This window comes from Benincasa hispida, chromosome 3, assembly GCF_027475165.1.
Source record: "Benincasa hispida cultivar pf3 chromosome 3, pf3_genome.v1.1, whole genome shotgun sequence".
NCBI classification, from domain to species: Eukaryota; Viridiplantae; Streptophyta; class Magnoliopsida; order Cucurbitales; family Cucurbitaceae; genus Benincasa; species Benincasa hispida.
Window position 1 is genome coordinate 12,259,750 of NC_143480.1, and position 72,089 is coordinate 12,331,838.

General features: G+C 36.3%; 2 protein-coding genes, 1 long non-coding RNA gene and 1 other non-coding gene across 6 annotated transcripts in view; 1 reads left to right on the plus strand and 3 right to left on the minus strand.

Annotated features, from left to right (window-relative positions):
• Window positions 1-29,361: 29,361 nt before the first annotated feature.
• LOC120073887 (cysteine-rich receptor-like protein kinase 10) lies at window positions 29,362-32,572 on the minus strand. The gene is made up of 7 exons (XM_039026802.2): window positions 31,575-32,572; window positions 31,094-31,231; window positions 30,855-30,994; window positions 30,545-30,755; window positions 30,211-30,448; window positions 29,976-30,126; window positions 29,362-29,781 (listed from the first exon to the last, which is right to left on the minus strand). The coding sequence occupies exons 1-7, from the start codon at window positions 32,431-32,433 to the stop codon at window positions 29,449-29,451; spliced, it is 2,070 nt and encodes a 689-aa protein (XP_038882730.2). The 5' UTR covers window positions 32,434-32,572; the 3' UTR covers window positions 29,362-29,448.
• A 5,529-nt stretch (window positions 32,573-38,101) lies between these two features.
• Window positions 38,102-40,356, minus strand: LOC120073895 (uncharacterized). Of its 3 annotated transcripts, none has more exons than XR_016528547.1 (4): window positions 39,840-40,356; window positions 38,627-39,571; window positions 38,517-38,548; window positions 38,102-38,355 (listed from the first exon to the last, which is right to left on the minus strand). It is a non-coding gene; the product is annotated as an uncharacterized LOC120073895 (long non-coding RNA). The 3 variants fall into 3 exon arrangements; XR_016528548.1 differs by having other exon boundaries at window positions 38,627-38,821; window positions 39,321-40,356; XR_016528546.1 differs by having other exon boundaries at window positions 38,627-40,356.
• A 12,579-nt stretch (window positions 40,357-52,935) lies between these two features.
• LOC150037029 (uncharacterized) lies at window positions 52,936-53,562 on the plus strand. The gene has a single exon (XM_090311852.1). The coding sequence runs from the start codon at window positions 52,936-52,938 to the stop codon at window positions 53,560-53,562; it is 627 nt and encodes a 208-aa protein (XP_090167978.1).
• An 18,463-nt stretch (window positions 53,563-72,025) lies between these two features.
• Window positions 72,026-72,089, minus strand: part of LOC120074875 (small nucleolar RNA R71) — a 104-nt gene continuing 40 nt past the window's right edge. The window contains exon 1 of the small nucleolar RNA XR_005481154.1: window positions 72,026-72,089. This exon is cut by the window's right edge and continues 40 nt beyond it. This is a non-coding gene — a small nucleolar RNA (small nucleolar RNA R71).

A 72,089-nucleotide genomic window follows, 5' to 3' on the forward strand; every position in this document is an offset into this window, starting at 1 on the left:
GAAGTAGGAACAGACAACTTCTCAGATTCGACAATCAGGAATAACAACATTAGAACATAACTCAGGAACAAAAGTTTGAGCAGTCATACCAGCCCAAACAGAACCAGATTCAAGAACAACATTATCAACACAACTACCTTCGAAAATTCTAGCGTCCCGTGAACTTTTATAGAAGGTTCAACAATCTCTTTAGGGTTTCTAGGTAAGATGATATACTCATGCATGTGTTCAAATTCACCATTGGAAGGAGTTTTGTAAATAATTTCAACATTAGCCCTAATTAAATCAACCATCGTTAAGGACAATGAACTTACCTTTTCTTTCTCTTTAGTTTCTGATGGTTGACTTCCTCCAAAACGTCTTCTTTTTGCGGAGGAAGGAGGAACTCCAACTTCCTTAGTTTTAACAGGAAGACCTCACATATGAACACCATATTTGTTTGTAAAGGGCGATGGAACTTTATCAATAACATGAATCTTGCACTTAGCCTTTTCTTTATATCTTACCATTTTACTGTTAGATGTGTGAGTCCCTTGGCGAGTACTCACCATTAGAGATGACTAAGTAAAGTAATCAAGAATACAAATATCAAACGAAGGCAATTGAGAGAGAGAGAAAAACCCACAATGCAATAAGTAAACCTGTTACGATCAAACCTCCTCAACAATCAGAAGTTAAACCACAGTTAAACTTCCTTGAATTCTCACCAACCATAATTAAAACAGTTAATTGCATGATCTGCCTTATGGGCTTCCACAACTGATGGGTCGGGATTCTCAATTGACTCAACCCACAAAACTAGTTGCTATGTCTTTAAATCACAGAGACCTAAGGCTGCTCTCAGAGCCTCAAAACGATCAGCATCAAAAGCCTTAGTAAAAATGTGTTAATGTGCTCTAACACAAACTATTTACCTTCTACAAGATCACGAATGAAATGATGTTTGATGTCTATATGCTTAGTACGACTGTGTAGAACTGGATTTTTGGATATGTTAATCGCACTCATATTATCACAAAAAATAGTCATGACATCTTGTGAGACATCATATTCCATCAACATCTACTTCATCCAAGTCAATTGAGTACATCTACTCTTTGTTGCAATATATTTTGCTTCTGCCGTAGACATGGAAACACAATTTTGTTTCTTGCTGAACTACGAAACCATGTTGTTCCCTAAGAAAAAGCAACCTCATGATGTACTTTTTCTATCCTCTAAGTTACCTGCCCAATCAACATTACAATAGCCAACTAGAGCGGTACTGGTATCAAGGGTGTACAATAAGCCATAATCACTAGTCTCATTTATGTATTTGATAATTTTCTTTGCACTAAGTAAATAACTATGTTTAGGATAGGATTGATATCTAGCACAAACACAAAAAACAAAGGCAATGTCAAGTCTGCTAGCAATCAAATAAAGCAAACTCCCAATGATGCTTCTATAGAGATTCTCATCAACATTAGTTCCACTGGAGTTTTTTGACATTTTTACATGAGTTGAAGCAGGAGTTCTTTTAGCACGGGCACTTCCAAGATCAAATTTCTTCACTAAATTCTGGCATATTTACTTTGTGAGATAAAGATTCCCTCATTAAGTTGTTTGATTTGAAATCCTAGAAAATAGGTTAGTTCTCCTACCATACTCATTTCAAATTCATCCTACATCTGTTTCATAAAGAGCTCAACCATCTCCTGAGACGTTCCTCCGAAAACAATGTCAACAACATAAACTTAAACAATCACAAGTTTTTCACCAGAGCTCTTTACAAAGAGAGTTTTATCAACTCCCCCTCGTCTGTACCCATTGATGACAAGAAATTGGGTTAGACACTCATACCATGCTTCGCGAGCCTGTTTGAGGCTTATAGAGGGCCTTGTTGAGTTTATACACATGCTCGGGGTGAGAAGGAACCACAAATCCTTTGGGTTAAGCAACATATACTTCCTCATTTAGAATTCTGTTCAATAAGGCACTTTTCACATCCATCGGATGTAATTTAAACTTCAAAATACAAGCAATGTCGAGCAAGAGTCTAATAGCTTCTAATCTTGCAACAGGAGCGAAGGTTTCATCAAAGTCCACACCATCAACTTGTGTGTATCCTTGAACCACTAATCTTGCTTTATTTCTGGTCACGTTTCCATTCTCATCAGTAATGTTTTTGAAAATCCACTTTGAGCCAATAACATTCACATTTTCAGGCTTGGAAACAAGACTCCAGACGTCATTCCTCACGAATTGCTCGAGCTTCTCTTGCATGTGAAGGAATTCTTATTCAAGAGAACTAGTGAGTGGAAGTAAGATCTTTCCAAACTCATTGTGAAAGAATAAAGCATTTACAAATATACAGCCACAGTTATGCATTATAGAGAAAATTACAACATGCTTTCTTAACTTAAATACAAAGGGAATCGAGTGACATACCTTTGAAGAACTCGTCTACACGTTTCCTTAATGTAACAGCACAATCGTTCACCAACACGAACGTCAAACACAACAATCTCCTTGATCAAGAACAAATAACACTCGTCCCTCGAATAGTACGTAAACACTACCAAAAGGCTACCTTGGTATTCTCGGAGTGAGAATCCAGGAGGTGTATGCACTATTGAATATGGTAGAGGGAAGGAGGATGTATACGATTGAGTTACACGATCGAGTAAGTGGGAGAAATAGAAAGTCTATCGTATAGACAAAGGGTGCTCGATCGTTTAGTAAATGAGGTAGTCGTGTAGCTAACTTGCTCGTCGTTCACTCTCTCAAATGGCTATCGTATAGCTCTCTGTTTTCACTCGATTGATTGATATGCAAAAAATGAGATTAATAAAAAAATGAAAACTTTTTTCATTTTATTCTTTAGTTATTAAAACTAAAAATAACCTCCAACTTGCACGGTTAATGGAGAAAAGAAAATAACCAACTAACAATTATCTCATAATTGTTTTTATTATAAATAAATATAATAACTAATTTATCATATTATATTTATAACCAATAGTTTTGATATCACATCATATGTAATATTTAAACTATAGTTATTTTCTCCTTTATTTAATATAAATCATATTTATATTAATTTATCATATCATCTAACTCCTTAAGTACCATTGAATCCTCTACTGAACAATACATCATAGTCCTACTATGAGTGAACAGTTCTCTGGCCATGAGAAAGTGTGTGGCATCACATTGTTCAAGCCCCAGAATCAGCCCTTAAAGGAGAAATATATCTACTTACCCCTGCTTCAGAAAAGGAGTGAATTCCATCTTGTGTAGCTGAGTTCCCAGCTCTCTAATCAGACGAATCCCCAAAGTGGCAGGTTTGAGTCGGTAATCTGGCCACTCACTCCCATGCAAATCAAAGAAGTGCCCTCATAGGTAGAAGTTCCCAACTCACTCAGGATTAAGGTCATATTACCTATAGTCATCCTAGTGAAATGAAAGTCTCTGTCATAAACAATGTTATATAATGATATTAAACATTTCGTGGTCTGGTCTTATACAAACTCCTTTATATAGGATACCCTACTTGCATGTCTCCACATGAATGTTCAAGATCAGACCATCTGTAGCACCTTACAACACTTGTAACATCTACAAAGCGGGTCGTATCTGTAGTGTCACCAGGATAAGGTTTCCCTCCTTTATCCATATACTACAGACCATTTAGGTTATCACTTAAGGCATGATCCATTAATATGTCTCCACATACATCCTTAAGTTACAACGATAACCAAGGATTTTAGTTTATTGGTTTGTGGTTAATGTAACTAAAATACCTCATATTTTATAGACAATAGTCAAGAAAATATCTCATATTATTACATCACAAAAGTTTATTCATACACGTGTTTATAAACTACAGGACCCTACGAGATTTAGAGCATCAAGCCAACAATCTCCCATTTGTCCTAAAGCAAGTGGGTGCACAAGATAAATACACGTACAAAACAATAAACTAGGGAACTAAGACCCAATACAAAATCTCCCACTTGCCCTAGTCCAGCCGCGGACAGTCTCATAGACCGATGCTTTGTAAGTGACCCTAAAAAGCTTGATGCAAAATCTCCCAGATGAGATGGTATTTTCGTGTTATATGTTTGTCGCGCTTGTGACTCCTAAGCTTCCTGGAATTCACCATAGCACCACTATTATCACAATAAAGGGTGATGCATCTAGACATGTTTGGAACTACTTTCAGATCAGTCAGGAATTTCCTTAGCCAAAAGGCCTCCTTAGTAGCTTCACAAGCCGCTACATACTCGACCTCCATCATAGAGTCAGCGATGCACCTCTACTTAGTGCTTCGCCATACTACAACCCTTCCATGAGTGAACACTAATCTTGAAGTGGATTTTTTAGAACTCTCATCAGTCTAAAAATCAGAGTCTGTGTATCCAGTAAGGATCAAATCCTTAGGTCCAAGATACTTGAGGATGTCTTTTACGGTAGTCTAGTGACCCTGTCATGGATTAGACTGATATCTACTGACTATCTCCACAGCATAGCAGATGACAGGTCTAGTACATAACATCACATACATCAAACTGCCAACGACAGATGCATAAGAGACTCGTCTCATTTCCTTAACCTCTTGAGGTGTCTTAGGACACTGTTCCTTAGATAATGTAAATCCATGCTGAAAAGCCAGTAGGCCCCTTTTGAAGTTCTGCATCAAGTACTCGATCAATATCTTGTCAATGTACGATGCCCAAGACAGTGCTAGCACTTTGTTCTTTCGATCCCAAAAGATCTTAATCCCAAGAATAAACTGAGCCTCTCCCAAATCTTTCATTTGGAATTGGGTCGCTAGCCAATTTTTAATTGAAGTCAGTAAACCTACATCATTCCCAATGAGTGGAATATCGTCTACATATAACACTAGGAAAACTACTAAACTATTGATGATTTTCTTGTAGACACAAGACTCATCAACGTTTTGGTCAAAGCCATAAGATTTGATCGCAATATCAAACCTTATGTTTGCAAACCTTTTGCTCCTGACCTTGGGCTATGAATCCCTTGGGTTGCACCATATAAATAGCCTTCTCAAGATTACCATTCAGAAAGCCAGTCTTTTGACATCCACTTTCCATATCTCATAGTCATAATATGAGGCAATGGATATGTGGCAGATAGACTTCAACATGGCAACCGACGAGAAAGTTTCCTCATAGTCAACTCCCTCCACCTGTGTATAACCCTTTGCCACAAGTCTAGTCTTGACAGTTTGCACCTTCCCATCAGTACCTCATTTCCTCTTTTAGATCCATTTACAACCTATAGGTTTAATCCCATCAGATTGATCTATAAGATCCCATACTGATTTGAAGTACATAGACTCCATCTCAAGATCCATGGCTTTGACCCACTCAACCCAATCAACATCCTCCATTGCCTTTTTGTAAGACAATGGATCCTCAACCTTGCCATCGACTACTATAGCCAGGATTCAGTTGAAACCCATATAGTGAACAGGTGGGCTCGCAACCCTCCCACTACATCTAGGTTCCTTCAACTCTTGAGGTGGATTAACTTATTAGATGAACTTCTATCAACAACTTTTGTTGATGTAGCAAGCCTTTCAACAACTCTTGTTGAAGTTTGAGTACTTTCATTGAAAAGTTCACGCAATACGATTTTACTACATTAACTGTGCTCCCTCATATGATCCTCCTTAAGGAAAGTAGTGTTTATTGACACAAACACCTTGTTTTTCTTAGGATCATAAAAGTAACCCCCTCGTGTCCCTTTGGGGTAGCCTACAAAAAGGCACAGCCTAAAACGTGGTTCCAGTTTCTTAGGATTAGCCTCAAGCACATGGGTTGGGCAACCCTAAATGCGGAAGTGACGTAAACTAGCTTTACGCCCGTTCCTCAATTCTAAAGGTGTTCTAGCAACACTCTTGGACGGAACACAGTTGAGGATATAAGCTGCAGTCTCCACTACAAAAACCCAAAACGAGTTCGGTAAAGAAGCATAACTCATCATCGATCGAACCATGTCCAACAGGGTTCTATTTCTGCTCTCCAATATCACATTATGTTGAGGTGTACCAAGCACTGAGAGTTGAGAAACGATTCCATGTTCTATCATATAGTTCTGGAACTCATAATCCAAAGACTCTCCACCCCGATCTGATCGAAGTGTTTTAATCCGTTTATCCAATGCGTTTTCAACTTCAACCTTGAACTATTTAAACTTTCAAAGGATTCTAACTTTCGTTGCATCAAATAAACATACCCATACCTTGAATAATCATAAGTAAAAGTGATGAAATACTCATAGCCTCCCCTGGCTCGCACATTCATCGGACCACAAAAGTTTGAATGCACTAACTCTAGAGGATCTCTGGCTCAATAACCTTTTCCAGTAAAAAGTCTTTTAGTCATTTTGCCCTCAAGGCATGACTCGCACACAGGTAAAGAATTTTCTTCTAACTCACTTAGAAGTCCATTCTTCACTAACCTCTCAATCCTATTGAGATTGATGTGTCGTAATCGAAGGTGTCAAAGTTGGGCCTTTTCTTTAGGAGAAATCTTAAGTCGTTTGTTTTGAGTTACAGTAGTTTTAAACATCTCTATGTTATGGAGGGAATTTGTTGCTAACGACCTTAGCACATACAAATTGTTTTCCAATTTTGCTGAACATATCTCAACACCATCTTTCAGAATAAACACTTTATTCACCGAGAAATTAAGAGTATATTTACATTCAATCAAACATTTTACAGAAATTAAGTTCCGCTTTAACTTAGGAACAACATATACATCATGTAAAATGATAAATTTATTCTGTAAAGTCAACTGAAGGCCTCCCACTACCACAACTGAGACGAAGTGCCCAATGCCTACTCGCATCGTCATCTCACCAGCTTCAAGCTGCTGCCAGGATCTAATCCCCTGTAAATAAGAACAAACATGATTAGTGGCCCTAGAGTCTATAATCCAGGCATAATCATCATTCTCCACTAAACAAGTTTTCATAACTAGTAAATCACATTTACCTTGTTTTGCCTTGGCCTTAGCCTTCTTCTTCTCCTTTAACCAACGAGGACAGTTCCACTTCCAGTGCCCATCCTGATTGCAATGAAAACATTTTCCTTTTTCAACCAACGCTGGTTGCCTATCCTGTTGTGCGATAGGTTGTGGGTTAGTCGGTGCCTTCCCTTTCCCCTTACCACCCTTCTTCTTTTTCTACTTAGTAGTGTTAGAAGTAGAAGATGTAGACTTAGTTCCTAAGGTCGAACCTCGATGGAACTTCTTAGATGATGAAGCAACATTTTCCTCACCAACCTTCTTCTCCTTGTTTTTTAGCAAGGATTGGAATGTCTGCAACTCGTTGAGGAGAGTTGTAAGGGTATAATCAACTTTCTTCAGCACAGCATTGCTGACAAAGTGTAGGAAGATTTCTAGCAACGTTTGTAGAATTATGCCAACTTGGTTGCTCTCATCGATGCAGGCCCCATTCATCTCCGCCACATTGAAGTGGACCATCATGTTCAAAACTTGTTCTTGAACAGATTACCCTCTTCCATTTTGGAGTTGAGATGCACTTGAGAGCTTCGTGCTTGAGCTGCCCACACGATTGTTCAAACATTCCTCGCAGAGACTCCATGCTCTCACACACAGAGACCATAAGCTTATGCTTCTTGTCCAATACGTCGTTTAGACAGGCAAAAATGTAAGCTTGGGCCTTCTCGTTCACCCTTGTCCATTTCTCATATGCCTCCCGAACATTTCGAGCGGCAAATTGAGTCAGAATAGGAGGACACTCCTCCATAAGAACGAACCTTAGGTCATCGATGATGAGTATGGTATTAACTGTGTTTTTCCAACTAGCGTAGTTTTCGTTAGTCAGTTTGTTGGCACTTAATAGAGCTAACATGCCTGTTGCCATTTTAAAAGTTGTTGAAAAAATCCACGAACAAACTTAATAAGTCTATGCATTACCACTTTTAACACCAATTTTAGTTTTAGAAAAATAGTTTTTATGTACCCTAAGTGAAATGACATCTATTTTGCAATGATGCCCCGGCGAGGTAGGACAAAAATCACCAGTGGGGTGATTAAGTGCCCCTTTACTGGGATGAGACATTCTCAACCATTAGACAGAAACAACTCTTGTAACTGATTCTAACAGTCACCATTTTTCGGTCTAGAACTGTTAACCTTTAACAATTTCGCGTAAATGTAACCTTTCATTTTAGGCCCTAGAGTCCCGCCCTAATATACCCACCGTAGAGAAAAAGAAGATTAGGACAAGAGACTAAAGCGACCTTATCCTATACAGGAGATTAGATAAAGAGTCGTGCAAAACTTCTATTTTGTAGGGGGACACTCCCAGGGTGCCTCGAGGCGATGCACAAAATGTTATCCAACCTAATGAAAGAGACCGTGGGATATGTTGCCACACGTCCCACTCCCACTTACTATGAACATTCTTTTCATTCACCTTGGTATTGACCTACCCAAACACCACACTCCCAGGGTGCCTCGAGGTCGAGGATAGATCTCATGGTGTGAACATCAAGGAGAAATGTGTAGAGGTTTAAGTGAAGTATCATATACCCCAAGTACCTCCCACTGAATGTTTTACCTATGGATTCATTAACTTAGACAATCCAGCTACTTATTTTATCTAAGTGTGTGTTTAATTTGCTCAAAGCAACTCTTGCTTTTGATAATTAAACAAGTTCGAATCAAGTCCCATCAAACACTTTAACAGACTATTATCAAATTTGCATGCATGCAACAAATTTATCTAATTCACCTTTCAAGGTAGGTTCCGGTGTTCCGTTTTCGTCAACTTAAATACCTCAGCCTATACAGAACCCTCCTTAGACAAAAGGTCCCTTATAGATAGATTTGGTACATATTTAATCTTTCATTAGTCAATTTAATCCTATTAAGTTGATTAAAAGATTAAACTTAGGTTTCTAATCTCATTAGAACCGTGATCATAGGTTTATCTCCATCAAATTTTAAACTCTTTTAGGATTCAAGTCTAAGTTTGCATGCATGTCTTTCTTATTGATTTTAGTTCTAATTTCCATTATAACTCTCACAAAAGGAAACAACCAAAATCATCCACATTGCTAAGCTAGACTAGGTATTTATAACTCTTCTAAATTAACCTATGTGTCATGCTTCATGCAATGTCCATTCATTACTATATATAACTCTTATATAAAAGTAATGAACTAAGAAATACATGTTTCCATACACCCTTATACTATAACATTTATAATATAAAGATGATGCATGAATATGCTTAATGCATGCATAAATATAACTCTTATATTATATGATGCATGAACATGCTTTAAAGTAATTTAATCATGCAAGCCACTATATTATAACTCTTATAATATAAAGATGATGCATGAATAAATGTATAACCTATGGTGGGATTTAAAACTATATAACATACCATATGACATATAATTTAAACATACATCTCATGTACATTCATCAAAATCAATGGACCGGGATGATTAGACTAAAAAACCAAAAATAAAAACTATCTATTACATAAACCATCGAGCAAGCCGGTTGAAATAGGCAAACCGGGTCTTGAACCGCCCGGGCGAATCCTCGCTCCCTAATCTTGTAACTTTTCCTTGTGATCGTCTAGTAAAGTTGGTCGAGTAACCACGATCATGTAGCAACGATCGAGTACCTTTGACTATGCGATGAAGCATGAAGGCCACTTGATCATGCAGCGCACCGAGCATAACACTTTCCTAAACGATCGAATAGATGACAACCATGTGATGAAGCACGATAGAGAAGCAAGCGCTGTTTAACATTTACTGAGTGATTGAGTAGCCAGTAATTATGCGATGAAGCATGTTGGCCTACACGATCGTTTAGTGTGCATGCCTACCATGCAATGAGTATCCCATACTCAACGATCGTTTACCCCCATCGTTTACACGATCGAGTAGCCATTGCAAACCGATTGAGTTAACATTTTACTCATTCATTTAGAATTAGCCATATGATCGTTTAGTAAATGCTACACGATCGAGTTAGAACTTTTTTTACTCGATCGTTTAGCCAAATCTAAATGATCGTTTAGCCAGGGCTACATGATCTGACCAACCTTTGGTCTTCTTCTTCCTCGAAGTAAATTGCATCTCCATGCCTTGAAGCTTTATCACGAGCGACTCATACAGACTCAAACTCTTTGAATACAGACTCGAGAGTAAGTTAATTTGCCCAAAAACACAGAGACCCTTACAAGTTAACTTTTAAATGTAAAAAAAAAAAAAAGTAATAACCAGAGGCAATCATCCCAGAAACTTCATTAACTCACATCCATAAATATATCTAACACTTAAATATAATGTAGACATGCTTTAAAACCCACCAAATAATGTAAATGCATTTCAATACATCAAAGGATTTGGAATATCAAACAACTTGGCTCTGATACCAATTGAAGGAACTTTTATTCAAGAGAACCAGTGAGTGGAAGCAAAATCTTTCCAAGCCCATTGTGAAAGAATAAAGTATTTACAAACATACAACCATAGTTATGTATTATAGAGAAACTTACAACATGCCTTCTTAACATAAATACAACGAAAATCGAGTGATATACCTTTGAAGAACTCTTCTTCACATTCCCTCGATGTAACAACACGATCGTTCACCAACAAGAACCTCACGCCTCAACAATCTCCTCGATCAAGAACAAACAACACTCGTCCCTCGAACAGTACATAGACACTACCAGAAGGCTACCTTGGTATTCTCGGAGTGAGAATCCATGAGGTGTGGCCTCTGTGTGAATTTGGTAGAGGGAAGGAGGATGTATACGATCGAGTTACACGATCGAGTAAGTGGGAGAAATAGAAAGTTTATCGTATAGACAAAGAGTACTTAATCGTTTAGTAAACGAGGTAGTCGTGTAGCTAACTTGCTCGTCGTTCACTCTCCCAAATGGCTTTCGTATAGCTCTCTCTTTTCACTCAATTGATTGATATGCAAAAAATGAGATTAATCAAAAAATGAATTTTTTTTTTCATTTTATTCTTTAGTTATTAAAACCAAAAATAACCTCCCACTTGCACGGTTAATGGAGAAAAGAAAATAACCAACTAACAATTATCTTATAATTCTTTTTATTATAAATAAATATAATAACTAATTTATCATATTATATTTATAACCTATAGTTTTGATATCACATCATATGTAATATTTAAACCATAGTTCTTTTCTCCTTTATTTAATATAAATCATATTTATATTAATTCCTCCAATTAATGTATCTAATAAATCAAATCAATTATATCACATATAATTGAACCAATTTAGTTATGTCATATATAATCAAATTCCCTCTTGTTAACTTGAACACTTCAAACTAACTCAAAAACTGATTCTAAACTTGAATCTATTGATCTACCAAGGGGACCTTATGGACCTGTAGCTTGAAGCTCCAACGGTACGTGAATAACTTACTAAACTCTTTAATCACGATATCCACCATCCGTTAATTTTTGGGCACTCCACTAAAGACCGACAGCTGCACACTTCTCACTACAGATATATTTCTGTGTCCATTGGAAATAACCAATCAATAGTACGATAACCTTTCACGGATTACTCGTAAGTACAGTTGGACCAATTTACTGTTTTGCCCCTGTAGTTACATCTAACTCCTTAAGTACCACTGAATCCTCTAATGAACAATACATCATAGTCCTACTATGAGTGAACACTTCTCAGGTCGTGAGAAAGTGTGTGGTACCACATTATTCAAGCCTCGGAATCAGCCCTTAAGGGAGCAATCTATCTACTCACCCCTGCTTCGAGGAAGGAGTGAATTCCATCTTGTGTAGCTGAGTTCTCAGCTCCCCAATCAGACAAATCCTCAAAGTGGTAGGTTTAAGTTGACAATCTGGCCACTCGCACTCATATTAATCAAAGGACCACCCTCATAGGCAGGAGTTCCCAACTCACTCAGGATTAAGATTATGTTACCTATGGTCATCCTAGTGAAATGAAAGTCTCTGTCTTATACAAACCCCTTTGTATGGGATACCCCCGCTCGCATGTCTCCACATGAATGATCATGATCAGATCATCTGTAGCACTCTACAACACTTGTAACATCTACAAAGCGAGCCATATCAGTAGTGTCACCAGTATAAGGTCTCCCTCCTTTATCCATATACTACAGACCATTTAGGTTATCACTTAAGGCATGATCCATTTGTATGTCTCCACATACATGCTTAAGTTACATCGATAACCAAGGATCTTAGTTTATTGGTTTGTGGTTAATGCAACTAAATTATCTCATATTTTATAGACAATAGTGAAGAAAATATCTCATATTATTACATCACAAAAGTTTGTTCATACACGTGTTTACAAACTACAGGACCCTATGAGATTTAGGGCATCAACCCCAACAACATGGCATTTACCCAACATTCATCTGTAAGAGATTTTTATACTTTTTTTGGTTCAATAGGGGAAGTGAAGCAAATGTTGTTGATCATGTCAAGATAATTAATTTTATCCTTTCTTTTGGTCATCACACTTTCTTCCAAGTTCCCAATAATATTACTAGGAGGATGATTTTTACGAACCCTACTGGAAGGTTGATTGTTACTAGCTTCTGCATGCTCTGAGGTATTCTGGTTAATTTCCACTAGATTTTCTGAACTCACATCCGTAAGCATGTCAGAAGAGATGTTAGCCACATTAGTATTAACAACTGAGGTAATATCGAGATCTTCTTCAATAAGAGGAGAACTAGGGCAAGCATCATCATCATCAATTATAACATTAATATACTCCATTATAGTATGAGTTCATTTGTTGTAGACACGGTAAGCTCGACTATTTGTGGAATATCCAAGAAATATCCCTTCATAAGACTTGGAATCCCATTTTCTTCTAGTCTATCTATCAATAAGAATGTAACAGACATTTCCAAAAACATAAAAATATTTTACATTAGGTTTTCTACATTGCCATATATCATATATAGTGTTTGAAGTTCCTGGTCGTAGGACCATTCTATTATATGTATGACAAGCCGTGTTTAAAGCTTCTGCCCAAAAGTGAAATGGCAGATGTTTTACTTGTATCTTTGCATGAGTCATCTCCTGAAGTGTTATGTTTTTCCTTTCCACAATCCATTCTGATATGGTGTAATAGGATCTGAAAAATCATGGTGAATCCTAGCAGACTGACAGAACTCAATGAATTGAGAATTCTCAAACTCCTTACCATGATCACTTTGAATATGTATCACATTCAGATCTTTCTCACGTTGTAGTTGAAGATAGAGAGCACGAAAAACAGAAAAGGTGTCTGATTTTTCACGAAGAAATTGCACCCATATGTATCTAGAGAAGTCATCAACAACAACTAGAACATATCGTTTGCTTCCTCGACTCTCAGATTGCATGGGTCTCATCAGATCCATATGTAGAAGTTTCAGAACACGAGAAGAGCTTGGGTGGCCTAATTGCTTATGAGAGGCATGAGTTTGTTTACTAGATAGACAATCGCCACAAATAATTCCTGAAGGCACTGATAAAGTGGGGAGATCAGTTATAGCATTAATTACAAGAGCCTTCCAAATAGAATTCATGCTTATATGCCCAAGACGTTTATGCCATATATTCGCTTTATCTTATCTAGAAAGATGACAAACCTACGAAGAATGATTAGGACTCCATGATAACAATTATTAGAAGAATGCAAACCTGTCGTAACAAGACCTTTAACATTGTTTGTGACAACACATTTGTCTTTGGTAACGCTCACATTCAGTCTTTGGTCGCACAACTGACCGATGCTTATAAGATTGGTAGTGAGTTCTTTAATCAACATAACATCTTTCAATGAAGGGGGACCTGGATAATTTAGTTTTCGTTTCTCAATAATTTTTCCACAAGTAACATTACCAAAACTGACCTTTCTGGAACTGACAGATTTGAGATTGGACAAATAGTTCTTTTCATCAGTCATGTGCCTAGAGCTTCCACTATCAAAATACCAGTCATCTTTAATAGAGGATCTGAGTGAAGTTAGAACCACATTACATTTGTTTTGAAAATTTTTCTCTTTCCACACTTTTTGACTCGTGTCTAATTTTTATAATGGTTCTGTGAGATGTAAGGGGCACTTCTAGTATAGGTGGATCTATAGAGGATTTTCAATAATTGAAAGCAAAAAGGATGTTTGTGCCCCACCTTTCCACAATAATGACAAACCCACCTTGGTCTAGTTAAGGGATTATCTTTCAATACAACGTTTTGGTAGATGTACCTATAAAGTCATAAGACTCGGGATCTTTAACTCTAACAAACTGAATCTTTTGCTTCCCTTTTTGTTTTGACTGGTGCTTGTCCTCAAGCATATCTTCTACTAAGGCAATAAAGCTAAATTCCTCTCCTATATTTTTGCATCGATTGGCTGCTCCGAATGTTACACTTAGGCACATTTCTTAACAACGTAATTTTCTTCTACCCTTGCTAATTATGAACAAAGCCCTACTTTATTCTTCTATATAACAAAATTCTGCTCAAAGATGCTTTTCTAGTTTTTAAAATAGAATGTTTACCTCTTCTTTGTCAAAACAACTTGATATATCTATATGCAGTGGTCAAATTTTGCGTCATTTATTAGAGACTGTTGGTCATGGTTACACTCTTCGTTTTGGTTTTTTCCCACGAGTGTCATGTGAGACTGTTGGTCATGGTTACACTCTACAGTTGTGTGCCAATTTCAACTTTAACTCATGATATTCAGAGGAGTTGTCTCTTGCATTCTTATATATATTTTCTTTCATATTGCGTTGTTCTTGGAAACCCACCTTCGTTTTGGCTTGCTCCTACGGGTGTCATATGAACATCCAACTACGAGCAGGCTCCTTTCACAACTAAACTCTTATCAGGTTGGGAACATTTTTGAAATTTTACCTTGTGCTAACATTGGAGTTTGGCATAATAATTTTTCTCTCTCTCGTTTTTTTTAAATGGAAATGAACGCATTTTCTTGAAGATCGCATATTCTTGATCTTATCTGCGCAGACCTTCCCCACCCCCAAATTTAAAGATGAGCAAGGTCCTCGTTGCGTTGTTTGGATAGACTAGACAAACACTTAGAATAAAAATTTCAAAAAGAAGGTTTGAGCAGAACTTTGAAAGATAAAAGGTAAAGTACTGCTAAACTAAGAATTAACTAAGTGTTGGTTAGAATTTACAAAGTATGAAAAATGTTTCTAAGTATAAACATATTATACATTATGGCAGTGCAATGAATAATGCAAAAGTAAAGGATTAAGAACATCGCAAATATTGTCAAAGGATGATAAAGAGAAAGGCACTGGCAAAAAAAAAAAAGGAGTGAATATGTACGCATATATATTGAATATTAACAAAGTATACAAATAATTAAAAATTAACGCAATACAAAATTGTTGCCTATACAAAGAATCAAAGAATTTCGTTAACTTAGAAAAATAATGAATTGAATAAAAGTATAGAATGGCCGCATAAAAAAAATGTCAGGATTATTGCTGAGGAGCTGGAGGGTCTGGAGGAAGGTTTCGCGGTGATGTAAAAGAAGTCTCTTCAAAAAGCAAGTGTTGCCTGAGATCCGGGGGCACCAATGGACCATGAAGGTATACTGTGAGAAAATTAAAGTATTCATGGTTGCGCTCTGCAATTTGTCTTTGGTGGCGGTTGATCGTATGAGTGTTGCGATATATGTTGATCAACGCCTCCCTTGATGTGGCAACACTGCGCTGAATACTATCAACTTGCTCCATGACTGTATCAAACCGCTGGTCGAAGTAGGCTTGTTGTTGATTGAAGAGTTGCTGCTGTTGGAAGTTAAGTTGTTGTTGCTGCTTCAGAAGTGACCACATTTCTGCTAACTCAATAGCCAGAGAGGTTATGGAGGGTTTTGCTTGCGATGTCTCGCCAGCATCGTTTTGAGGTTGGGCAGAGGTGCCTTCGCCCAAATCGTGTGGGTCATCAACTTGCGGCGGTGGAATGGAAGGTTGCGATGATGAGGCTGAGGGTGAAGTTAGGGTTGCTGGGTGAACAGTTGGAGAATTGGGAACAAGGAGAAGATTGGTAAAGTGTTCATGGAGTGGAGAAGAAGGTTGTGCAGGTGGGCTTGGAGGGCTTGAAGGGCGAATTACCAAGGGCAAAGGGTCCAAAGGTTCTGGATCATGCGTTGTTGACTCTTGGACCTTTTCTTTTCCCTTGTCTTCTCTGCGTGGCCTCTTAAGCTTTGGTCCCTGTGGCACATTGAGGTCGATTGCGGGCCTCTTTAAGGGTAGCTGAGGGCAATGTGGGGAGTCTTTGAGGAGTAACCTCAAGATCTTTATGTTGATAAGGCCGTGGACTTCAGGCATAGGCTCTTCATCAACGCCTACGCCCATTGATAGGCACAGACTTGAAACAGTCCACAGAAAGAAGTACTATCCTCGAATATGCCCCACCAGTGCTCTGAGCTGTCTTGCAATCAGTCGTCTTACGTCAATCGGTATGTCGCGCACAATGCAATATGTGGCCATGACTCGATCCCTTGATATAGTCTTGTCATGTGTGGTTGGGATCAGCCGCTTCATGACCAAGTAGACCCAAAGCCTTCCCTCCGAAAGCAAAGACTTGGATGTCAGGATGCAGATGCCCTTGAGTGAAACCGACCACTTCGTGCCCGGTTGCATTAATACTCTCAACGCGTCCTCCATCTGTTGCTCCGTGGGATCATCAATAATTTTGTTCCCCGGTGCATCCGGGTTATCCGTCATTTGGTATATCTCATTGATGTCCCTTACGCTGAAGGACACCGTTTCTCCTTTAAAGGTCATCGCATCCCTGGTTCCGTGTAGACGCCCTCTGTAGAAGTCTCTCACTACCTGTGGCACAATTATGGTTGGGCATCGGCAAAACGTGTCCCAGCCATGTTCCACAATCACACTTGTGATGAGGTTAGGTAGTGGCGTTGGCGCAGGATAGAAGCCCATCTCTATCAGCATGTCATCATTCTCTTTTTTCTTGGATGGACGCTTCCTTGCAAACGCGGGCTCCCTACTTTCTGCGATTACTTTGCCCTTTTCTTTTGCCATCGCAAGGCGGGCTGCTTTTTGCTTCTTCTCCCGCCCTTTGCGTTGTTCTTCCTTCTCGCGTTCCGCAAGTTCTTTACCCTTCTTCTTTTGTAAGCGCCTCATATTAGCTTCGCGCTTCTTCTCCTTCTCTTCTTTCAATCTTCTCTTTTTCCTTCTTCTTTTTCTCTTCCTCTTCTTCTTCTCTATCTTCTCTCTCAAACTCTTCTACAAACTGCTCGAAGGCCAGCAACAAACGTTGTTCTTCCTAACGCTGCCTTATCGCTTCGAGCCTTGTGAACTCATTATTACTGTGCATTTCCTCATCTTGCAGTCTTCTTCTGCGATTTCCTTTTGCCATGATGAGTTTTGCGTGCTCCATTTTCTCCTGTTTCTCCTCCTCTTTTTTTCTCCTTTTTCTTGTTCTTCTAATGTGATGATTAATCTTTGAGGGTCAACAGTAGACCCTTGCGGCACATTCTCCCTGCGACGCCGCATCAGGGGGGTGTCTTCTCCTTTGCCTTCCTCCGTTGCAACCATTTGCGTTGTTTCAGGTTGCGCCAGCTCCATCAATTGCGCTGTTTCCCCCCTTTCCTCCCTTACAGGGGTTGATTCTCCATCCTTTTCCGGGCTTGCAACCCTCTGCTTCTTTTCTTCTTCCTTTCTTAGGTGCCTTTCTTCACGCCAGCGCATTCTTCTTTCTCTCTTCTCTTTCTTCTTCCTCTCCTTCTTCTCTTCCTCATCTTCGTCATCATCCTTCTTTTATTTATTCTTTTTCTCCTTTCAATGATGAGAAGACTCCGTCTCTCCAGCCTTTCTCCCTTTGCATTTCTTCTTCTTATTTTTCTCTTCAACTACCTTTGATTGCATCTCCACTACAACCTCATCCATCGCAACTTCAGCCACCACAATCTCCTCCACTGCAACTCTGAAGGGTCCGTCAAAGGTTTCTTCATTGGCAATTACCTCAGGAGTCTCTAAAGTCAGAGTTCCTCTTTCTATCTCTTCTTCATTCACCACCATCGCCACCTCCTCCGTAGACAATGTTTGGTTTATAACCCCTGCCTCAGGTAATCCCCCTCCTTGCTCCAGATTGCTCAGAATGTTACCAAACACCTCCGTATCATCACATCTCTTCTTCTCACTCTTAGTTGAGACGGTAGAAGTTGGAACTAGTGTGCTCTCAGTGCTGTGCCCCTCTTAAACTGAGGAAGTCTGACGGTTAAGGAGTTTCTCCGGGTTCTACCGACGATTCTCGGGACGGTGTGGGGTTGGGCAGCAAGTCTGCGACTGGCAGTGAGGAATGCTGCCTCTCGTATGGCGATTTGGTCAGAAGAAGGGGTTGAGGGTGAAGCAGAGTGTTGGGAAGCTTGGTCGACCATGGATGATAAGCTTGGGAGGACTGAAAAATCGTTGGGTTTCTGGGAAGAAGAAAGCTTTGTATGCTGGGCGCTAGGGTTTTTCAGTTTGCAAAATAAGGTAAATAGTTCACAGATGGGGAAGGGTTCCTATTTATAGGTTGGGTCGTAGTAGGCCCAATGCGGTTTTCGTGGTGACCGATCTCGAGACACTCAAAAGGCCCATCGCTTGAACTTTCCTCATTTATGAAATTTCAGAAAAACATCCTTTCGTCTGTAGAGTCATCATTGCTTTGGGATACGAAACAATTGGACTCCTCAAATGAAAAAAGAATTTTCTTTAATGTTTTATTCGAATGGACGCAAGGTAAAGATTAACGCAATGTGTTCTCCAACGCAACTGCATCTTCGCAGATGACGGGCAACAATGCATGCATCCCCACAACAGACTCCTTAACTAAACACATTTCTGGAGGATCGGGCACACGGTATTGCTACCAGCGCAAACTACCTCAACATAGTGCATTTAACCAAGGATGGGCAAAGGACATATACGCGCGCAACACACCCATCAATTTTAACGCATTTGAGTTGGATGACCGCAAAGCGTATCTTGATTGTTTCATTTTATTTATTTTATTTTATTATTTTTTTCTTCAACGCAAGTTGCTAAGACTTGCGGCAATAAATTTCCCTTTATTTCTTAATCATTCATTAATTAAGGACCAACGCATTAATTATAGAAAAGTTAAAAGAATTAAAGACGGTACAGAAATAAATGCAAGGAAAATAAATGAAGAATTAAATTCATAAAGTCAAGAAATGAATTAAATGAAGAAGTAAAGACAAAATTCAAGAATTCAATAAGACAGGAATTTAAAGAAAGCATTAAACATAGATGTGAGATATGGACCGGAAGATGTGTTTCTTTGAATGAGCGCAATCCACATTTCTGCAGGCGGTCCGGCTTGCCTGCCCAATGTCCTAAGGACATTGCTCCTTTCCATTGGATCCCGGGGCTTCTAAGTTACTGGGCAACGTTTCTGGTGCTCTATTTCTCAACTCAGATGCCAGCTGGCCCACTTGGATCTCCAAGTTTCGAATTGAAGACGCCTACGCCTGCATTCCTGCATCATTTTTGTCCATGTATTGTTTCAATAAGGCCTCCAATGAGCTTCCAGAGGTGTTTGAAGATGAGGGTTGCTGGTTATGCGATTGCCTTGGTTGCCCCTGGTTCGAGTTATGGTGAAAAGAAGGATTTCCTCGACTGCCACCCTGATGGTTGATTGGCCCCCCTTGGTTAGGATTGCCTCCCCACCCGAAGTTAGGATGGCTCCTCCAGCCAAGATTGTAGGTGTTGCTGAAGTGGTTGTTTTGGATGGCACATACTTGCTAGAGATTCGATGGGCACATTTCTGCTACATGAGCCCCTCCATAATTAATGCAACTTATTGCTGCCACTTGAGTCGGTGTAGCAAGTTGCGCTGATTGTTGGGAGATGGCTCCTTGATTGATTGCCATCGATTGAAGGATCGAGGTCACCGCGGCCATCTGAGTGGCCAGTGTGGTCATTGTCTCCACAGGGAAAATGGCAGTTTCGTTCTTTCTTCTTTCGACGCCTCGGCCTCCATAGCCATCATCAATCCAGTCATCTATGTTTCGCAATATGCAGTCAAGGATGAATTTAGCCTCAATATACGTTTTGTCCATAAAACCAACTGCCGCGGAGGCGTCAGCAACAACCTGCGTTGATCTATTCAGGCCGTTATAAAAGGTCTCCATCAAAATGTAATTGGTATCCCGATATGTGGGCAGTTTTTCACCAATCTTCTAAATCGCACCCAGGCGGTGCTCAGGGTCTCATTCTCCATTTGTTCAAAGTTCAGCACGTCCTTTCGTCGCCTTGCGTTGACAGCCGGCAGGAAGAACTTCTTCATGAATCACTCCACCAGTTGATCCCATGATGTGATCTCGTTCGGCTCCAGTGAGTGAGCCCACCTCTTGGCTTCATCCCTTAAGGTGTAAGGGAACAGATACAGTCTAATACTCTCCAGGGTAACGCCAGGTAATGAGAAGTTGCCGCACATTTTCACAAAGCTGGTCAAGTGGGCATGCGGGTCTTCACCTTGTCGACCCCCAAATTGCCCTGCATTTTGGATCATTTGTAGCATGACCGGCTTTAATTCGAACCTTGCATTCTCCTCCACAATAGGCCTCGAAATCCCAGGCGAAAAATCATATAGGTTGGGTATCGCATAATTCCTCATGGGGATGTTTCGATCAGCAGCTAGGAACACAGGATCCTGTGATGGCCATACCTCCCCTTGATTTCCTACGGGTACCACATTGTCATTATTATCTACCATACTTGTTGCTTTCTTTTGCCTTATCCGATTCTGACGTGCCCGTGCGCGAAAGGTATGCTCGATCTCAGGGTCAGGTTCGAATTCTGGTTCAGCATCAGTACTCATAAACTGTCAAGCTGCTCTCCGCGTTGAATAGCTAGTACAACGAGATCTGTCCTGCAAATACCACAAACACACTCAAACAATAAACCATTAACCACTCCTCGGCAACGGCGCCATAAACTTGTAACGCAGATTTTGTACTATGATGCAAGTCCATGCCATAAACTTGTTGACATAGATTTTATGCGATGATATGTGATACTACTTCTAGATATGCATTATTAACGAATGTTCTTGTAGTATGTTGTGCGTTGTCGCAAGTTTCCTTGCGTTGAAACCAAGTATAATTTCACCGTAAGTTTTTCGGTGTGATCCGAGGTCAAACACAGGGACTGTTTGAGGTTATTACGTTATGTTTGTGATATATGCGACTAGGGGTTTTTCAATTTAATATAAGTGTTTTGTGTATAAGTAATTAAACATGCGATAAAGTAAAGTAAATCGGTAAAAAATGCGATATTAACATAAATTGCGTTAAAATAAATTTTGATAAAGTAAATCTAAGCTAAGATGATACAAGATACAGGTTTCATGATACAAGATACTGAGGTCAAGGTTGGCTGTGAAAATTATACAAAGATCGTGTAATGTGGTGACAAGTCTTATGTGCGAAGCAGAAAGAGAAAAGATAACTAATATAAACAGTGCAAGTTCCTTAATTGCGTTAAAGATATAAGTACTGTTCCGTTTTTCCCGTGGCGTACACCTCTCAGTGATTGGCCGTGTTCCCACATCTCTGTGGTGAAACAAGGACGAACGTAATGAACGCAAGGTTGCTTCCATCTCTGGAAGTACTACTTCCTTTAGTTAACACATTCTTCTAACCTTCTCTCGACAAATCAGAATGACATCTTCACTTCTGCTCTCACAGGTGAAGATGTCGTCAAGCATGCCTTAGCTAAACGCATTTATCTCTTTAGCACAGATTAAGTTACTCGTTTAATCCATATTAATTACCAAGGTATTAAGAAAACTTCATGGAGAAAACGATTAATGGAAGAACGAAAATAGACAGAGAAATGGAAATAGAAATGATCGAGACATTCAATACTATTTAGCATCTGATACATGATTTGGGAACGAAGAGATTAAGAAGATAAAATACAATTGATGAATAGAGTTAGAAATAAATACAATTAAGCGCCAACGTCTTAGCGTCGATCTAGATGGAGATTTGCTTGCCGGCGTGGATGGAGTGAACGGATGGATAAGCTTCCCTCTCAGGCTTACTCAACCGGTAGTAGGGATTTAAATACAGAGCTTCACGGCGGGGATCTGGCAGATTCGCACTGAGACTCACCTCTCGGCCTTATCTCTTCTCTTCCCGAATTTCTTCTGATCAGTACTCAGCTCAGCCTTTTTCTCAATAATCTAGCATCAATTAGCCCTCGTATCAAGTATACCCATATCAAGTATATCTTCTATGAATTCTATGGGAGTATTTATAGGTGAAAATGACTATTGGCTTATGGACCCCACTTCTTGTTATGGAAATTCCGAAGATGGAGGAATAAATATTTTTTCTATTATGCAATCAGACCGTCAAATCTGCATAATGGTTAGTTGTACACGTGTCGCAATCCTCAGCATTTGCGTCGCTCAGTTGCATCTTTCGATTGGTCACTCGCATGCGGTGTTGTTTTTATTACCGCATGCGGTTGAAATTCAGCTCTGGGTCGACTGTCGCATTGCGCAGTTATTGCATTAATCGTCTCTTCATTGTGGTTTGATGGGCACAATGTGACAGAGATGCATTGTTTAGTTTCTCATTGAGCCTTGATCGCAAGCAGTGACTTGGTTTCCTGCAAAACAGAGTAAAAATATCCTCTTCTACCATCTTGACAATGTAAGTGGGTGTAATTGCGATAATTTACAATTATTGTATTTCTGAGCTAATTTTCATACAATCAATGCATATTCCTTCTCTTTTGGCATCAATATCTAGATAAGGCAACATAAACAACTTGTATTTCTACAAGTTATCAACTGGTTGTAATGTTGAATTCCTTTTTTAGAAAAACCAAGCCCAGAGTTATCACCAGTAGATTTTCCTTTTTATCAATAGTTTTTGTAAAGACTCAGTGCCAAAATTCAACATTATGTTATTCTTGCATACTGAATCCTTTTCAGCTTTTGAGAGAGTTCACGCTTCAAATCTGCATGGTAGACATAAGTTTGTGATTGTTAGCTATCGAAGTTTGGATTCTTACCTTTTACACATTAAGGGATTTCTCATCATCTTGCCATTTTAGAAAAATAGTATAATAAAAAGGATCTGTAAACTCCTGTAGTATCTGAAGGAAATCGATCATGAGAATTTCCATGAGCAGCGGAATAAATCATTCCAAATTACAATCATGCATGAATATTACAAATTACAGTCATACATAGAAACAAATGGTTATGCATTCATTATAGAAATTACAGCATGAATATATAAATGAACAAGGAGAAATGCTACGGACATTTGTAGACTCATCTCCACGCTCCTCGCTCACGAACGCTCGAACACATCAACCTCGAATGCTCAAACAACATGACCGCTACACAACACGAACACCGCACACTCGTCCTCAGCGATCGCCTCAATCACGAACACCCCAGCTGCACGAACGACCTCCATAGAACCTCAATGGTGTCGAGTTGAGTATGACACCACCAAGAAGGCTACCTTGGTATTCTCGGTGTGAGAATCCAGAGGTGGGCTCTGTGTGGACTTGGATTGAGGCAGAAGCATAGAGGAATCAACAATCGTGTAAACGATTGAACAAGTGGGAGAAGACTGAACTTATCGTATAGGTCGATGCCCAATCGTTTAGAAAAAGCTAAGCGATCGTTTAGCTCATCGCTTAGCAGCATGTCTATCACCTACAAATACTACACGATCGTTTACCTTTTGTCAAGCTGTCGCTTAGTAAATTTGTGTTTACAAGACAACTTCCGTGAGATTCTTTTTCCGAGAGAGAATTCACAAAATCTCAAATTTCAACATTACTAAAATTAGGAAAACAATTTTTCTTTTATCTCACGGTTACCATGAACCACCAATAACCTCCCACTGAATTGCTTATTAGAGAAAAAGATTTAATGATCCAATAATTAATATTATTATAAATATAAATGATAATTAACTTACCATAATATATTTATAACCTATAGTTTTAATATTTCATCTCATGAAACTTATAAACCATAGTACTTTTTCTATTCTATGGAACTTAATGTAAATCTCATTTACATTAATCCTCCACTAGATGTATCTCATAAATCATACCGATGATATTATATATAATCGAATTACCTCTTGTCAATTTGCACATTTCAAATCAACACCAAGAACTGATCCTCAACTGAATCCATTGAGCTACCAAAAGGACCTTATGGACCTGTAGCTCGAAGCTCCAACGGTACGTGAATAACTGACTAAACTCTTTAGTCACGGGATCCACCATCCGTTAACTGCCAGACACTCCACTAAAGTTCGACAGTTGAACTCTCCTTACCATAAATATATTATATGTCTATCTTAACCAATTAGCAGTGCGACAACCCTTCACAGATTGCTCATAAGTACAACTCGGCCAATAACCGTTATGCCCCTGTAGTTACATCTAAGTCCTCTCTTCCAAAGAGAAGCTGTGGCCACCATGTTCAAGCCCTGAAATCAACCCTTAAGGGAGCAATCTCTCTACTCATCCCTGCTTCGGGAAAGGAGTGAATTCCATCTTATGCATTGAGTTCCCAGCTCCCAGATCAGACAAGTCCCCAAAAAGGTAGGCATGTTGAGTTGGCAATCTGGAAACTTTCACCCATACTAATCAAAGGACCATCCTCTAAGGCAGGAGTTCCCAAAACACTAAGGATTGAGGTTGTGTCACCTATGGTCGTTTAGGTGAGATGTAAGTCTCTAGTATCAACAGCGTTATATACAGAGTCTAGTCATCTCATGGTCCGGTCTTATACAAACTCTTTGTATAGGACACTTTCGCTCGCACGTCTCCACATGAATTGTTAGGATCTACCATCTGTAGTAGTTTACTACACTTGCAAACCTCTACAAAGTGGGTCGTATCCATAGTGTCACGGAATCAGGTATCCAACCTTAATCCTTATACTATAGACCTATTTAGGTTATCACTTAAGGCATGATCCACTTGTATATCACATATACATAGTTCACATAAGATAACTATGGAGCTTTGTTTATTGGATATGAGTAAATGCCAGAATGAAATAACATTTATTTTATTCGTCAAACAATGTGTATCATTACAAACAACGAGACTCTGAGAGAATTAGGACACCAATCCCAACAGTATCATGATCGGCCTTTGCATTCACATCATATTCAGAAATATCACATGATGAGGTGTTCGAGGAGATGTTGCTAACAAGCCCTTTGACATCATCCTCTAAGTCACTGTTGTCTTGGGATTCAGTATCAGACAAAGTTAATACATACCCTTTGATCTGTCTCTTCAGAAAAGTGGGACATTCAACCTGTATACGACCAAATCCACCACACTCTCAATATTTGAAATTCTTTTCCTTGCGAAAAAGTAGATTGGCTGACTTGTCAGATTCCATTTTACTATTTTGAGATTTGAATTGATTGGGAGGAGTAGATCCATCAGACTTGTTATTATTATAAGAGTCAGACCTCTTACTGAAACGTTTGAGAATACGATTAAACTGTTTTGGAAGCAAAAAAATCGATTCAGTAGGAGGATCTTGTGATTCTATGTTGTCATTTACCAACTCTTCTTTAACTTCAGATTGAAAGGCAATTCCCTTATTTTTCTTTTCGACTTTCCATCCAGGGACATTTCAAAAGTGAGTAATGAGCCAAATAATCCGTCTACTCTCAACTTTTTTATGTCTTGAGCTTCCTCAATGGCAGTGACTTTCATGTCAAATCTCTTGGGTAGAGATCTAAGTATCTCCTTGACAAGTTTTTCTTTTGAAATCTTTTCTTCGAGGAAATGACTCATTCGCAATATCTAGCAAACGTACATTGAATTCAACGATGGATTCTTCATTGTGTATTCTAAGATGCTCAAACTTTGATATCATCAACTGCAACCTAGACATCTTTACTTTAGACGTTCCCTCATGAGCAACAAACAATATGTCTCATGCTTCCTTAGCTGAGACATAAGTGTTAATTAATCTGAATATGTTGCAATTTACACCATGTCATTCAAAGCACGAGAATTTCCCAAAGAAATTTCATCTTATTCTCCAAAGCACTGAGATTTTTACTTCAAAATTTCCTTCCCATCATCAGTTTTGATGATAGGATAAGTCCATTTGGATACAATAACCTTCCAAATTTTGCTATCAATAGACTTCAGAAAGGCAGTCATTCGAGCTTTCTAATAAGAATAGTTTGTTCCATCAAGAATAGATGGATGAGTGGTAGACCCTCCTTTCTTGATTCCTTCCATGATTGAAGCACCTAAGATAAAGGCGACCTACTCTGATACTAATTGAAAAAGTGCTAGGATGACTCACCACTCGATATACAAATGTTAAATAGAAAGTGCTGACAAGAACTATAATAATAAAAATACCAACAATAAGTAAAAGCACATAATAGCTGGTAACCCAATTCAGTGATAACCACCTACATCTAGGGGGCAGAAAGCCTAGGAAAAATAATCCACTCATATTAAAGAGTTAAGTAATTTACAATGTAGTACTTATCTGTAATACACCAAGTACTATAGTGGCTCCTGTAGAGCTTAACTCACATTACACCTAGGCTCCCCTTAGATGTGAGATTCCCTTTAAAATAAACTTAGGCTCCCCCTAAGTATGTTAATATTAGCAACACCCGATAATGTGTAAGACTCCTCTAAACTTGGTTATCTTCCTCTTGGATTAGTGAACTCCCTTCATCGACAATTCTTAGGTCCCCCTAAGTCAGAGAACTCCTTCTATGTCAACAATGGCTTAGGCTCCTTCTAAAAACGTGGAACTCTTCAAAGTGTTGCACTCAACGGATGTAGAACATGCATAACGGAATAGTGAACAAACAAGCAAGAACACAACATAGAATAGTTCGGCTGAAGTACAGAAAAAGAAAAACGTCTTGCTCAATTACACAAATGCGGCAACCCTAAATGGTTTGCAAAATTCACTTTAAATAAATGAATCCAATAAAGAAAATAAGTCCTTGTTGGGAATAAAAAGTCGCGCTTCAAAAAAGAAACATATCGAACTAAATATCACAGTCGAATATTTTCAAATATGAAAAATATTCTACAAAAAAATACTCTGATGTCACAACTGGATATTAAAATTTTATTTGAGACATCTGTAGAACCATTGGCTTAGAGAAAATTATAATGCCAACAATTCAAATCTCCAACAAAATGCATTTTGAATTAGTATTGATATAAAATTTAAATATCAACGTTATATTTTAAGTCTACTGGTAACCAAATATGGAGTATATACATTCTCTAATTGATATACCAAATTAAATACAGCTTACATATCATCAAAATCATATCAAAGTTTTGAAACTATAACAAACTAATTAGTATACTTCATATATTTTTTATATTAGTTGACTTAATTAATGTGATTTAAATATATCTTCAAAATTAGATAAAAATTTGTAAAAAAAAATGTCAAAACCTAAATCAGACCATCAAAATCGAACTAATAAAAACAACTTCATATCGAAATGAAATAGAAAACAAAAATAACGTCCACCATGACACAATTAAAATCATGGTATATTAGTTGTATAAATGATATACTTTATATAAAGTAGATCAGTTCAATGATATATAAAAAAATTAAGTATATTGGTTTATTGATAAACCAAATATAAAACATATTAGATTTAATCATGTACAAAAGAGGGTAAAATTGGAAGAATAGAAAAACCAAAAAATTGATTTGAAATTCTTTGCTATATTTTATAGATTTATGAATACTCACAAGTCATAACTGTCCATCTTTTAGTAGGAATAGTATGCCAGTTGAGCTACGCTCTTCTTGGCAACTGCCCATCTTTTTTTCTTGTGTCAAAATGGGGACTATAAATTTGTGAGTTTCTCATCTCCACGATCTCCCGGTCTTTAGTTCCGTATTATTAACACGTTTTTGGTTTCTCCCTTCTTATCGGAAAATTCATAGGAGGTCTTTATGACTCCCACAATTCGAATTATTTTATCTTAAATATCTTTGAATTTTAAATTTTGTGTTTAACATGTTATTGATCTCTTTTATATTTTAAAAAATTCTTTGAAAATCAATGATATCTTATCCTTTTTAAAAATGGTAAATAATAACAAATAAAGTTAAAGTTTCGTGGGTCATGTAGTTTCAGCTTAACAAAAAAAAAAAAAATCTCCACAAAACTCACACAACAAACATATTATTATATTTTTTTAGAAAACATATATTATTAATCTCGAGGCTATAAAAATTACCTACCATGTTATCTAAAGGTAAAATAAGTATAGTTGAATAGTAAGAAGTTGGAGGTTTAAATTCTCATTGTCCTACTTATTATAAGATAAAAACACAGTACTTTTTTTCTGAAGTTGTGCAAAACTATACTTTAATCATTTTGTATATATTTAAAATCACTCAAAAGCAAGTCTTTAATAATTTGAATAGAATTTGATGCTTGATTTTACATCTTTAACGCGATTTTCATAAAAAAAAAATTTATTTTGAACGATTAAAAATATTTTTAAAATGATTTTAAATATAAAAAATTGATTTTAATTAAACATGTCCTAAAGATCTTTGCTCATGCATCATGGATCAGTTCCCATAGACAATGATGCCAAGCTTTACCGTTCTTTTCATAACAAAGAATAGGAAATGGAGTTGCTGTCAAGAACAACTTTACCATGACAAGAAATAGGAAATAAAGCTAATGTGAGCGTAGCTCAATTGGCAAAGTATTCGTCATGGTAAAGTTTGTTTGTCATGGTAAAGTTATCCTTGAATTACAATAATTAAAGGTTTAATTCTCCAACCGTATACTTTAATTACAATACCTTTATAAAAAAAATAATAATAATAAAAGTGAACCTATAACTTCCTAAATTTTTACCATGCGTTATAAGGAGTCAAGCTTAAAGGTGAACTACGTTGTAAATTGACATAAAATCAAGATGTACAAAATCAAACCAGTGAATAATAGTTTTGTTATTCACTAATTAAGAAAAACTTTTGTGGGTCTATTGAAGATTATATATAAATAAGTATAAATTAGGTCTGTTTTCAAATATAGCAAAATGAGTAAACTTATTTACAAATATAACAAAATATCATTGTCTATCAATGATAGACACTAATAGAACTGATACGTGTTTATTACTAACTATCATTGATAGATAGTGACATTTTGCTATATTTGAAAATATTTTCAATAGTTTTGCTATTTAAAATAATTATCCTACAAATTAACCCATTGAATTTGTAGTATCTTAAAAATAAAAAATAACTTTCAAAGTTACATATGCTTTATAGCCAAAATACACGATGACAACTTAACGAGGATGGAGCTCTGTAATTGAAGCATCATTTGTTGAATGTTGAAAAGATGTGGTTTTAGAATGATTAGTCTCATCCAATGCTAACATTGTTTTGGATCCATTGGTGATACTATGCATGAAGAATGCCGGTTTAGAGGGTATAGGAAGAGTCAGAGAAGAACTACTTAGCATCGTAACTACCGAAGTCATTGTTGGTCGGTTTGCTACATTTTCTTGAACACACAATAGTCCAATGTGAATGCATCTTATCATTTCAATCCTTGAACCTACATTGAGGGTTGAATCTATGGCATTTGTAGTTGTTCCAGCCCTCCAATTATTCCAAGTCTACAAAAAAAAAAAAATGTAAGTCCACAATAGTTACATTATGTGACTACTTTGAGATCTAACAATCCTGTATAGAAGATTAAATTAGACAATTTGAAGTAAACAATTTTTTTTAATATCAAAATCTTCCAACACTATTGTTAGCTAGTGTTATCATGTATGGATACTAAAAAAGAAGTAAATCGTATACTCACAAAGCTCGGAAGATCTTCAATATTTTCTTCATTGCAAAAACATTTGTTTTTTTTGCCACTCACAATTTCAAGAACCAAAACACCAAAGCTAAAGACATCAGATTTTACTGAAAATTGTCCATGCACTACATACTCAGGAGCCATATAACCACCGAAAAAATGACAAAGATAGATTTAGATTATTCAAAAGGTATATTATAAATAAAAATAAATAAAAAAACAAATATGTACTTACTAAGTTCCCACAATTCTATTTGTATTGCCTTGAGTCTCATCTATTTGAAACAATCTTGCTAGACCAAAATCCGCAATCTTTGGATTCATTTCTTCATCCAACAAAATATTGCTAGCTTTGAGATCACGATGAATGATTCGAAGGCGAGAATCTTCATGAAGGTAAAGAAGTCCTCGCGCAATACCATTTATGATTTTGTATCGTCTTTCCCAACTTAATTGTGTCCGCTTCTCAAGATCTACATGATTATCCATATATGTAAAAACATTACTTATTTATATGAAAGGAAGCCTTCTCCAATTTGTGTAGACCAAAGAAACAAAAAATGTTATACCAAATAGGAAATGATCAAGGCTGCCATTTGGTACAAACTCATATATGAGAAGTCTTTCGCTTCCTTGCAAACAGAATCCCAATAGCCTAACCAAGTTTCGATGCTGAAGCTTGACTAACAAAAGGACTTCATTTTTGCATTCGGCATTTCCTTGTTGTGAATTATGTGCAAGTCTCTTCACTGCAATATGTTGTCCATTAGGTAGCTTGCCCTGAAAACATAAACGTCAATTTTTATTAAGAATTTCACTTAACACCTTATGCTTTAAACCCCATTTCACTGCCAGTCCTTAATTAAATTCATTTCATACCATGTAAACAGGTCCAAATCCACCCTGTCCTAGCTTGTTTTCACTTGAGAAGTCATTAGTTGCAACTTTAATAACATCAAAATCAAATTGAATTGTCTCAATACTGCTAATTTCATCACTGGCATCTTCAACAGCAACACCTAGAGTGTTGATTAAGACATGAACAGCAAATTGATAATACGTAGAATTAGGTGGCAAAACCGCCATCTCAAAAACAAAACAAAGCACAAACCGCTCACTTTCAAATTTTCTTAATCGTCTTTTCTGCTTTCTGTTTCTCAATCTCAGAATCAAGCAAATCCCAGCAATGAGAATGATGGCTGAAGCGACGGACACCACAACAATTATTACAGTTCTAACTGTATTGCCATTATTTCCTGCAAAAGCAACAGGACCGAAAAAAACTGCTAATAAATCTACAATAAAAGATAAACAGAAAACGTAATACAAAAAAAATCGAGATAGAGATTCGTGTAATTCACTTAACAGTTTATTATTAGAGAAAATAATTCAGATAAGGTTAGGGACAATAAAAGATAAACAGAAAACGTAATACAAAAAAATCGAGATAGAGATTCGTGTAATTCACTTAACAGTTTATTATTAGAGAAAATAATTCAGATAAGGTTAGGGAGATTATAAACTTCTCTAAATCCTTAGTCGTTCAAAGTGCTTAACAAATTTAAAGCATTCCAACATATTTAAACATATTATTATCACCTTGTGTTGACAGGGAAGATGGAGGGGGGAGATTAGGAGCTGAAAGCGGAGGCGGTGGTGGGAGCAGGGGTCGGGGCGGAGAGAGAAGTGACTCATACAAAGGGTGAATTTCATAATTGATTTGACAACTAGCTGCAACCAATCTTGCTCCTATGCTGCCAGTACAACAGGTAGGAAGATAACTTTGAAGTCGACTGAGGCAGACATCACAATAGAAATACGACATGTCGGGAAAACAATCAACAAGCCCATATATTGTATACATATTCGGATTTTTAAGCTTCACATCTCCGCCAGCAGACTTTCGAATCGAAGTCCCTGACGCAGCCTCTTCTCGCAGCCGATCCAGCAACCCTCTCAGGTCCTCATTGAAACTGTTCTTGTCTGGGGCTGTAACGAGGTTGTAATAAATTTGATTCACAGACAAATCTGTCTCATCGTGAACAGAGTTGTTTGAGTAAAGAATTTGGCAATCATGGTACCATCCTGCACCTTCCTTCTGTGTTGGACAGTTTTGCGTAATTCTACGGACTGAGTCATTCACGCAACTTCTGCATTGTTCCAACGGAACTCCTTTACGACAAAGAACCTTTCCGTTGGCTGTGTCGGGATCTTCACCGGAGGTGGCATTATAGAAACCATAGTCGACCCGGCGGCTGTCGGTGTTGTTGGAACTGGAGGAGATTGAAGCAAGAACGTTGTCGAGATTTTTCTTGAATGGGCTGTTGTTGGTGTAGTTGGCTTCGTTTGAACAGATGTAATAAAAGAAGTCTGGCTGAGATGTTGTGGTTATGAACATCAATTGTGAAATAACAAAGGAGAGGAAGAAAAGCCTTGATCTCAAACTCAAATTTCCCATATCTATTTAATTTTACGTCTGTAAGAAGAACAGCAACTTCTCTCGGGGGTTTTTTCCTCTGATATAAAATTGAGGAGAGGATTAAATAATAGGTTGAAGAGGGAGTGATGTCTGAACCTAACCATGGATGGATTCGTCGTCTTCCTTATTTGTCCTTAATCAAGACAACGGACCCGGTCATCGGTCCATTTGAAAATTCTTATATTTGACATAAAGACAAAGACTTATCCTCCACCTAGCTACTACTGACACGTGGCCCATTCTAATGTGTCAATTCAACTTTTTTGGCTTTTTTTCTTTTCTCTTACAGTTTTTTCTTTTCTTTCAAAATATACCTTTGAATACATTACATATTTCATATTTGACGTTCGAAATTCATGTCTATTTAATTTTTTATATTTAAAAAGTGACCCTTTAATCACTAATATTTAAAAATCTATACCATATATAAATGGAGCTAAAAAGGGAGAATTTTTATCTTTCCTTTTTGCCCTTACTTTTTTTTAAAATGCTTATTCTATCATTATACCTTTCGTTCTAAAACCACATTCTTGAAAACACATCTCATCCATAAAAAGATACAAATTTTAACACTATAATGAAGAGTTTCTAAAAACACCTTCTTTGAAAGACACCTTGTCATAAAAAGGTCTAAATCCTAACTATATAATGAAAGTCAGAAATAGAAGATTACTTGGGAAAGTAACAAAAATTTATATCATCTATCAAATATCTCTCAAAAGAAACTTTGGTGTGGTGATGATTGTCACAGGAGAAATCTTTGCCGCATAAGCGTTTTTCATGAGGAACATCATGTCTACCAACAAATCTTGGTGAGTTTCCTTATGTTAAAGAATAGAAGTTCTTTTTCTTTTATTGATTTTTTTTCTTTTGCCAATAAATTCAAATAATTAAACTTAAAATGAATGGTTTTTAAAATTGATCATGAATGAATAGAAAATTTCTTGGAAAAGTAGAAGAAATTTAGATAATTTTTAAAATATCTTTCAATGCTAGACCAATAATCTTCTAAAAGAAACTTTTGTGGTGTGGTGGTGATTGTCAGAGCAGTAACCTTTGCTGGCGTGAATGTTTTTTACGATGCACATCATGTCGTCCAACATTTTTTTTTTATTCAATGATTAGTTATTTTTCCTTTTGTTACGGTTCAATGATTAGTTATTTATCCTTTTGTTACGGTCTAACAACAAAAGAGAAGTTTTTTTTTCTTTATCGATATTTTTTCTTTTGTCAATAAATTTAGATGATTAAACTTAAAATGAGTGATTTCTCAAATTGGTCATGAACAAAAATAATTCATATGATTAATTAATGATGTTTGTTTTTTTTTTTGTTGGATATTTTTTTTTATTTGAGGGGCAATTCACGACTCCTACAAAATACTTAAAGTTTTTTTCTAAATATTTAATATATAATTTTATGAACTTTTTTCATAAGTTTTTGTAGGTTTCTCCCCTATGTGTCTATAAGTATCGATCTCATGGAAGATGTAAATGTTTATTTGATGTAAGTGTTTATTTGATCGTATTTACTTTTAGTGTTGGATTCAATTTAGGGGCTTATTGTTTTTTTTTTCCACAAATACTACTTTATTAAAATTAGGGAGACATGTTTTTTTGGTCTATTTAATTAATTTCTTATTTTCTAAAATCTTTATTGATTCATTTCTTTTTTATTTTGCATTTAGATAGAAAAGCATAAGGATAAAGAAAAATGGAAAGTCAAGTATGTACATTTTCTCTTATAGAGATTTCATAGATTATCATCTCTATTCAATTTGATTTTTTTATGTAATGGTAATGAATTTAATAGATTTAAATAGGAAAAAAACAGAAAAGAGAGATATAGAAATACAGGGGAGAGAAGGAGATATGGAGAGAGGAGAAAATTAGTAAGAAGTAAAATTGATTGAATCTTCTTAATTTAAAGAGAAATTGCAATGGATGTCAATTATAAAATACTATTTTGCAAGTATGTATTCTTTATTTGTAATTTCGCAAATATTGTAGAAGTTTTAAATAAAGAAGTGCGTTCATTGCCAATTCCAAGATTGCTCTTATAGCATTATTTGTAGCATTAGGTTTAAATTGCATGTCTCACCGCCTCAACCAACGACGACTTCTCACTCCCAATTTCTTCTTCCTCTTCATCAAACACGATTCGTTTCGTCGATTTAGGATGTAAACCAAACAAATTATGGACAATAAAATACATAATCGACGCCATAAATTCCAATTTCAAACCTCCCTACCCTAATTCCAACGTTCCCCAATTTCTCTGTCTTCTTCAACGACCTAATCTCCAACGATTTTAACCCCTCTCTTCCTCTCTCTACCATACGAACGAGTCTATTTCGCCGCCACCGCACCTGGATCCTTCCACGACCGTCTCTTCCCGGATTCTTCTCCCCGTTTCGTTTACACAACGATGCCGACGGAGGTGAAAGACAAGAGATCGACAGTTGTAACAGAGGAAGAATTCACTATATAGGGGCAGCAGAGGGGAGTGATGGAGGCTTGTGTGGCTCGATTTGCGCTGGATATGTTTGTGCTGCATTCAGAATCCGTCCAGCAACATTCATAACATCAATATCTAGCAGCCTTTGTGAGATCACCAAACTCTGGCCCAAAACTCAATCACCAAACTCCAATCTAATTATCGAAGTCCACTTACCAGCAAATGTTCATTGCCTTCTATGTTTGATTTTATCTTCAAAGGCAACAATAATTTGAATTAATATTTTGGCTTTAGGTTTTTTTTTTTCCTTTAATTAGATTTTATTTTAGGCGGAAATGTGGTTCTAGTTTCAAATTTCAAACTATTCAGTCTCTCAAATCCCATGGAGCTTCACTTCACCCATTGCAATAGAGGTTTTGTTTTTTGTTTTTTTTTTTTTCTTTTTTTGTTATTTATTGGTGTGTTTTTCTTTGGCTGCAAGTTTTTGAGAGGTCATTAAAGATAGCAATCGATATCACAAAAAATCGATATTTAATATATAGTAATCAAACAAGAAGAATACAATAATCAAACAACAATAAAATATATAATAATTATCATTGGCAATCAGAAAACAATCAATATCTAATAAAACTTAGATAGAAAATGGGTATAAGATAACAATCAGACAACAATTAATATCAGATCAGAATGATTATCAAATAACATTTGGTATCATTAATCAATATCATATACACTTAAGAAGTCCAAAATCATGTTATTTAAAATTTGAGATAATGACAGGATCGTTTCTTATACATTTAAGCAGTCCAAAATCATGTTATTTTATTTTATTTTCCTCAATGTGAATATTTATGCATGCAGTAACGATTCCCTTTTTAGTTGTCCTAAGAGGTGGGGTTGTAACAGATTACCAAATAACATTTGGTATCATTAATCAGTAACATATAGTAATCAGACAACAATAAAATAGCAATCAATATTATTGGTAACCAATTTATGATATAGTCGTCAATGATATAGCAATCAATATCAAATGAAAATCAAATAACAATCAGATAGGAATCGACTTCCAGATGGAAGTTAGTGAATCATGTGGACATTTTTTACTTTTCAGTTTCAATGTCTCATTTAAATTAGGTTGGATTGACCGATTTTTTCATTTTTGCAAAATTTATATTATTGGGCTCGTAAAACTAATTTTTGTAAACTATTTTGGCATTCTTGCAAGTGTCCCTAATTATAAAAAGCACAACTAATTTCATCTTTCCCCTATAGTCTTTTTGTGAATTCAATTATTATATTAATTTTTTTTTATTATTATAAAATTTCTTATATTTTTCTTGATACCATATGTTTATAATAATATTTAATACAAGGTACGTTAGCGAGCACTTCATTGTTTTTCTCAAATTAATGAAATAAGATAACAATTTAATTATATTCAGTTTTAGGTGTTTTACCTTCTTAAAAAAGTGTGTGCTACTTAAGATTTAGAAATTACATTAAAAATAATAATTATTAGCTTTTTTCTAAGTCAATGATGAAAAAAAGATTTTGTGAGAATTTTTTTTTTTTTTTTTTTTTTGTTCCTGATGAAATATTTTAAATAATGACATAAATGTTGAAATTATAATAATGAGATTTGTGGAGAAATAAACTGTTTGAGGTTTTACTTTTAAAATTTTTAGATGAAATAGATGTTTTCCATTTTAAATACAACACAATATCAAAATGGTTGGTAAAATTATGTTTAACCACAAAATTTCTTTCTTTTTTTCTTTTTTTTCTTTTTTTCATAATTTGAACATATAAAATCCAACCAATATTTGAAACACAAAAAATAAAAAAAATTATGTGTAGATAATAAAACACATCTACTAAAAAATTGTCGGAGAAAAAATATAGAATAATTTTAGAAGTTTGTAGAGCTTGAAAGTTAATACAATTAAAAAAACTTAAGAAGTAGACAATGAAAAAAGTTAAGAGTATTTTAATAAATATCATTATATTCGAATAATTTAAATATTATTTTATATCATAAATCCACATATAAATTAATATTTGTAACTAATCATACATGTTAGAAAACAAATATATTTTACAAACACTTCATAAGAAATTAAAGAAAAAGGATAAAGTATCTCTTTATCCATAATGAGTTGTTGAATTTTCAACGTTTCCTTTCTAAAGAAATAAACGTTATGAAATTTGATAATTTTTGTGTATTTACCAACACATTACAAGAATTTCGGATTTTAATATCGGTTTTAAACCGACATTAAAGATAGTGTTATTAAGGCCCTTTAATGTCGGTTGTCTTTAATGTCGGTTTTAAACTGACATTAAAGGGCTTTAATAACACTGTCTTTAATGTCGGTTGCAACTAAAACCCGAAGCCCTTTAAACCGACATTAAACCCAGAATCTATGTCTGTTTTATCAATTATTGTCCGTTTTTTTTTTAAATTCCGTTGTCAAATCCATTTTTCGATCAAAAAGTTAAAACGACATTATATATCTCGTGTTGGGTCAGGAAATGTCCGTCATTATTTTTTTATAAAAAGTATAAAAACATTTGAATGGCAAGCCATCAATATTTGTCTTCCATCACTACAATAAAGTTGGGCTTTAATGTCGGTTTTAAATTGACATTAAAGATAATGTTATTAAAAACCTTTAATGTCAGTTGTCTTTAATGTCGGTTTTAAACCGACAATAAAGGGCTTTAATAACACTGTCTTTAATGTCGGTTGCAACCGACATTAAAGCCCTTTAATGAAATCTGCAACCGACATTAAAGCAACTGAAGCCCAAGAATCAATTGAAGCTCTTTAAACTGACATTGAAGCCCAGAATCTATGTCTGTTTTATCAATTATTGTTTGTTCTTTTTAAAATTTTGTTGTTGAATCCATTTTTTCGATAAAAAAGTTAAAAACGACATTATATGTCTCGTGTTGGGTCAGGAAATGTTTGTCATTGTTTTTTATTAAAAAGTATAAAAAAATTTACATGGCAAGCCATCAATATTTGTCTTCTACCTATGAATTTATCCACAAACAAGAATTAATATTTCCAATCCATTACATATACTCGTCAAATATGAAATAAACACACTAATTACCAACATTTGTATAACAATAACAGACTTTCATAGAATACTTACACCAAGCCATCATTTTTCTCATTCACAAATATCAATTAGTACTAATTCCATGAATACTTAACACCAAATAGCCCATAAACACAAAAATATTATACATAAATCTTCCAATAAACAGATCATGGTTAGATAAATTTGCATTCATTCTAAGCTAGCATTTACATTCTACTGAGAAAAAAAACAAGAATTACATCCTTACACAAATCGGCCAACAAAACTTGTCCATTGGATTCGAATTACGTCAATCTCTCCTTAGGTATATGCATTTTTTTGTATTGAACTACAAAGATGGAAAAAAAAAGAGATAGATTCAATATAAGTTTACATCCATTTATTAAATTAAAGCTAGTATATAAAAAAATAAATAATTTATGTTTGAGGCTAGTAATGGGAGTAGTATGATTATGCACTATTTCATGTATATACTTTTGCACATAGTACCTGCATCCTACAAAATCTAATTGACGGGGGCACTGCATATAAAGAAATTGAAAACAATTATTCTTATGTTCGAATGAACATAAATTGTTAAAAAATGAATGTAAATTTACCTTTACAAGTTTCCATTTTGGAGAAGACCGATGGTGTTGGAGATCGTGCTTGGCTTGCTATGTTTTCAATCCATTAAATAGTTTAAAAACATTAGTTAAACATAAATACTTCAATTAAGAGCTAAGAAAGTTCAATTATACTTACATATTTATAACTCCATGAAAATCCTCTTGATCCCTTATTTCAAATAGAGTCTAAAACATAAACACAATTTTCTTATAGATTGATTACAATCAATATCCAATGATAACTATAATAAGCAACAATTTTGAAATATTAGTATGCGTATAATGCAAATTAAAATGTGTCTTATGATTGCTTAATTAACAATCAATCAATTACACTTTAATCCAAAAAAGAAAAACAAAAGCATCAATTAAATTTTTCCCATGAAAAGATACAAGGGGTCCATTTACTTCTTCCTTTAGTGGCACAAATCTGATCCATGGGAAGAGGAAACATAGGAAACCAAACGTATAGCAAAGTGCAAGCATGCGGATTTATTGGTTTAACTTCAACATGGCAAATCTAATATTATTGCATCCCACACAAACAATAAGCATATGCAAAATTAACATCTACAACGCATGCATATAAAAATATGTGCTCAACTATACTTGTCCCAGCCCTAGCAGATAAAGTAAATAAACAAGCAACCATGAGGCATTCGATTTGAGCTATCAATTTTCTTACCAAATTTGGTGCAGCCCAGCCAACCAGAGCAGAAAGAAGGGTCACCTTAAAAACAGCAAAACTATTGAGTAAGTTAGAGGCACTAACATAGACTGGGAAAGTAGTGACGACACATGCGATGAGGAAAGAAAGGTAACTTTTGACAAACATACTAACAATCAAAGAAGGTAACTTTTGACAAACATACTTACAATCAAAGCTGACAGACAACCAGACAAGACAAGTCTTCTTGGATGCCGAATTGCAATAATCTTTAAACAAAAGATTATATCATAAGAAAGTGAATAACATATTTAAGCAGGAAAAAAAAAAATAAAGAAAGATAAATCACTGTTTATCCTCTCAGAAAACTATTAGGAAAACAATATTCATTCGAAAAGTTGAAAGATAATAAATAAAAAATTGCAGTAGAAAGAGTTGAAATAGACAGGTTTCGGCAGTTTAAACTTATCAAGGCTTAAAATATAAGCAAAGATTAAAATATGAATGTCGATATGAATATGAAGATTTCAATTTTACATATATATAGGCGGAACCATCATCGAAACCACCAAAAGCCCACGTGCCGACGACAAACCGAAAGCCCACCGATCTGAAGAACCAAAACCCCACGAAGCCCACGCGCTGACGAAGAACACTATGAGAAAGCCCACGTGAACAACTGGACAACCCACCAGAAAACCCATGCGCCAGCAAAGAACACTCCGAGAAAGCCCACGCGTCGACGGAAACCAACCGAAACAACCGGAGAACACCCACAACGATGACCCACCACCAGAAGAAGCCCACGACGATGGAGATCTAAGGAAAACCAGTGACGACAACCCACAGGAACACCCACGTGCCGACGAAAACCAATCGAAAACCAACGAACACCGGTGACGACAACACACGAACTGATGTGCACGACCAAGCTGAGAGCACCGATGACGACAACCCACGAATTGAAGGCAACCGACCAGCTGAGAGAGGAGAGGGTTATGTTTGGTAAAGTGAAGAGAGCACCAATGGAGAGGGTTATGTTTGGTAAAGTGAAGTGAAAAGAGCTGAGGGAAGAGGAAATGAATTTTTAATAAAGTTAAAAAAAATGAGAGGCCTTTAATGTCGGTTTTAAACCAACATTGTAGGCGATCTTCAATGTTGGTTTAAAACCGACATTATACATCCGAGACCACTATTCTCAACCAACATTAAAGTCCAAAATTGTTGTAGTGTACCTATGAATTTATCCACAAACAAGAATTAATATTTCAAATCCATTACATATACTCATCAAATATGAAATAAACACACTAATCACCAACATTTGTATAACAATAACAGACTTTCATAGAATACTTACACCAAGCCATCATTTCTCTCATTCACAAATATCAATAGTACTAATTCCATGAATATTTAATACCAAATACCCCATAAACACAAAAATATTATACATAAATCTTCAAATAAACAGATCATGTTTAGATAAATTTACATTCATTCTAAGCTAGCATTTACATTCTATTGAGACAAAAAACAAGAATTACATCTTTACATAAATCGGCCCACAAAACTTGCCCATTGGGTTCAAATTATGTCAATCTCTCCTTGGGTATATGCATTTTTTATATTGAACTATAAAAAGAAAAAAAAAAAAAAAAAGATAAATTCAACATAAGTTTACATCCATTTATTTATTAAAGCTAGTATATAAAAAATAAAATAATTTATGTACAAGGCTAGTAATGGGAGTAGTAGGATTATGCACTATTTTGTGTATATACTTTTACACATAGTAACCACATTCTATAGAATCTAATTGACAGGGGCACTGCATATAAAGAAGTTGAAAATAATCATTCTTATATTCGAATGAACATCTATGTCATTTCCTGATTGTTTAGGACCAGATATTAGTGCAGTCAACATAAAAAAATTTCGCTTCATGCACAACCATGGAGGTAGATTGTACGTCACTAACATCACTGGCCAATAACTATATCTACTACTAAGATCTCTATGTGGATTTGCCCCATCTATGAAAAGAGCAAGACAAAGATTTCTAGGTTCTGACCGAAACTTTGGCCACAAATTGTCTACTTTTTTCCTCGATAGGGCATCTTTGGGATATTTTAATAACCATCTGTTTCTTTTCTTTAGCATGTCACGTCAATAAACTTGTTGTTTCATTACTTCGAAACATTCTTTCAAATCTTGGAATTGGGGAGAAATACCACATGACTTTTGCTGGGATATTCTTAACCCTTTCCTTTTAATTTTTTTGAAGCTTCCATCTTGACGTACCACAAATGGGGCATACATTTGCGTAAGAGAATTCTCTTCTAAATAAGCAACAATCGTTATTACATGCATGAATCTTCTCGTACTTCATTCCAAGAGTACCCAACATCTTTTTTGCTTCATAAATAGAAGTTGGAATTTCATTAGAATTAGGTAATATGTCATGAATTAATTCCAACAACTTAGTGAAACTCTTATCGCTCCATCCAAATTTAGCTTTCAAATTATATACCTTTACCAATGTAGATATTTTGGAAAAAGTTTTATAATTTGGATACAATGGTTTCTTCGCATCATCTAATAATTCTTCAAAATTATCGGATTTTTCACTAAAGTAGTTATTGTATGCAGCCTTAAACATTCTAATTGTGTCATCAACATCAACATAATCCTCATCAACTTTGTCTCTTTCACTAGTAGACACATTTTCATTGTTTCTTTTAATCGGTAATGATTCACCGTGAAAAATCCATGTATGATAACTTTGATTTATACCATTAAAAAATAAGTGATCTCTTATTCTGTTCACATTTAGAGTCTTTGCATTCACACACTTCAAACATGGACAACTCATGACATTCGGTATGAATGTTGTAGACCATTTTTAATAAACATCTCGACCCCTAAACCATACTCAGCTGACATTCTATTCATTTTCATCCATGAATTATCCATGATTGTACAATATACAACTTAATCTACAAAAAAGAAAAACAATAACAAGGAAAAATTTAAAAGCATACAATTATGATTGTAAAATATGCAACATCAACAAATTTAAAGAAGCTTAATCATTGGAACAAAACATAAAATTAATGAAATTCCCAACTTTTTATATATGTATATATAATTTAGCCCATTAAGTATTGTCATTTTTTTTTATCTTATATTTATTCGTGTACCTTATGTTTCCTTATTCTCTAAATTATGTAAAAGTTAAGTGAATAATTATTATTTATCGATTAATATTATTCTTCTTGTTTATGCCACTTCCTGTACCATTGCCATTTCTTTCTATAAACCAAATGAATCCCCTTTCAAAATATTCAAAACAAAGCAAAAGGGCACAACTTCATCTTCTTCTCAAGTTCTTATTATATTTACTCGCCTTTTTTATGATCCTATAAATATCATTAGCAAGCTCTCCACTACACAACATCATTGTATTCCATTTTCTTCACCACCTTTTCTCTCAAACATAACCAAAAACATTTCAAATAACTCCTAAATAACACTTGAACCACACCAATCAATAATGAACAAATTTCAAGACTACCAATCAAGTATATATTCTTCAACTAATTTAATTCCAACATTTCAAATTTTCAGTAAGCTCAATCATTAAAATAAAAATAAGATGAATTAAATAACTTTAAATTACTAAATTGAAAATTCATATGAAAATAAAATTATACCTTTCCAAGCAAACAGCTTAAACAACCCACAAACTTGAAGAGATCCAACTGGAGCTCGAAGGTTGGAATGCCAGCAAGCACTGGACCTTTGCGAACAGAGTTGAGATGGCATATCTTACAAACGGCGAGCTGACCACGACGCCGGTGACCCACCTCTACGACCGGAACCACCGAAAGCCCACACGCCAATGACAAACTGAAACCTCACCAATCTGACAAACCGAAATCCCACGAAAGCCCGCGTGCCGACGAAGAACACCACGAGAAAGCCCATGTGAACAACCAGACAACCCACGCGCCGGCAAAGAACATTTCGAGAAAGCCCACACACCGACGAAACCAACCGAAAATGATCGGAGAACACCCACGACGATGATCCACCACCGAAAGAAGCCGACAACGACGGGGATCTAAGGAAAACCGGTGATGACAACCCACGAGAACACCCACGTGCCGACGAAAACCAACCGAAAACCCACGAACACTGGTGACGACAACCCACGAACTGATGTGCACGACCAAGCTGAGAGCATCGATGACGACAACCCACGAACTGAAGGCAACCGGCCAGCTGAGAGAGGAGAGGGTTATGTTTGGTAAAGTGAAGAGAGCACCACCGAGAGGGTTATGTTTTGGTAAAGTGAAGAGAGCACCACCGAGAGGGTTATGTTTTGGTAAAGTGAAGTGAAAGAAGCTGAGAGAAGAGGGAAATGGATTTTTAATAAAGTTAAAAAAAAAATGAGAGGCCTTTAATGTCGGTTTTAAACCGACATTGTAGGCCATCTTTAAGGTTGATTTAAAACCGACAAAAGATCCGTTTTTTTTTAAACCGACATTATACATCCGAGACCACTATTGTCAACTAACATTGAAGCCCAAAATTGTTCTAGTGACAAATTTTTTTTTAATTTTTATAGGTAGTCATAAAGAGTAGTATCAATCTGAATGGTTGTGTCCCATTGTCATCAAAAGACACATAGGAATACGGGTTAATTACTGAAATGTAAATTTATTTTGACATGTGCCCTTATTTTTTTTTGTTTGGTTCGGTGATTAATAAGAGGAAAAGGGAAATTATTTTTAAATGAAAAAATTGTTGAAAATATTTACAAATAATAACAAAATATCACAATCTATCTGTGATAGATTGTGATATAGACTACTATCTATGTTTATCTGTGTCATGATAGATAAAGATAGCAGTCTATTGAAGTCTATCATAATCTATTGTAGATAGACAGTGGAATTTTATTATATTTGTAAATATTTTGATGAATTTTTCCATATTTAAAAAGAACTATAAGAAAAAATGTATTTTTTGTTTTACTGGTTGGATTTTTTTTTTTAATGTTACGTGAAAACAAAAGTATAACAATGATGATAAATATGATGAAGAAAAATAAACTTTTTTCTTTATCAAGAAGGACCATCATTTTAGCCCAAGTTTGTAATTTGTATCATTTTTTTTTTTTTTTTTTGCTTCTTTAGTTTTTTTTTATTGTTAGTTTCTTTGGTTTGGATTTTTTAAGTAATAATGTGTTATTTTAAAACTAATTATACTTTTATTTAATTAGCAAGAGTCGATCTTAAAAATAATATAATTATTTATAAACCAAGATACGGGTAAAAACAAACTTAAATTTACAAACCAAGAATAGTTTCAACTTTTTTAAATTTAATTTGCACATTCTTTTATAGAATGTACTTTATATTGAGTTTATCTGATTTGTATTTTGTAAAAATAATAATAATAATAATTCTACATAGTTCAACATATAAATTCATTATAAATTGACATTCAAGTTTGTTTATAAATTTACATGTACCTATTTTAAACATTACAAACCACGTGTAATGTATGTGTTCTGAAACTAGTATTTTAAAGATGTGATATATTTTTAAATTTTTCCCTTATTTATCTATCTATTATAAATATCCTATTCTTTACTTATAGTGAATCCAAAATTAGCTGCAGGAGCAAACACGTAGGGGTGTTTGGGGTAAGGGTTATCATCAAAATATAATAATCACCTCTTGCTACAGTAAAAACTATTTCAATACCTTCAATAGCTACAGTCAACATTATTTCAAAACCCTCATTTACTACCGTATTTATTATTTACTACAGTTTTTACTATTTTACATTCATCGCTTTTTTATTATTTGCTAACGTGTTTACTATTTTCTTCTCAAACTAAAATAGTTTACACCTCAAACACATACTATTATAACCCAAACTAAAATAATCTACACCCAGACACAAACTATCATAACCCAACTATAATAACCTAAGACTATAATAACTAATTCATTGCCTCAAAGGCCCTTGTTCTAAATCGTTTCTTAGGAAATTGCATTGTATGGCCAATATATTTTAAGAAACCAAAGATTTTACTTCAACTTTTTTGTAATTGCAAGTGTGACAATCACATATAAATCAGATAACAATCACATAACAATCACATACCAATCAGATAGCAATCAAATTTTCAGTTAGAAGTTTTTTTGACATGTTGGCAAAAAAGGAAAACCTAGGGACACGCCCAATTTTTAATTTTTAATTTTTTTTTTATTAAAGTTGCAACTGCGCCTTATAAGTTTGAGGTTCCTATTTCATTTGGTTGTTCTTAGAGGTTTAAATGAGTTGGATTGGGTCGGGCTGGGTTATTTTTTTTTTTCGTTAGTCGGGTTGGCTACCTGATTGACCTAAATAGGATCTTCAAACCAATCCAACCTAACTAGTTCGGGTTGGGTTTGGTTGGTTTGGGTTGTGGGGTTATTTATTTTTTCTTTTATTTTTTATTAACTTAAAATACTTAAATTTGTGTACAACACACACTAATAACTAAAATTTCATAAAATTCAAATTATAAATATCAAAATCCAAGATATCTATTATAAAGATTACTACAAAATCTACATTACTTGACACTTGTAGTTTTTAATTACTTGACGTTTATGTGGAAAAAACGTCAAGTAATATGATTTTGAACAAAAAAAGGTCAAGTAAAAGGGTTAAAAAAGCGGAGATTAACGGAATATTTCGGATATTTTCACGCGAACCTTTACTTGACACGATTTTCGTGTCAAGTAATATAAGGTCTTACTTGACACGTTTCATGTGTCAAGTATAAGAAGCTCTTACTTGACATTTTTTTTCGTGTCAAGTAAAAGGGTTAAAAAAGCGGAGATTGACGGAATATTTTGGATATTTTCATGCGAACCTTTACTTGACATGATTTCGTGTCAAGTAATATAAGATCTTACTTGACACGTTTCACGTGTCAAGTATAAAAAGCTCTTACTTGACATTTTTTTTTGTGTCAAGTAAAAGGGTTAAAAAAGCGGAGATTGACGGAATATTTCGGATATTTGATAGGCCTCCAATTTAGTAGGCGAATCATATAGCATTTGGTAGTTCCGGGTAAGCGATCGCGGGGTCTTCATGGGCGATCATCTAGTGTTACTCAGCGATTGTGTAGCAAAACTAAGCGATCATGTAGCCGAGCTCAGCGATCGTATAGCATTTGGTAGGGGATCGTATAACACTGGGTAGGCGATCATATAGCATTTTGTTACTCAGCGATCGTGTAGCAGAGCTAAGCGATCGTGTAGCATTTGGTAGGCAATCGTATAGCATTAGGTAGGCGATCATATAGCATTTTGTTACTCAGCAATCGTGTAGCCGAGCTCAGCGATTGTGTAGCATTTGGTAGGCGATCATATGGCATTGGGTAGGCGATCGTATAGCATTTTGTTACTCAGTGTTCGTGTAGCAGAGCTAAGCGATTGTTTAGCCGAGCTCAACGATCGTGTAGCAGAGCTAAGCGATCGTGTAGCTGAGCTTAGTGATCGTGTAGCATTTGGTAGGCGATCGTCTAGCATTAGATAGGTGATCGTATAACATTTTCTTACTCAGTGATCGTGTAGATAATTTAAGCGATCATATAGTATTTTGTAAACGATCGTTTGGACTTGTTAAGTGATCGTCTAGTCTCTGTTTGTCTATTAATATTTTCACGCGAATCTTTACTTGACATTTTGTTAATGTCAAGTAAAATATAAAACAAAATTACCTAATAATATTTTTTTTCTTACTTTAATGAAAAGCCCTAGATTTATAACTTCATTTTCTCAATTTCTCTCCTTCCCCAAACCCTTGGACGTCCGCATTTCTCCTAGTCGCCTCTGCCCTCATTTCTCTAGTCCGTCAGTGTTGCCGTCCGTGGTCGTCTGCTGTCGATGGTGTAGTCTGGTGGGTCGTCCACTGCCGCTGGTCCGTAGACGTCTGTGGTCGTCTGTTCTCTAGTCGCCTCGCCTCCATCCATCCGCTGCCGGTGGTGTCGTCCGGTGGGTCATCGGTCCGTGGTGCCGTTGGGATCATTCGCTATGAGTAAGTATTTCATGCAAACATTTTTGTTATGTGTATATATTTTTTTTAATTGAAATGTGTATATATTTGTTATGTGTATGTATCTGTTTTTTTTTTTTTTTTTTTTTTTAGTTTGAGGATGCACTTTGTGATTAGATTAGATGATACAATTTTGGGATGCACTTACGGATGATGTTTCTTTTTTTTAGTTTGAGGATGTATTTACAGATGCAGTTTTTTTTTTTTTTTAGTTTGAGGATACAGTTTGTGATTAGTTTGTGATATTTTGCTGATCTGCTTGATTTTGTGGGTTTTTGTGATTCTGTTGGAATATAATGTTTGATTATTTTGACCAAATTTTGGTAGATTGTTTCTGTTTTAGATGTTAATTTTTCTGATCTACTTGGTTTTTATATCTTCAATCATCTTCCGCAAATAAATGCATTTGTATGATATGTGTATTATACAGATGCATTTATTACAACAGATGTGGTATGTAATACGAGGAATGATGTTTATTTAATGCATCTATATGATATGTGTATTAATTATTGGCTTTGTATTGTAGTGTCCTTTACAAGTGGGAATTGTCGAATGTGGGTATTACGTTATGAGATATATGCAAGAAATCGTGACTAAAGAGAAGAATATTACAACAGATGCGGTATGTACATACGAGGAATGGGCTGAATATTTATATTTATAGATAGTGTAAATAGTAAATAAATATGTATATCTCACTTTCTATGTTTTATAGATACGAGGAGCTCGTACTCGCAACTTGAATTGGATGAAGTACGCGTGGAATAGACTGAATATTTAGGTCGCTATATATGATGAACTTCCTATAAATTGTGTATGTGGCTACATGGAAATGCCCAAAACTTTTTTTGTGTAAATGTTTTGTTTAACCATTATAGCTTATATACTTCAAAGAAATGTGTGGTGGAGGATAGAATTTTAGTCTTGTGAATTTTGGAATACATAGCACATATAGATTGGTCTTACAATTGTGGAATTATCATATATTGGGGTGGGTTGATAGAGTAATGTAAATTTTTGGAATTATCGTATTGTTGTACGATTCGTCTTGTAAATTTTGGAACCGTTCATGTAGACATGAGTAATAGAAGAATGGAATCGTTTATTTTAGTATTCTCAATTGTTACGTTCGATGTATTAGGCTGATATGTAGACCTAAAATATATGTGCAACTGTTTAGTTGATGGAATTGTCTTATTGGAACAAATGTAATGTAGGAAATGAGAAATGGAAATTAAATTTGAATGTTTAATTTGGAAAAAAAACATAGATGACATTGAAAATGTGTCAAGAATTAGATTACTTGACTCTTATTTCATGTCAAGAAAAAAATATATTTGACAAATAAAAAATGTCAAGATCAGTAATCACAAATAATAAGTGTCAAGAATTAATACACTTGCCATGTCATTAGTGTCAAGTGTATTATATTTCTTGACACGGAAAATGTGTCAAGAATTATTTCTCTTGACGTTTTTACTGTGTAGTTATCATACTATACTTGACACTCGAATAGTTGATGCTTTTATAAGTGTCAAGTATATCTTTAACTTGACATTGGAAAAATATCAAGTAATCCAAATTCTGTAGTAATGAAACTTCATACAAAAATCATAAAAATATATATAAATTATAATAATTATAAGTTATAGTGTGTATATATATATATTTAATAATATTAGAAATTCGGGTTGGGTTGAGTCAACTCAAGTTTTTTAAAAATATGATCTAGACCCAATTCAACTCGAAAAAATCATAAAAATTCAACCCAATCCAACCAGAAATTAAGACTAACACAACCCAATTTTGGATTCTTCAAGTTGCAAGGTTATTTGAAGACCCCTAGTTGTTCTATCTTCTCTTCCTCACATCTAGAATCCATAAGTTGAATGGAAAAAATGCCACTTAGGAGATATTTTAGTAATAAGTTCCAAAAGTATAATATATTAATTTTTAAAAATTACAAATATTATTTTTAAAAAATCCATTGGGGGAAAGTGGAGAAGAAAAGGAAAAAAAATGCTACAAATATATATATATATATATATAATCAATAAAAAATTCAAAGTCACGAGGATGACCAATACCATTAACATTTTGATGGACAGAAACCTCCATAGTGGGTGTCTAAAGCTGTTTCAAAAGACCGTTCCTTCCACCTTTTTTCCCGTTCGTTTTTCAATTTGTACTCTAAAAATATTTCAAAACATACAAAATCAATCTAAGAAACAAAAAGTAGATGATACTTGAGAATATTTTACTAAACACAACTTTTGATGGGATCATTAAATACATTTTGAATAATAGCCCATCTAAGGGTTTATCTATGATGATTTCTCAAAATCAAAAACAACTTTCAAAATAACAAATACTTTGCATGGGAGATAATAATCAAACGAGGATAAATCTCCGTAATTGAAATGTTTTTCTTCGAAAATTGAACAGAAAGGTTTCGACATCTATTTCCCATCTAACTTTAACAGTATGTTAGATCTATTGGGTAGTAATATGCAGAAAGAATACTGGTTTAGAGAGTTAAAAGTAAATTAGGAGTTTATTCCTAATTAGTATTTTCTTTTATAATATATTTTTCCTTTCTTGAATTTTTTTCTTCGTTGGGTTCAATATTTTTCTTTTTATGTATTTTTTCTTTCTTGGTTTCTTTGTTCGGTTTATTGGTGCCTATTTATTCACATTTGTACTGTATTTTGATTAAGTTGATTATCTAATATAATATAAAAAATTAACATGATATCAAAGCCCTAAGTCCTAGGATTTATACTTTTTAGCAACCTCTTCTATCCAATCTCTATCTCCGTCGGTCTGCTATTGTCGGAGGCATCCAGATTTGGTTCACTTGGTTAGTTGATTTTACCTTCTTGTTTTTAAGTTTCAACCTTTGTTATGTTTTCTAATATTCTAGGGTCATTGTTTCGTTTTGAAATCAGCAGTTTGTGGGTTCTATTTTAGTCCTTTCTACGAAGATCTCTATTTCCAACCCAAAAGTTCTCTTTGTTTTAGTTCTTCGTGGGTTATGTCTCCAGCCCAAAAGTTTTATGTGTTTTAGTTCTTTGTGGGTCTCTGTTCCCAACCCAAGTATGTTGTAATTTGATTTGGGAGTTTTCTTTAGTTTCGATCATCAGCTTTAGTTGGTCGCTTCACAAACTCAAGTTGGTTATTACTCTACTACCTTGAGTTTGAGGGAGGGTGTTAAAGTAAATTAGGGGTTTATTCCTAATTATTATTTTATTTTATAGTATGTTTCCTTTTATATATTTTTTATTTCTTAGTTTCTTTCCTTTGTTGGTTTACTCGTGTCCATTTATTCATATTTGTGTTGTATTTTGATTAAATTGATTATTCAATATAATATACAAAATTAACAGAGAGTATAGGAAGAGTGAGAGAAGAACTACTTAAGGTAATAATTATAGAAGTCATTGTTGGTCGATTTATTATATTTTCTTGAACACACAATAGTCCAATATGAATACATCTTATCATCTCAATTCTTAAACCAACGGTAAAGGTTGAATCTATGATATTTGTAGTTGTTCATGGGAAAATTGAAAAATAGCATGTTTAGGTCTTCACCTTACAAAACTAGCATGCTTTTTTAAAACTCGTAAAAATAGTTTTTCTTGTTCAATCTCAGGCGAGATCGACCACTGAGAATAGGTTAAAAAATCAACTTTTTCTAACTTATCAATTGTTTTGTGTCTTCTTGGTACATCTCGCCTGATTAAACACCAAGAATTGCTAATTTTTTTATGTTATCTTCTCAAATCTTATATTATTTTCGAATTTTCTCTAAAGTCGCTTATGTTTACTAAATATTATATCAAATTATTATGTAATTTTTTAAAATTTTAACATAATTTATGTTATCACAATTATATGAATTTCCAAATTTTCAATTGAGTTTTCCAATTATCAAAATAGATTTTTCAAATTGATTCAACATTTTTAAATTTTAGGAAATATCAAACTTTTCAAAAAAATTAGGTAAGATTTAGGATATATGTAGAATGTCGGTGTTAATCCTGTCCGAGATCCCACCAAGAAAGCAAAAATATATAAATTTTGGTGTTATTATGCCTGGGATTTCATTGACAAATCTGAAATATATAGAATCTCGATGTTATTTTGTCTAGGATTAACACCGAGAGCACATAATCTTGATGTATAATCTGGCGAGATGTAGCTAGAAAGCTCCAAACAACCGATAAATTGGAAAAAAAAAGTTGATTTTTAACTAAATCTTGTGGTCGATCTCGCTCGAGATGGACCGAGAAAAACTATTTTTACGAATTTTCAAAAAAGATGTTAGTTTGGTAAGGTAAAAACTTAAACGTACTATTTCTAAAAATTTTCCTTGTTCATGCCCTCCCATGTGTCCATGCCTATAAGAAAATTTACAATATTGGTCATTATTTGCTTGAAATGTGTTGGGAGATGTTGGGAGATTTAAGAATGAAATCATATACTTACAAAGTTTGAGAGATCTTCGTAGTGTTCTCTATTGTGAAAATTTTCAAGAGATTCTGCCATGTCAGCTACCAAAATTTTCAAGAGATTCTGCCTTTTTGTTTTCCCTATATCCTTCCGTATCTTCGATTTCCCTCCCTCCTTTGCCCCTTTAGTTTTCCATCTCTCTCGAAGTCTCTCCCTTTTGGCATATCTCCTCTCTTGTCGGTCATTAGTTCCTCTCGCATCTTTCCCTCGCCGACCATCAACCTAGGCATTTTTAAGGTACGATTTTTTCGATTCTCTCTCTCCTTACAAAGTTCTTCTCTACTAGAGATTCTGCCATGTCAGCTACCAAGCAAGAGTTAAGAAAATACATCAGCTGAAGAATGCGATGTCAGTGAGGTGAGTCATGAAGGAGTATTCCCTTGGTGCTCTAGAATTCTGTTAGGATTGGGAATAACAAACAAATATTCTTTCTTTATATATTGGACCATGTGTCCTCATACCATTAGTCATTCGTTAAATAATTTTTTAATTCTTTGTATCCATAAAATAGGGAATAGTGTATAAATTGGGCAGGTTGCCCCTTTCCAAAGAAAGTGGTTGAATACAAAGAGGCAAGTGATACAATTCTCTCTCTATCGTTTAGTGTTTCTAATCCTAACATATACAACGAAGAGGCAAACGATTCAATACTGTCACGATTGTTCAGCTACAGACTCCATCGTGTACAACAAAGAGGTAAACGATTGACTCTATCGCTTAGCTTCCTGACTCTATCGTGTACAACGAAGAGATAAACGATTCAATACATTTTCTATCGTTTAGCTCCCTGACTCTATTGTGTAGGAAGAAGAGGTAAACGATACCAATACCTTCCGCTTTTATTTTCCTAACTTGGTATCAGAGCTACTACGACAAACGCCATTGTTACAGGATCCAGTGCAACCAATGAATCAACGAAGTTGATCACACCCCCTCTAATCAACTGTTAAACCAAATAACTAGCACCAAGTTGGAGAGAGACAACTTCATGCTATGGAAGACACTAGCTCTTCCAATTTTGAAAGGATTCGGAATTGAAGGTCATCTGTTCGGAACCAAGGTATGTCCTCCTATGTTCGTTGTTGCTACTTCATCAGCTGCTGAACCTGATGAAGCTAATTCTCAAGCTTCAGAAGGAGCTTCGAGTTCCATTGGTGAAAAATCCCTAAACCCACTATATGAAGCTTGGGTTACAGCAGACCAACTCTTGTTAGGGTGGTTATACAACTCCATGACTCCTGAAGTTTCAGTACAGCTAATGGGGTATGAAAGTGCTAAGAGTCTGTTGGATGCCATTCACTCACTGTTTGGAGTTCAATCGAGGGCAGAAGAAGATTATCTTCGCCAAGTTTTTCAACAAACCTGTAAAGGTAACATGAAAATGTCTGAATATTTGAAACTTATTAAGCTTTACCTTGACAACTTAGCTCAAGCTGGCAGCCCAGTGCCCATATGTAATCTAGTGTTTCAGGTACTCCTTGGGCTGGATGAGAAGTATAATCCAGTGGCGGTTGTTATCCAAAGAAAACCTGAGATCTCCTGGCTAGATATGCAGTCTGAGTTGCTATCATGTGAAAATAGGTTGGAACACCAAAATACCTCAAAAGCCCTATAGCTTTTGCACACAATGCCTCAGCTAATGTTGTTGGGATTGGTGTCTTAATTCTCCCAGAGTCTCGTTGTTTTGTAAAAATGCACATTGTTCAATGAATAAAATAAGTGTTATTTAATTCTGGCATTTACTCATATCCAATAAACAAAGCTCCTTGGTTATCTTATGTGAACTTAAGCATGTATATGTGATATACAAGTGGATCATGCCTTAAGTGATAACCTAAATCGATCTGTAGTATAAGGATTAAGGTGGGATACCTAATCCTAGTGACAATACGGATACGGCCCACTTTGTAGAGGTTTGCAAGTGTTGTAAACTACTACAGATGGTAGATCCTGACCATTCGTGTGGAGACGTGGAGCGGGAGTGTCCTATACAAAGAGTTTGTATAAGACTTGGACCACGATATGACTAGACTCTGTATATAACGCCGTTGATACTAGAGACTTGCATCTCACCTAAACGACCATAGGTGACACGACCTCAATCTTGAGTGTTTTGTGAAATCCTGCCTTTGAAGGCGGTCCTTTGATTAGTATAGTGAGAGTGGCCAGATTGTCAACTCAACATGCTTACCTTTTTGGGGACTTGTCTGATCTGGGAGCTAGGAAATCAATCCACAATATGGAATTCACTCCTTTCCCGAAGCAAGGATAAATAGAGAGATTGCTCTCTTAAGGGCTGATTCCGGGGCTTGAACATAGTGGCCACAGCTTCTATTTGGAAGAGAAGACTCAGCAATAGTAGGACTATGATTTATGTTCATTAGAGAGATCAATGGTACTTAAGGAGACAGATGTAACTACAGGGGCATAACGGTTACTGGCCCAGCTGTACTTACGAGCGATCTGTGAAGGGTTGTCGCACTGCTGATCGGTTAAGATAGACACATAATATATCTGTATTGAGGAGAGTTCAGCCGTCAGTCTTTAGTAGAGTGTCTGGCAGTTAATAGATGGTGGATCCCGTGACTAAAGAGTTTAGTTAGTTATTCACATACCATTGGAGCTTCGGATTTATAGGTCCATAAGGTCCCCTTGATAGCTTGGATTCATGTTGAGGATTAGTTTTTGGTGTTGATTTGAAATGTTCAAATTGACAAGAGGAATTTTGATTATATATGATATAATCGGTATGATGTATAAGATACATCTAGTGGAGGATTGATGTAAATGAGATTTACATTAAGTACCATGGAATAGAAAAAGAGCTATGGTTTATATGTTTCATGAAATGAAATATTAAAACTATAGGTTATAAATATAGTATGATAAGTTGGTTATCATTTATGTTTATAATAATATTAATTATTAGATAATTAATACTTTTTTTTTAAAATAACCAAAGTAGTAGGTGGTTATTGGATCATGGTAACTGTGAGTTTAAAAGGAAAGTGGTTTCCTAATTTTGAAAAGAAGTTTTTTCAAAAGTTAGAAAAAGTATTTGAGTTTTCTCTCCGACGAAAATAAACTCACGGTGGTCGTCAAGTAAATACAGATTTACTAAACGACGGCTGGGCGAGCTAAACGATCGTCGATTGTGCAGTGTTTACTAAATGATCGCATAGCTTTTCTAGACGATCGCAGGCCCAAGGTGAACAATCGTGTAGAGTCTGTACGCGACAGACCAAGCTAAATGATCGCATAGCTTTTGCTAGACGATCGCGTAGCTTTATCTAAACGATTGGGCATCGATATCCCACTTGCCCAGTCATGTACGCGATCGTTGTTTCCTCCATTCGTCTGCCTCACACCAAGTCCGAACAGAGCCTACCTTCTGGATTCTCACACCGAGAATACCAAGGTCACCTTGTTGGTAGTGTCAGACTCAACTCGACACCGTCGAGGTTTTCTGAAGGTCGTTCGTGGTGCTGTGGAGGCTGTTCGTGTTGCGAAGCAGATCGTGACCGAGGAGATCGTTGAGGACGAGCGCAAAGTGTTCGTGCTGTGTTCGTGCGGTGTTGCGGTCATGTAGAGCATGCACTCATGGTTGCTGTTGTTCGATCAGAGTTGCGCATCGGAGCGTGGAGCCGCTTCAGCTCATGTTCGTATAGAGTTTGATCTCTGTTCTTCTGTATTGTTCATGATGTAATTTTTCTATATAATTGTATAACCATTTATTTTGAAGTCGACTGTAAATGTATTGTTGATTCATGATCGTAATTTGGAATAGCCTTGCTTCCGCTGCTCACGAAAATCTCGTTTCTGATTTTCATCAATTGGTATCAGAGCCAGATTCTCTGATATTCCAAATTACAAATCTAAATCGAACGTTTTTTTTACAGTCCCGGTGGGTTTCTGCATTTGTGTATGAATGTTATGAACATTTCGGGTTTAAATTTCCTTTTTGTTAAAACCTTTGGTATTACAAAGTGTTAATTTTAAAGGTCCCTGTGTTTTTGGGCGAAATTAACTTTGCAATTGAGTCTGTAATTTGAAAAGTTCGAGTTCATCGAGTCGTTCATGATGAAGCTTTGGGCATGGCGATGCAGTTCTCAACGAAGAAGAAGATCAAGCGTTGATCGGATCGTGTAGCCTCAAGTAAATGGTCGTAGGGATTTTACTAACGATCGTTTAGATTTTTTTAGACAATCGTGTAGTATTTTCTAATTGATAGTTTAGCTAAAGCTAAGCGATGGGGTAAATTGTTTACCATATTGTGTGGCGTTGGTTGCGCGATCGTGTAGGCACTGGGGGTAGACGATTGTAGTGGAAGCATGCGATGGTCGTCATTTAGTATAAGGCGTGCGCTAGACGATCGTGTAGTTAGCAAGCTTCATCGCTTAGTTACTACCTATGCGATCGCGTGTATGTGATACGAAGACACTATCCAAGCGATCATTTAGGCGATGGTGCTTCGTGGCATCGTAGTCGCTTAGACGATCGCGGAAGGCGAGCGTCGTGCGGAGCGCACTAAGCGATCGTGTACTTCAGGCTTCATTGCTTAGTAAAGGTACACAATCGTGTTGTAATAACTAAATGATCGTTTGGATTTTTCTAGACGATCGTATAGTAAAAGCTAAACGATCGTTTAACTCTGGAAGCGCTGGTAAATGATAGAGCAACGAGTTTGTTTTATCGTGTAGATGATCGTGGGGTGCTAGTACACAATGGATGGTTAGAGAAGCGATGCTTTGTCGAGCGATTCAAGACCCGGTTTGCCTGTTTGAACCGGAGACTCCTTGTCTTTGTAATAGTTAGCTTTTCTTTTGTGTTTTAAGGCAATTTTACCAGATTCATCAACTTTTATTGCTTATACATATGATATATAGTTCTTATATGTTAAAGTGTTTGTCATATAGTTAAAAATCCACCTTGGTTGTGCAATTATTCATGCATCATGTATTATAAATATTATAATCTTGCATGAAGAAATTATTTGAAAGCATGTGCATGCATCATGAAATATAAGAGTTATATTTTTCCATGCATTGAGCATTATCATGCATCATCCTTTTATTATAATTGTTATAGTCTAAGGGTGAATGGAAGCATGTTTTGCTTGTTTCATTACTGTTTTGTATAAGTGTTATATAAAAGAAGTAGCAATGAATGGACAATGAATTTAGCATGACACTTAGGCCATTTATAAGCGTTATGAATGCCTTTCATGTGTTAGCCTCACATTGTGGTGGTTGTTTCCATTTATAAGTGTTATAAACGAAATTAGACCTAAAATCAATAATACAAAGTTGCATGTGGACTTAGGGTGAACTGAAGTTTTTAAAAGGGTTTTAAAATTGGTTTGAGATAGACCTAATTTCAAATGGTTCTAAAGAGTTTAGTAACCTAAATTAATCTTTTAAAATCGGTTTAATAGAATTAAATTGGTTGCAATAAAAGATTAAATTTGTTGTAAACCTCTATAAGGGACCTTTTGTCTAAGGCGGGTTCTGGATAGGCTGGGGTTCTTAAGTTGATGGAAACGTAACACCCCTAGCTGGGAACCTACCTGAAAAGGTGAATTAGATAGATTTTCAACAAGCATGTGACGTTTTGGTCAAAGACTCCGTTAAAGAGTTTAATGGATGATGATCAAAAGTTGTTCAACTATCCAAGGTAAATGTTACTCTTGGGAAAAACTAAAAGTCACTTAGTTAAAATCCTTAGCCGTGTTTTTTCTAAGTAAACTAAACCCTAGGTTATAAAATACTCAATGGGAGGAGGAGGCGTATCAGATATGTCTATGATTCCACTCACTTTCTCCCTGTATGTTCACACCGTGAGATTCATGCTTGGCCTCGAGATGCCTCAAGATGCATCCCCCTTAGGATGGTGTTTGCATGAGTCAATATCAAGGTGGACGGAGAGAGTATTTATAGTAAGTGGGTGAAGGGTATGTGTCAACACATCCTATGGTCTCTAGCATTGGTTCACATCGTGAGATCATTCTGTACGCCCTTGTGTCGCCTTGGTAGCGGCCCCCTTAGGAAGGGTTTTGTGCAGTTGGTCAATATCAAGGTGAACTCTAGAAATGGATAGGGTCGCTTTAGGTTTTGCCCCAATCATATTTTTTCCCTTAGGATTGGCCTTTTGGGACGGACCTCTAGGGCTTAAAATGGCGGGTCACACTTACGGGAGATTATTAAGTAAGTTAATGATCTCTTGGCCAAATCAATGATGGTTAGTCGTTATAAAAACAAGAGTTGTTCTGGTATTAATGACTGGTTGAGATCTTCTCAATTTAGAGGAGGGATAACTGACCTCCCTTAGGCGGCTTTTGTCCTAAACCTTTGAAGCGTCATTGCGAAACTAGATGTTTCACGGGGTTCATGTTAGTTTTGCTAAAACCTTATTGGATGTTGTTTTGTTTTACAACGGGTATTTGCTTAAAGCTTAACGTAGGTCAATGTGTTTTTTTTTTCATCAATTCCTTAGTATTTCCGTTTAAACCTTTTAAAAATGACCGATTATTTATAGTGGAAAGAATCGTGTGAAACGAATTTCGTGACAAACAACCTCCATCCCACTACTCTCCAAAAGAGGAGACAAGATAGTAAATATGATTTATTGGTATTGGAGACATGTTTGGTAGAGAATGATGATTCTGCCTGGATCCTTGATTCAAGTGCTACCAATCATGTCCGTTCCTCTTACCAAGGATTTAGTTCCTGGCAAACGTTGCCACAAAGAGGGATGACTCTTAGAGTCGGTAATGGTGAGGTTGTTTCAGCTATTGTTGTAGGCAGGTTGAAGTTATATGTTGATAAGAAATGTTATCTGTTACTGGATAATATTTTTGTCGTTCCTCATATTAAGAGGAACTTAATCTCGGTTTATTGTCTCAATGAACAAGGCTATACCGTCTTCATTTTTTAGAATAAAGTGTTTATTTTCAAGAATAGAATGGAGATTGGTTATGGTTCAATGGAAAATAACTTATGTACTAAGGTCGTTAGTCATAAAAGCCTTTTTAACATTGAAATGTTCAGTACGGCAACAACAACTAAAAGACTAAAGGTTCTCCAAAGAAAAACGCCTATCTTTGGCATCTGAGGTTAGGTCACATCAACCTCAATAGGATTGAGAAGTTGGTGAAAAGTGGACTTCTAAAGAGTTTAGAAGAAAACTCCTTGCCGGTATGTGAATCATGCCTTGAAGGCAAGATGACCAAACGACCTTTTACTGGAAAAGTTTACAGAGCCAAGGAAGCATTGGAGTTTGTACATTTAGACCTCTATGGTCCGATGAATGTTAGAGCTCGAGGTGGGTATGAATATTTCATCTCTTTCATAGATGATTATTCAAGGTTTGGGTATCTCTTCCTAATGCAATGTAAGTCTGAAGCTCTTGACAAGTTTAAGGAGTATAAGGTTGAAGTTGAAAACTTGTTAGGGAAGAAGATAAAAACACTACAATCTGATCGTGGTGGAGAGTATATGGACCTCTAATTCCAGAACTATATGATAGAACATGGGATTGCGTCCCAACTCTCGACCCCAGGTACACCTCGGCAGAATGGTGTATTAGAAAGGAGAAACAGGAACTTGTTGAACACGGTTAAGTCTATGATGAGTTATGCTCATCTTTCAGACTCATTTTGAGGTTCAACGTTCCTTCGAAAAGTGTTTCTGAAACACCTTTTGAGTTATGGAAAGGCTGTAAAAGTAGTTTACACACTTCAAGATTTGAGGCTATCCAACACATGTGCTAGTGACTAACCCAAAGAAGTTAGAACCGCATTCGAAGGCTTTCCTCTTTGTGGGCTACTCTAAGGAAACGAGAGAAGGATACTTCTATGATCCAAGTGAGAACAAAGTGTTTGTTTCCACTAATGCTATCTTCTTGGAAGAAGATCACATGAGGGATCATAAGCCACAAAGTAAACTCATTTTACGTGAGATCTCAAGTGAGACTGAGACTGTTGAGGGTTCAACAAGAGTTGTTGAACAGGCCGACAGATCAACAAGAGTTGTTAAGGTCGAAACGTCTAGTTAACCAGCTCAAGAGTTGAGACTGCTTCGATGTAGTGGGAGGGTTATGAACCCACCGGATCGCTACATGGGTTTGACTGAAGCCCAAAACGTCATTATGAATGATGGGGTCGAGGATCCATTGTCTCTTAAGAAAGCAATGGAGGATGTTGACAAAGATGAATGGGTTAAGGCCATGAACCAGGAAATGGAGTCTATGTACTTCAATAATGTCTGTGAGCTTGTTGATCCACCTGATGGGGTCAAACCTATTGGTAGCAAGTGGATCTATAAGCGAAAGAGAGGTGTAGATGGAAAGGTGCAAACCTTTAAGGCTAGGCTCATGGCAAAGGGTTATACTCAGGTTGAGGGAGTTGACTATGAGAAAACTTTCTCACCTGTTGTCATGCTAAAGTCTATCAAGATTCTCCTGTCCATAGCCACATTTTATGATTATGAAATATGGCAAATGGACATCAAGGCTGCCTTTCTGAATGGTAATCTTGAGGAGACCATCTATATGACTCAACCAGAGGGGTTCGTAGTTCTAGATCAAGAGCAAAGAGTTTGCAAGCTTAATAGGTTCATTTATGGGCTGAAACAAGCATCTCAATCTTGGAACATTAGATTTGACACTGCTGTCAAGTCGTTTAGCTTTAACCAGAACGTTGATGAGCCTTGTGTTTACAAGAAGATCATCAACAGCTCAGTAGCTTTCCTGGTACTATATGTGGATGATATCCTACTCATTGGGAATTATATAGGATATCTGACTGATATTAAGAGTTGGCTAGCTGCCCAGTTCCAAATGAAAGATTTGGGTGAGACACAGTATGTTCTCAAGATTCAGAGCATTCGGGATCGCAAGAGCAAAGGGTTAGCTCTATCTCAGGCATCGTACATTGATCAAATGTTGATCAGGTACATGATACAGGATTCTAGAGGGGTTTGTTACCTTTCAGGCATGGAATTATTCTATCTAAGGATCAATGTCCTAAGACACATCAAAAGGTTGAGAAGATGAGACGGATTCCCTATGCTTCTGCTGTAGGAAGCTTGATGTATGCAATGTTGTGTACCAGACCCAACATTTGCTATGCAGTAGGGATTGTTAGTCGGTATCAGTACAATCTAGGATTTGATAACTGGACGGCGGTCAAGACGATCCTCAAGTATCTTCGGAGAACGAAGAACTATATGCTTGTGTATGGAGATAAGGATCCGATCCTTACAGGATACACAGACTCCAGACTAATCGAGATTCTCACAAATTAACATCGGGGTCAGTATTTACTCTAAATGGAGGGGCTGTAGTTTGGTGAAGTATTAAGCAAGGATGCATCGCGGACTCCACTATGGAAGTTGAATATGTAGCGGCTTGTGAAGCAGCTAAAGAGGCAGTTTGGCTTAGGAAGTTCCTTACAGATTTGGAAGTTGTTCCAAATATTTGCCTATTACTCTTTATTGTGATAACAGTAGGGCTGTAGCAAATTCGAAAGAGCCTCATATTCATCGTCAAGGTAGGCACATAGAACGAAAATATCACCTGATTAGGGAGATTGTGCATCGCGGTGATGTGATAATCGAGCAGATCGCATCAGAGCACAACGTTGCTGATTCCTTTACAAAGGTCCTCACGGCTACAGTGTTCGAGGGTCACCAGGAGAGTCTGGGTCTGCGGGACATGCGGCATCTTGTTTAGGGCAAGTGGGAGATGATGCTAGGGTATGCCATAGTTTATTGTATATTGTACATTTTTATATTGTATTGTACATAGTCTCCCGAGTCATTAGAGCAAGTGGGAGATTGTTGGGATTGGTGTCCTAATTCACCCGGAGTCTCGTTGTTTTGTAAAGATGCACATTGTTCAATGAATAAAATAAGTGTTATTTAATTCTGGCATTTACTCATATCCAATAAACAAAGCTCCTTGGTTATCTTATGTGAACTTAAGCATGTATATGTGATATACAAGTGGATCATACCTTAAGTGATAACCTAAATCGGTTTGTAGTATAAGGAATAAGGTGGGATACCTAATCCTTGTGACACTACGGATACGACCCGCTTTGTAGAGGTTTGCAAGTGTTGTAAACTACTACAGATGGTAGATCCTGACCATTCGTGTGGAGACGTGGAACGGGGGTGTCCTATACAAAGAGTTTGTATAAGACCTCGACCACGAGATGACTAGACTCTGTATATAACACAATTGATACTAGAGACTTGCATCTTACGTAAACCACCATAGGTGACATGACCTCAATCCTTAGTGTTTTGTGAACTTCTGCCTTTGAGGGCAGTCCTTTGATTAGTATGGGTGAGAGTGGCCAGATTGCCAACTCAACATGCCTACCTTTTTGGGGACTTGTTTGATCTGGGAGTTAGGAACTCAATCCACAATATAGAATTCACTCCTTTTCCAAAGCAGGAATAAGTAGAGAGATTGCTCCCTTAAGAGCTGATTCCGGGGCTTGAACATAGTGGCCATAGCTTCTCTTTGGAAGAGAAGACTCAGTCATAGTAGGATTATGATTTATCTTCATTAGAAGAATCGTTGGTACTTAAGAAGACAGATGTAACTATAGGGGCATAACGATTATTGGCCCAGCTGTACTTACGAGCGATCTGTGAAGGGTTGTCGTACTGCTGATTGGTTAAAATGGACACATAATATATCTGTAGTGAGGAGATTTTAGCTATCGATCTTTAGTGGAGTGCCTGGTAGTTAACTGATTGTGGATCCCATGACTAAAGAGTTTAGTCAGTTATTCACGTACCGTTGGAGCTTCGAATCTATAGGTCCATGAGGTCCCCTTGATAGCTTGAATTCATGTTGAGGATCAGTTCTTGGTGTTGATTTGAAATGTTCAAATTGACAAGAGGAATTTTGATTATATATGATATAATCAGTATGATATATAAGATACATCTAGTGGAGGATTGATGTAAATGAGATATACATTAAGTACCATGGAATAGAAAAAGAACTATGGTTTATATGTTTCATGAGATGAAATATTAAAACTATAGGTTATAAATATAGTATGATAAGTTCGTTACCATTTATGTTTATAATAATATTAGATATTAGATAATTAATACTTTTTCCTTTAAATAATCAAAGTAGTGGGTGGTTATTGGATCATGGTAACCGTGAGTTTAAAAGGAAAGTGGTTTCCTAATTTTGAAAAGAAGTTTTTTCAAAAGTTAGAAAAAGTATTTAAGTTTTCTCTCCGGCGAAAAGAAACTCAAGGTCGTCGTCAAGTAAATACAGATTTACTAAACGACGGTTGGACGAGCTAAACGATCGTGCAGTATCTACTAAACGATCGCATAGCTTTGCTAGACGATCGCAGGCCCAAGGTAAATGATCGTGTAGAGTCTGTACGCGATAGACCGAGCTAAACGATCGCATAGCTTTTGTTAGACGATCGCGTAGCTTTATCTAAACGATTGGGCATCGACCTATATGATAGGTCTCCGACTTCTCCCACTTGCCCAGTTGTGTACGCGATCGTTGTTTCCTTCGTTCGTCTGCCTCACACCAAGTCGAAACAGAGCCCGCCCTCTTGATTCTCACACCGAGAATACCAAGGTCGCCTTGTTGGTGGTGTCAGAATCAACTCGACACCATCGAGGTTTTCTAGAGGTATTTTGTGTTGCGAAGGAGATCGTGACCGAGGAGATCTTTGAGGACGAGCGCGAAGTGTTCGTGCTGTGTTCGTGCGTTGTTGCGGTCGTATAGAGCAAGCGCTCGTGGTTGTTGTTTTTCGATCAGAGTTGCGCATTGAAGCATGGAGACGCTTCTGCCGATGTTCGTATAGAGTTTGATCTATGTTCTTCTGTATTGTTCATGCTGTAATTTTTCTGTATAATTGTATAACCGTTTATTTTGAAGTCGACTGTAAATGTATTGTTGATTCATGATTGTAATTTGGAATAGTCTTGCTTCCTCTGCTCACGGAAATCTCGTTTCTGACTTCCTTCAAATTTTTCTTTCAATCGAAACAATTCCACATTCAAGACATCTGGATAGAGTAACACCAAGAGGGAATCGATAACAGTTCAATGGATCCAAAGGAAACAGTAATAGTGGAGGAAACAGAGGAAGAGGTTGAGGTAGAGGAAATAGACCTATCTGTCTAGTCTACTCCAAGTATGGACATGCTGCAGATGTATGCTATCAAAGGTACAATCGAGAATTTGTTCCTAATCAAAACATTGGTAAAGGAAACAGTCAGAACCAAGGGAAATCAGGGACCACTCCATCAGCCTTTGTCACCTCTCAGAACTTGAATCCATTTCTTCAAACTGAGTTTGCAGGGGATTTTAATTGGTATGCAGACAATGGAGTAACGAACCATATCATAGCTAATCCCAACAACATAGCCAACCCTTCTGAGTACACGGGCAATGATCATATTATGATAGGGAATGGACAATAGGTAGACATATCTGCCATAGGCAATGCATGTTTAAGTTCCTCTAATTGCAATATGAGTCTGAAAAACATCTTATGTGTTCTAAATATTGCAAAGAATTTGGTTAGTATATCAAAACTAGTTCAAGAAAATGATGTTTCTGTTGAGTTCTATAATGACTGTTGTGTTGTTAAGGACAAATGTTCAAGGCAAGTACTGGTAAAAGGAACTCTTAAAGATGGATTATATCAATTGAATGAAGCAGAGGTGATCCCAGTTGATATGAATACCAAAGACACCAACTATTTTCCTAACCCAATGAACAAAAATAACAGTTCTACTACATTTGTTCTGTTCGAAAGTGGAGCAAACTTAGTAGAATCAAAAGGGTTGTGGCATAGGAGTCTAGGTCACCCTTCTCTTCGAGTTTTGGAGACTATACTAAAAACTTGTAATCTTCCTACTAAGTCTAATGAAGAGATTAAGTTTTGTGAACCCTACTATCTTGTTAAAGCTCACTCCCTACCCTTCCCTAATTCGTTGTCTTGTGCACAACATAAATTTGATTTAATTCACTCTGATGTTTGGGGCCCAGCTTCTACAAACTCCACTAAAGGATATAGATATTACATATCACTTATGGATGATTACAGTAGATACCTCTGGGTCTATCCCCTTAAACAAAAGTCAGATACTCTACAAGCCTTCAAACATTTTCTTCAAGTTGTTCAAATACAGTTTAAAATAAGCATTAAAGCACTGCAGCCAGATAATGAATATACTAAATTGCATTAGTTATGTAGCTCACAAGGCATTGCTCTCGGTTTTCTTACCCTTACACATCTCAACAAAATGGACGAGCTGAAAGGAAACACAGACACCTAGTAGAGATGGGACTAACTCTTTTAGCACAAGCCTTAATGCCTCTTCAGTTCTGGTGGGATGCCTTTCTTAATGCTTATCATCTAATAAATGGTCTTCCCTCGCAAAAGAATCAATAAGTTATACATGAAACTACTAGATGTTACGAAACTAAGAGTGTTTGGTTGCGCCTGCTTTCCATGTCTCCAAGCATACCAGACAAACAAGTTTCAATTCCACTATGATAAATGTGTCTACTTAGGACCAAGCATAGTTCACAAGGGACATCGATATCTGAACAAAGATGGTAAAGTATTCATCTCTAGAAATGTAATTTTCATTGAGTCTGATTTTCCTTTCTCCTATAGTTTCCGGGTGCTTGGTCCATCAACTCATAAACCTACAATGAACAGTGACCCTTAAGTCCTTTCTCCCAACATAACTCTATTATTGTACACTGTTCCCATCCAACTGCCACAGTCTTCTTCAAATCAATGTATTAGTCCCTCACCCTCAAATATCCCTGTGTCAGATATCAATCCAACCTCTCCCCTCCCTTATGTCTCAACTGGAGCTGCCTCATCTTCCTCATTATCAGATGCAATGTCCAGCCCTTGTCCAGACCATATAGCCACCCAATCTCCCTTGTCCAACCCTTCCACTCGGTCATCTAGCACTATGTCTCCAAATCCCTCTTATCTATTGCAGCCTACTCATCCAATGATTACGAGAGGCAAAACTGGTATCTTCAAGCCAAAAGCTTGGCTCAGCACTGTCCAATGTGACTAATCCTTAATCGAACCGACGCGAGTGTCTGGTGCTATTGAAAAAGTTAAATAACATGCAGCAGAAGTATCAAGGATCCATAAGCATTCAAATTCACTAATTTGGGCAGAAACTAAAGCATGCTTTTCTAAAAATAGGGTTTTAAGATCATATATTTGAAAAACTCTCCAAGAATCTGAATGTACAACAACAGTCTTCACCAGAGATCACCGTGAACCACCTCAAAGTCTTCCCTACTATCCTCTTGGACCTTTAGAAGGAGTTTTGGGACTCAAGAACAGCTTGAATAGGTGATGAACAATGAAGAACACACAACAGCCGAATGGAAGAACATTTTCTTCTCACAGAGATTTTCTCTCAAAATTTCTGCATTTTCTCTTCTCAAATGACTCCAAACTTCTTTATTTATTGTAGATGAACATGCAAAGAAGTGAATTACATGGCTTGCAGCTCATGCTTGGAGAATTAATGAAGAGAAGTTAATGGCTTTTATGTGAACAAGAAGATGAAGATAATGGAAAATCTGCATTCTCCATTTTGTACGTGGCATGCAAGATTCGATTTTCACTTTTCTTTTAAAAACACAAAATGATTTCAAAACTATTTTGAATAAATAAAATTGAAAAATGATTTTTCTAAAATTAATTTCATAAATTAATGTAATATCAAATATTAAATTAATTTTTGCACAATAATTATCTTCATATATTTAAATCATATTTAAATATATATTCTCCTGTTCCGTTTAATTTGAACATTTTCAATTAATTTATCAAGCTACTCTAAAGCTTATCCATTTACGAGCTAGTAGGGGGACCTCACGGACTTACAGATCATGAGCTCCAATGATTCGAGATTAATCGGCTAAACTCATTAGTCCGATCTAACTCCCATTCGTGAACTGATAGGATACTCCACTATAGCCCATAGTTGAACTCTCCTCACTGTAGATATATTATGTCCACTTAATAACCATAATTAGTAAGTCGATTCTTCACAGATTGTTCGTAATCTCAGCTAGGTCAAAAATACCATTTTACCTCTGTGAATACATCTTGTTCCTTAAGTTCTTATTGATCCTCTAATGAACAATTCTGATTCATAACCTCTATGAATCAAATCCTTTCTCTATCATGAGAAGGCAGGGCCCCGATTGTTCAAGACTTGACATCAGTACTTAAGAGAACAACCTATCTGCTAATCGTAAATAAGGTAGGAGTGAATTCCATTTTGCGAGGCTATGTCCCCAGCTATTCATCTGGTCTTATCCCCAAAATGGTAAGCTTATTGACCAGTGTTGTTGGATTACTCTCACCGTTTGCAGATCAAAGGATAATCCCGAACAAACAGGAGTTCATAGCTAGCTCAGGATTAAGATTGAGTTAACCTAGGTTATATAACAAATGAAATAGTCAGTTTTAATAGTAAACGGTTGTTGTAAAGAAAAGTGATTATTTTTGTGGTCCAGTCTATATGCAAACTCATTACATAGGATGCCCCACTCTCATATTTCAACATGAACAATTTATGGATCACATTGTTTGTAGCACCTTACAACTTCTTGTAACAACTACAAAGTGGGCTACATCCAATAGTGTTACCAGGATGAGATACCCAATTTCATCCATATACTTATTAGACCATCTATACACAATCAACTTGATCCTATTTATGTCATTACATAGCATTCAGACTATAGCCAAGGATGCGTTTATTGGATTTTCATAATAAGATGCAAAATCAATAAGTCATTATTATTGATAAAATAGAATATTTAACACGAACTGCGAGTTCTAAGATGTTTCCAACACTTGCTACACCTCAGTGGAGGCAAGCCATGGATATTGAGTTTCAAGCTCTCACCAACAATCAGACTTGGCACTTGGTTCCTTCCTCAGCATCCTTCAATGTACTGGCAATAAATGAATCTTTAGGCTTAAAATAATCTGGATGGGTCAATACAAAGATACAAGCACGCCTAGTAGCCAAAGGATTTCATCAGCATCCTGAATTGACATTTTTGAAACATTTAGCTCGGTGGTCAAAGCATCAACTATAAAGGTTGTTCTAAGCATCGTTGTCTCCAAAGGATGGGCCCTTCGTCAGCTTGACTTCAACAATGCATTTCTCAATGGGAAACTTACAGAAGATGTCTATATGCATCAACCACCTGGGTATGTTAACTCTGATTTCCCTAATCATGTGTGCAAGTTGAACAAGGTTATATATGGACTGAAACAGGCCCCTCGAGCCTGGAATGATCTACTCAGCACTACTCTAACCAGCTTGGGATTTATAAACTTGAAGGCAGATACCTCACTGCTTATACTAAACTCAAAGGGCTCAACTATACTACTTTTTATCTATGTTGATGATGTAATAGTGACAGGTAACAACAATAACTTGATCTCTTAGTTAGTAGCCACTTTGGATAGCATGTTTGCACTCAAAGATCTGGGCAAGTTGAATTACTTCTTAGGTATACAAATTCAGTATCTGGAGCATGGTTTTATATTGAATCAGTAAAAATATGTTGATGATCTACTACCAAGGATTGGTTTTCCAGACTTAAAACTTACAGCCTCACCGAGCTACTTAGGCAAACATTTGTCTATTATTGATCCCCTCACTGATCCATATCTATACAGAAGTACAATCGGAGCTCTTCAATACCTAACTCACACTCGTCCATACATCACATATATGGTGAATCATCTCAGTCAATTTCTCAAAGTTCCCATTCATTGGCAAGCAACAAAAAAGAGTCCTTCGGTACATCAGTGGTACCAAGAACTATGGACTGCTATTTCAACCAAGCCCCTCACTTGAAGTTTCAGCATAATCAAATGCAGATTGGGCAACAAACATTGATGACCGGAAGTCAGTAGCTACTTACTGTGTCTTTATTGGTGGAAATCTTGTCTCCTAGTCTTCAAAGAAACAGACAGCAGTAGCTCGATCGAGTATCAAGTCGGATTATCAAGCACTTGCACACACTGCCTCTGAAATTGTTGGGCTTCAGCAGCTTCTAAGTGAGATTCAGTATTACTGAATCTCACTTAGGAGCTACTGAAGCCAAACAATTAGTGTAGGGGCATTAACCAACAAACCTATCTTCCATGCTCAGGCGAAACATATTGAAATAGACGTCCATTTTGTTCGAGACCTAGTTCTTAAAGAGAAGCTTGAAATCAGGTATGTACCTTTATCAGATCAGTTAGCTGATTGTCTCACAAAACTGTTGATACACTCTTAATTTTTCAACTTACGGTCCAAACTTGGGATAGTTGAACTCCCCATAAGTTTGAGGGGGGATGTTAGAGACTCTGCCATGTCAGCTACCAAGGAAGAGTTAAGAAAACACATCAGTTGAAGAATGTCATATCGCTGAGATGAGTCATGAAGGAGTATTCTGTTAGTGCTTCAGAATTCAGATAGGATTGGGTAATAACAAACAAATATTCTTTCTCTATGTATTGGACCATGTGTCCTCATACCATTGGTCATTCATTAAATAATTTTTTAATTCTTTGTATCCCTAAAATAAGGAATAACGTATAAATTGGGCAGGTTGCCCCTTCCCAAAGAAAGTGGTTGAATACGAAGAGGCAGGTGATACAATTCTCTCTCTATCGTTTAGTGTTTTTAATCCTATCGTGTACAACGAAGAGGTAAACGATTCAACAATTTCACTATCGTTTAGCTCCAGACTCCATCATGTACAATGAAGAGGTAAATGATTGACTCTATCGCTTAGCTTTCTGACTGTATCGTGTACAACGAAGAGGTAAACAATTCAATATATTTTCTGTCGTTTAGCTTCTTGACTCTAACGTGTACAACGAAGAGGTAAACTGATAACTTGTAGAAATACAAGTTATTTTTGCTCTTAAGTTGGAATAACTAAGGTTTTTAATGATAAATTCTCCTCATTTTTAGAAGAAACGCATGGATTTATTCAAATATTAGCAAACTCATGGAAAAGAAGTTTTATTACTAAATATCGTGGCATTAACGCATTGTATTGCAGGATTTCAACACGAGGATTAATGCTAACGCATTAGAGAAGTGCCGCAGGGAAAGCTTTAATGCATGGGCCATGCATCGGAGGGAATTCAACACAGAGAAGATTCATTGATCCAGGCTGATTGTGTCACATCACCACTTGCAAGTATGGGCACGAGCAGCAGGCGACGTCTAAAAAGCTTCCAAGAGTCAGGTAGCGTCTGAAAAGCTTTCGAGAGTCAGGCGGCTAATCAGAGCATAGACTTTAATGCTGACCAGGGCATGGACTTTAATGTTGCCCATTCACCAAGTGGACATGACTAACGTCTATAAATAGATGAAGTCCCTCTAGAGTTCAAATTATTCGGAGCACATAGAAATTATCAAGGCTCTCACTCTCTATAATTAGCGTAGTCGTAGTTTAAGCTGTGTTGTGGTGCCAAGACGATCAGAAGTGTTGAGAACCACCACCACCGCCGATCAGGGAGCGGAAGAAGCCAAGCTTGAGAAAGACACTTCGTCCAACTCCTATACAAGTGATTGTACACAACAGAATTGAGCCAAAGAGATATAAGAGATTGAACTTTGTAGCTTGACTCAGTTTCTTTCATCTCATTTATCACTTTCATTGCATTTGATTGAGCATTGCTTTTGTAAAGACAATTTTCTTCCTTATAAAATTCATATATTTGATCCATCACATTTTGCCATTGTTTATTTCTTGTTTATGTTGAATGCATAAATCCTAGACGCATGCATCCTAGAGATAGTTTTTGTATGTTGTTTGCATTGAGAAGTGTTGAATAAAGTCTAACGCATAAACAAAAGATAAGCAAATCATCCCATCTCATCCACATCACATTTTGGTTTGTGTACACTCATCTTAGACCGACGCATACCACTTACATTAAACTCCATTCTCGCATGATCCATCACTCACTACTAAACTATTGTGTAAATAACACGTTTTTCTCATATATTTAGGAAAACCCCTACAATAGCTACAACGCAAGGTCTGCGTTTGTTTAATTGAATCCCTGAGTTCGACCCTGGACTTGCCAGGAACCTAAATTAGATTTATACTTGGGTCTGGTTTAGGAAAACTTGAACGTCATTAGAAGAAGTGTTGTGCGTTCTGTTGCATCTCTCTAACGCACTAATGCGTTACAAATACTTAAATGCATCAAAGCATCAACGCATCACTTATACTTAGAACTTATTCTTCCAATTTATTTTATACAATACACTCCTAGAGTGAATCACGATAGCAACGAACAAGTTTTTGGCGCCGTTGCCGGGGATTCAAAAGCAAGACTAACCAGAAATTTCGTTTGTATCTGTTGTAGGAACACTTCGGTCGAGGGAGTATTACAAGCTAAGCCTAAGCTTGTGAACGTTTATGAGCAGGGAAAGCACTCCTGAACTCAGATACGACCCCGAGATTGAAAAGACCTTTCAACATAGGAACCAATCTAATCGTCGTCGAAGGTTGAGGTAGCAATTTCTCATACAACAGAACAGGCAACGAGCAATGGCGGAAGAATAGGCAAATCAGCAACTAGCTCATGTTGCAAAGAATCTGATCTTTATGGCGAACAACAGCACGCGTCCAATGAGGGAATACGCGTCCCCTGTACTGTATGATTTCTCTCCAGGAATCATATACCCAATGCCAGACGGGACGAGGTTCGAGATGAAATCTGTAATGCTCCAAATGCTCCAGACTACTGGACAATTTGGGGGTGGTCGTGGTGAAGATCCTCACGCAAACATGAAGCATTTCCTGGAAACGTGTAACTCATTTGTGATTCCTGGAATCACCCTAGAGGAGATCAGGCTGTCTTTGTTCCCCTATTCTTTGCGTGATGACGCAAAACAATGGGTAAGCTCACTGGAGCCTGGTGAAATCACCACCTGGGAGAAGTTGGTGCAGAAATTTATGCAAAAATACTTCCCACCTACCACCAACACGAGGAGGCGTCGAGAGATTATGAACTTTGAACAAGAAGAAGCTGAGACCTTAAGTGTCGCATGGGAGC

Coding starts and splice junctions, on each gene's coding strand:
- LOC120073887 (XM_039026802.2), bottom strand. CDS start 32,433: ATGGGAAATTTGAGTTTGAGATCAAGGCTTTTCTTCCTCTCCTTTGTT. Junction 30,995..31,093: donor ACGATTAAGAAAATTTGAAA/GTGAGCGGTTTG, acceptor TCAACACTCTAG/GTGTTGCTGTTGAAGATGCC. Junction 30,449..30,544: donor CCTTGATCATTTCCTATTTG/GTATAACATTTT, acceptor ATAATCATGTAG/ATCTTGAGAAGCGGACACAA.
- LOC150037029 (XM_090311852.1), top strand. CDS start 52,936: ATGCTATGGAAGACACTAGCTCTTCCAATTTTGAAAGGATTCGGAATT.